The sequence below is a fragment of the Macaca mulatta genome, chromosome 14 (genome assembly GCF_049350105.2).
Source record: "Macaca mulatta isolate MMU2019108-1 chromosome 14, T2T-MMU8v2.0, whole genome shotgun sequence".
In the NCBI taxonomy this organism is placed as follows: Eukaryota; Metazoa; Chordata; class Mammalia; order Primates; family Cercopithecidae; genus Macaca; species Macaca mulatta.
In genome coordinates, this window is record NC_133419.1 from 114,125,214 (window position 1) to 114,195,935 (window position 70,722).

At 50.6% G+C, this 70,722-nt stretch overlaps 2 protein-coding genes across 2 annotated transcripts; one reads left to right on the plus strand and one right to left on the minus strand.

The window, feature by feature from the left end:
- The first annotated feature begins 4,085 nt into the window (after positions 1-4,085).
- ANKK1 (ankyrin repeat and kinase domain containing 1) lies at positions 4,086-16,821 on the plus strand. Its single transcript, XM_015115741.3, is given in 12 exon segments — positions 4,086-4,352; positions 4,355-4,382; positions 9,899-10,193; positions 11,360-11,390; positions 11,393-11,510; positions 11,785-11,834; positions 12,486-12,641; positions 13,676-13,794; positions 14,431-14,467; positions 15,393-15,860; positions 15,863-16,341; positions 16,343-16,821. Coding segments are annotated over 12 exon segments (2,289 nt in total). The 5' UTR covers positions 4,086-4,198; the 3' UTR covers positions 16,697-16,821.
- Positions 16,822-25,858: 9,037 nt separating this feature from the next.
- Positions 25,859-41,245, minus strand: DRD2 (dopamine receptor D2). The gene is made up of 7 exons (XM_001085571.5): positions 40,883-41,245; positions 34,261-34,370; positions 33,108-33,244; positions 31,667-31,857; positions 30,621-30,707; positions 28,801-29,128; positions 25,859-27,166 (listed from the first exon to the last, which is right to left on the minus strand). Exons 1-7 carry the CDS (start codon positions 41,165-41,167, stop codon positions 26,973-26,975), a joined length of 1,332 nt encoding a protein of 443 aa, XP_001085571.1. The 5' UTR covers positions 41,168-41,245; the 3' UTR covers positions 25,859-26,972.
- Positions 41,246-70,722: the final 29,477 nt, after the last annotated feature.

Sequence of the window (70,722 nt, forward strand, 5' to 3'; positions counted from 1 at the left end):
TGTATGGCAATCATATGTTTAGTCTTATAAGAAATTGCCAAATACTTTTCTAGAGTGGCCGTACCATTTTACATTTCCACCAGCATATGAGTGACCCCATTACTCTACATCCTCATCAGCATTTGGTGTTGCCACTATCTTTTCGGTTTTATTTTTAGCCATTCTGATAGGTAGGTAGTGGTATCTTACTTGCATTGCTTAGTGGCTCATGATGTTAAACATTTTTTCATGCACTTGTTTGTCATCTGTACATTCTCTTCAGAGAAATGTCTTTTCCCCATTTTCTAATTTGATAATTTTTTTAGCATTGAGTTTGAAGACCTCTTTATATACTATAGGAACTAGCACTTTATCAAATATGTGCTTTACAAACATTTTCTCCCCATCTGCACTCTTCTCTTCCCCTTCACCAGGTCTTTCAATGAGTGAGAGTTTTTCATTTTGATGAGTTCGGTTTATCAATTTTCCCTTTTATGGATTGTGCTTGTGAGGTTCAGCCTAAGATCTTTTCATCTAATCCTAGGTCCAGAATATTTTCTCTAACAATTTTTATAGTTTTACATTTTATATTTAAGTCCATGATTCATTTTTAGTTAATTTTTCAGGTGTGAAGTATCAGTTGGTTCATTCTTTTGCCTAGGAGTATTCCTAGTATATACCTAAGGAAAGTAACCTTTAAAAATATACCTAGTATTTAGGTGTATTTTATGGATGATAATCCTAATAACTGTTCCAAAAGGTTGTTGTAAGAATTATAACCTTTAAAAATATACTAGGTATATTAAACTAATATTATATTATATTATCATGTTATATTAGTATAATATACAGCAATGTTTTGGAATGGTTATTATGATTATCATCCATTTTACAGATGGAGAAACCCAGAAAGATTTGATAATGTGACCAAGGTTAAACAAATGCTAAGTGATAGAAAGAAGTCAGGGTTTAAATGCGAGTCTGACTGACTCACTCACTCCAGCATTTAAACCTGTTCCTATTGCCTCGTTCAATCCCTTTTGCTCTGGGAGTCCTGCTTCCTGAACAGATGTTCCAATTTCCTGCATACATTCCTTTATCCTGACCAACCTCAGTACACAAGCTACCAGAGGCTGGGGCCTGCCAGAACCTGTCCAGGGTTCTCTGTGACACGTTTGCAGGGTGGAGAACAGAGGCAGACTGGGAAACTTCCCTATATGCAAATAGCTTGTCATTCCGGTTTGGGGAAAGGCTCACATCGGATTTCAGCATCTTCTAAAGTATTGCAGAGCTACTGTACCAGCTCACTTGCCTGGGAGGGGCAGGCTAAACATTTTAGGTTCCCCGAAGACAATCGCACATACACACAAAATTCATTTAATAACTCCAAGTCCAGAACACTTCCATCTTCATCTGCCCAAACAAAATACACTAATAGAAGTCAGTCAGAAGGACTCAGAGCATTTTGGGGTAAAACGTCTATGGCTAGAACCTGTTCCTTGCCCCTTCTGGTGGGTGGGGGTCATAGTTGGACTATAACCACCTCATTATCCATTCCCATTTGTAGGTAGATATGGGTAAAGGTCAAGTTTCCCTCCCAACCCCCCAGCTCTCTCCCCTCCACACACTGGCTGCTGACTTCCCAACCAGCCAGGACCTAGGGACTTGTGCACTCAGACCACTGGAAAGAAACCGCAGCCTCTGAGTTGACTTTGCTCTTTTGCAAATCCCTAAACCTCACCCTACTTTTAATGAGAGATCCAGGAGTTCTTTGCCTCTGTGACCTTATACTCAGAAAGGGTCCTTCCACTTACAACTTCTCCCAGAGCTTATCCTACTAGGCCTTTGCCCTGGCCCATGTTAGACAGCTATAAGGAGCAGCACAAGCCCAGTCAAATGATCCAGTCCCTCTGGGTCAATGAATGTGTCTATTTTGCCTGACACCTCAGAAGCCTTGGGGGTGCTTGAACCCACGCAGAGAGTTTCAACAGGTGGGTCAGCAGTAATACGCCCTGCCCCTGCAGTTCCTCCACCTTCAGCCCTGTGAGAAATTCAGTGGTGTTTTGTTCGGGATCTTGGCAACCTGCCTTGAGCCCTGGGTGTCCCCTCCTCTAGGAATGATGCTTTCTTCAGCATTCCTGTGACAGTCTCTGCAGGCAGACAATGGCAGCTTCTGGTAACTTCCTCTCCCTGGAGAGCCGCTTCAGGTATAAGTGGATCAAGGGGAATTGCTGAAATGACTCAGGCCATTCACCCCTGGTATTTCCTCCAGGAGCTGAGATAGGTCTCCTGAATGTCAAAGATCTGGGTCTCAGTCAAACTTCTGCAGGGCTAGGTGGCTGGTCACCTTCCCAGTCTCCATTTTCACCCTCCCAGTAGAGGGTATGAAACATCCTCTTGACCTCCTGGTCTCCCTGACAGTAATGTCCTTTATCACCTTCCAGACTTCTCTGGCAGAGGCTTTAAACTCGGGCAGGCAGGGCTACTCCAGAAGCAGTGGGTTCTGTCATGCCCTGCCTTGCTCCAGCCAAAGCAAGCCGGGGGCCTCCCTCTGACATACGTCTGGGGGATATGTCCTGCTCCGGATGCAGTTTCCATCATCTCCACCCTCTTCCAGGGAGCATGACTCTCTCTCCCCCTTCTTTGTATTCATAAAAGGCTACTCCCTGATCCTCCCTTGGCCAACCCATTTCCATAGAAACTAAGAGACCTGAGTTTGAATATCAACGACCACTTACTAGCTATGCGTCCATTCATTACTTATTGTCGTAAGGCCAATTTCCACATCTATAAATAGGAGATGTTGACCTCATAACATTGTTGCAAGATAAACAAGATAATATCTGTAAAGCAATGCAGTAACTGAAATAGTCGCTGATCCTGGAACAAAGTGAATGTTCAATTAATAGTGGCTATCACTAGTTTCTATGACAACTGTCTCCAGGCCCAATCTTTGGTCCTTAATCTGCTTGCCAGAATTCATCCTGGAAGTTGCAGGTAAGTTGTTATGGAGGGAGCAAGTTCTCCAGCTTCCACAGGGAGTTTCTGTTTGCCTATCACGCCTACACTGTTCCCTGGGAGTCTGGTGGGCTTGTGGCATGGATGAGGGGCTCTACAGGTTTGGGCTGAAGGCAAGGCACTTCCTCCTCTTGTAGGTGGGCTCCTCAAACATGACAGTGGTCACTTTGAGGGTTCCTTGTGGACTTACCCAGCTGTAGGCGAGAAGTGGCTGACTCTGCCTTGTGTGGACACAGGTCCTGCAGGTATACCTGTCTCTGGGCAATGGCCCACTTGGTCAGTGCCCCTGGGGAGACCCGTCTGTTCAAGCACTTGTCATTTTCCCTGCTCTAGGGTCTCCTAGGTGAGAGGGCAATCCCATGGACCCAGAACCCAGGGGAACCTCCAGGCTCAGCACTGGTCATGCTCCAGCTACAGCCTCCTCTTATCCCTGGCAACAAACTGCCCCTAGTAACTGGGCCAACCCCGAGGCTGGGGTCCATCCCTCTGAGGTTAGGTAGAGCGCAGCCCCAGGAAGGGAGTCCCCTGCAGACAGGAGCTCAGCCTCCCCCGCCACTCTGTCCCTGCTGACCCCTCCTTGGTAACCTATAGCACACCAAGGCTGGCTGGCTAACAAACAAACAAAACCCCAACAAGAATAAAGGAAACATGAAACCAGTCAGACCAACAGATTCAGACCAGAAAATCCCCATTAAAATTGTTTGAGTCCCAAACGTGCTGGACAGGGACAGGGGTCCAGGCCTGAATCCTTCATAAACCCTCTTGAATGCACTGCAGGAATGCATTAACTGATGTCACTTAGCGTTGGGCCTAAATAAACTGGATCCAGCTTCTCAGGCTGGACTTCTTCCAGCTTCGGTTCACCTCCCAGCATCCCTCCCTACAGAGAACTGGGGAAAATCCAAGGCTGAGACGGGGGAAATGCGAGGGCTTCGGAGGGAAATACCCTCTCCCCAGGCCCAGGTCGCTCCATCCCTGCTGGGGTCTCAGAGCTCACGTCTGGGATTTCCCCACCTTTGCGGGGCAGGAGCGGCCCCTCTTGGGCGCGGAAGGAGGCAGTGCCGGCTCGTCTCCCCTTTCCCCTCTCCCGGACCGGAGGAGCAGGAAGCTGCTGCTCCTTGGGCCACCCAGGCAGCATCCCCAGCGGGGAGTGCGCGGCGCGGAGACAGCAAGAGAAGGGCCAGGCGGCCGCACCGACCCCATGGCCGCCGACCCCACGGAGCAGCGGCTGGGCAGCCTCCCCGTCTTCACTCGCGACGACTTCGAGAGCGACTGGCGCCTAGTGGCCAGCGGCGGCTTCAGCCTGGTGTTCCAGGCGCGGCACAGGCGCTGGCCGACAGAGTGCGCCATCAAGTGCCTCCCTGCCTCCCACCCGACGCCACCAGGTACTGCCAGCCACGCCCTCCCCTTTCTGGGAGGAGAAACTGAAGCCCGGCAAGCTTTGGACCCAGGGAGCTTGCGAGGAAGGAGTGGGCTGAGTTTGGGGCTGAGGACTGTACCCCGCAGTGTCTCTGAATTCCACCCAGTAGCCTGAGCCTCCCAGGCACAGTCATACCTGTCTCCCTAACCAAAATAGAGCTGGCACAATACCTGTTTGTAGACTCAACAGAGGTCAAAGGCAAGCGGGAACTACCTACCAAAGACTCCTTTATCCTATCTAACCTTCTGAACTTGTCCTGCCTCCTTCCATCCTTCTCTACAGCGCCTTCTTCCCCGGGTGTCCTGTGGCAATGACTGCTCTTGACTACTCTCTGCCCCCCTCCTACTCACCCCAACTCTCAGGGCAGGGCTGAGCTTCCTGGGAGGCTGTGGCACTTTGCTCAGTGATCTGCAGGGAATCATGTTGTCTCTTCCCATGGTGGGTAGAGGGAGGAGGCCCCTCCCAACCAGTGCAGGCTGAGGAGGTCGGGGCATGGAGACTGCCCGACCTGATGGCCTGTACAGGCCCCTGGAAGGTCAAGTCTGGAGTTCTCTGATGTCTGTTTTTGTTTTTGTCCCTTGCTGTCGTCACGTGCACTATAGCCACGCCTTGACATGCCCCCATTTTTCTCTTCCTACCTCTTTCCCGCTGTTTCCATTGTTCTCTGTCTTCCCACTGATTTGGAATCCAGTCTCATTCCCACTGGAGTTGCATATACTAGCTGTGTGCTTGCACTTTGCAGCCATGAAGAAGACACTCGGGATGTTAAATCTGAGCATGATAATCATGTCCTCCAAGGCTCTGGGACATCAATTAGAGAGTTTGGGGCGGGAGCCTCTCCGACTGGCATCTGGCTTGGATGCTATCTGTGGTTCTCTAGGATTACCATGCAAACCCTTAAGACACAGCCTCAGGTGCCACACACTCAATTCCCAGGCCTTCCCCCACCTTATGAGGAGAGGAAAAATGAAATCGCCCAAGGCCCACTCACCTTCCTCCCTCAACATCTGCCTGTTGGTTTTGGAGGAGGGTCAGATTATGCTAGGATTTGTGTAAATCATTTATAGCCTTTGGAATATAGAACGAAATGAAACAGATGGCAGTGACATGATTACACTGTGAGATATTGATGCTAACTCCTGCCGCTTTCCCTTCCCAAGTTCTGGGAATTCCCTGGGTGGAGGGGTAAGATAATTAATGGTAATTAAGGCTTAGTATGTATGGATTACTATACTAGGAGCTTTACATGCATTACTTTACTAGATCTTCTTTCCAGCTATTCATTCATTCATCCACTTGACAAACGCTTATTGCTCTTCTACTATGTGTCAGGCACTGTTCTACACCCTGGGATTAATGATAAATGCAACAGATGTGTCCTTTCTCTCCAGGAGCTTGCAGCCTAGGGGGAGGAAGACGTTAACTAGATAATCCCACATGTAAATGTAAATGTGCAACTGTGAGAAGCTTAAGAAGGGGAGATTTGTGGTTCTAAGAGAGCTCATTAATAGAAAGTTTGAGATCAGAAAAGGCTTCCTTGAAGAAGTTGCGCTACAGCTGAAATGTGAAGAATGAGTGAGTTAAGTAGGTGAGGAGGAGAAAGTTTTCCAAGAACAGACAACAGAGTGTGCAAAGAATCTGTGGCAAGAGGGGCATGGTAAGTACAAAGATGGGAAAAGGCCATGATGGCTGGAGCTGGGAGAGTAAAAGAGCAGTGGAAAACCACCGAGCATTTACAGCCAGGTAGCAGTGGTGATAATGGGAGGGATTAACCAGAATTGCAGTATGGAGAATGCATTGGGAGGGGTACAGTGGATGCTGGTCAAGTTAGGAGATTGTTATCTTCATTCTGATAAGAGATGGGTAATCGGGGCTAGACTGGAGTGTTGGTAGTGGAGATAGGAAAGGAATGGGTTAAGCCATATTTAGAAGCTAAAAATCCACCTGACTTGGTGCTGGATTAGTCATGGGGAGGGTCATGATGAGGAAGAGGGGTATCAAAGCTAACTTGATGTCTGGCTTGCCCAGAGGAATGGAGGGTCCACTAAAATGTCCACTCCATGAGAGTGTCTGTTTTGGTCACAGCTCTGTCTCCTGTGCCTGGCACATAGTTGGTGTTCAATAAATATTTATTGAATGGCAGTGTTGATAATTAATGAAGAGAATATGAAAAGAGGCCTAGGTTTGGAGAGGAAGATCATGAGTTCAGCTTTGTACCTGTTGAGTTTCAGATGCCTTTAAATAGTCAAGAAGTGTTGTCAAGCGGACGTCAGAGTAAAGATTGGTGTTAAGAATATTAAAACTTGGGAGTCATTTGTTATAAGTGGTCATTAAAACTAGGGCATCAGGCCGGTCCTGGTGGCTCATGCCTGAAATCCCAGCACTTTGGGAGGCCAAGGTTGGTGGATCACCTGAGTTCAGGAGTTCAAGACCAGACTGACCAATATGGTGAAACCCCGTTTCTACTAAAAATACAAAAATTAGCTGGGCGTGGTGGCAGGTGCCTGTAGTCCCAGCTACTCGGGAGGCTGAGACAGGAGAATTGCTTGAACCCAGGAGGCAGAGGTTGCAGTGAGCCAAGATCACGCCATTGCACTCCAGCCTGGGCGACAAAAGTGAGACTCAGTCTCAAAAAAACAAAACAAAACAAAACAAAACAAAAGCATGGATTTGATGCATTCATTCCAAGCACTAAGTGAAAAAAACAAAGTCCCTGACCTCATGAAGCTTATAACCTAAAGGAGGAAGACAAAATAAATAGCAAATGAATAATAAACTTTTTAGCGATAGCACTCATGACCACCTGACAGTTCTTGATTAAAATATCTAAGGAGAGTTGAGAAGTCTGATTTTCTAAGAAATGGTTTGGTCTAAAAATATTAATGCCAGGGCCCTCTGTGTATAGGGGAGATAAGAGTTGGGATGAGGTTGCTTTTTTTATATAGACTCCTCTGTGAAATACACACTAATTAGGTACCATTTGAGTAGAGATTTGAAGCAAGTGAAGGGGTAATCCATGTGGCTCTGTTAGGGAGGAGTGTTCTAGGCAGAGAGAACAACAGGTGCAAAGGTCCTGAGGTGGGACCACACTGGGCACGGTGGGGGAACAGTGGGATGTCCGTGTGCCAGGAGCACAGTGAAAGGGGAGTGATTAGGAGAGGAAGTCAGCAAGCTGTGCCTGGGGTTGGGGAAAAATCTTGTAGGACTTTGTCAGCCATGAAGGAACTTTGGCTTTTACCGTGATGAGGAGAGCCATTGGAGAAGGGCGGTGACATGCTGTGACTTAGATTTTAAAATATGACTTTGGCTGCTGGTTTGAGAATGATTGTGGAGAGGAAGTGAGAGAAAGAGAGAGTCCAATGAGGAGGCTTGGGGCAAGATGCACCTTGCGGGAGAGGTGGTGAGAAGTGGTCAGCTTGTTGCTCGACAGTACTTTGAAGCTGGAGCTGGCAGGATTTGCAAAGACTTGACTGTAGGAAGTGAGAGGGAGAAAGGAGTCAAAGATGACACGAGGGTTCTATTCTGAGGACTAGAAGGACAGAGGCCCCATTCACTGAAATGATGAAAACTGGAGGAAGAGCAGGTTTCAGGGGAAAATCAGGAGGTTAGCTTTAAACGCATTTGGTATTGAATATCCAACTGGAGATGTCGAGATTGACTAGAGAAAGATTATAGAGGGAGAAGAGCAAAGAAGAGGTGCTTGGACCAAGCCCCGTGGTCAAGTAACATGATATGAGCTTGCAAAGGAAACAGAGAGGAAGTGACCAGAAAGGTAGGAGAAACGCAGGAGAATGTTGACACATGGCTCAAGTAATGAAGTTTCAAGAAAAAGAGTGAGAGATCTGAACTATACACTGACAACTGAAAACTGTTGGTTAGATATAGCAATATAGAGGCTGTTGGTGACTTTAGCCACAGGTGTTCAGGGAAGTGCAGGTACCAAAAACTAGACGAAAGTGGGTGCAGCAAGATGAGGAAGAGGAGAGACAGCAGTCAATGCTCTCAAGACTTCTGGGTATGAAGCTATGAAAGAACTGTGCAAGGCAGGTACAATAATTCCCAGTTTTTAGTTTAGAAACTGAGGCCCAGAGGATCCACTTGCCCAGGGTCATGCAGGTAATAAGGGGTGAAACTGGGATTTGAAATCAGGGTAGTGTGATCCCCACATCCCATGCTTTTTTCCACGTCATGGCAGATGTCATTGGTTCCTGTGAACCCAAGAGGATGAGAGAAGACAGATTAAAAATATCACAGAGGTGGAGAAGAGATCTCTGGCACAAGTAAACAAGAATGGGAGAAACCTACACTAGCCAACCTGTCCAGATGCCAGCAAGAGCATGTGGTTTTTCCTGAAGGTTGGGGCTCTCCAGTTGGCTTCCCAGGGAGGCCCCGGAAGCACATTGCCAGCAGGCTTTGACTGCAGCAGCATCACAGTTTTGCAAATACTGTGCTCTCAAATCTGTCATTTCTCCTTAATCCCCATCCCCGCAATCCCAAAACAATCCATATTTACTGTTCTGTGGGCACTTACAGTGAAATGAGCAACAGGGTTTGCAAATGCTTATTTTGTAAGGCCTTCCCTTAAGTTGTGACTTCTGTTCGAATTCAACAAAGATGTATTGTGCAGTGCATGGCAATGTGCTGTGGGAATTATAAAGATGAATAATTACAGTTCATCCATAAAATGGAATAGTGTGCAGCTTTGGGAGATCATGCTTTGGAAGAACCCTGCAAAGGGAGGCTCAGGCTATGTGGGTGCTGAGAGATACGGCTGGAGGGGAGCAGGGGAGGAAGGCAGGGGCTCTGAGGATCCCGACGGCATGCACGCAGTGGGGCTCCACAAATGCGGGGAATGCGGGGAAGTGCTCGTGCTCCACATACTATGTGATCCAAAAGGAAAGAGAAGAAAGAAGGAGTGAAAGGGTGGGAGAAAGGGAAAGAGATACCTTGAAGGTGAATAGTAAAAGGATTTACCAAAATATCAACAGAGGCTAGCTCTGGAAGGTTGCATACCTGATTATTTATTTTTCTTTTATATAGCTCTCTATATTCCCTATGTTTCCTACAAGGTATATGTATTACTTCCATAATTTAAATGGTAACAAATGATGTTTTGAAGCAGAAGCATGAGGCATCATGTTGGTCCTCCAGGGGCTCAAAATCTACTAGGGGAGATAAACATAGAAACAAGCAACCAGAATAAACGATAAACTGTGATACGCGCTTTTTGGTGGCCACCTTTGCAGAATAGACTGGCTCCTAGCTGCAAACTCCTTAACCTCCTGCCTTGTTGCTGCTGGACTGTAATCTATGCTGCCTGCTAAATGGTGCTTCATGTCTGTCCTCCTCCACTACCTTGCAAGTTCCCGAGGCTTCTCTGGGTCCCCACAGCCTGGCATGATGGCTAGTTTTTGTGTTCTTCTGGTTGCTGTAGTAATGAATGGGTCACCCCCTTCCATATCTTGCTTCCCCTCTCCATAGCTCTGATGTGAATTACCTCATTGAAGAAGCTGCCAAAATGGAGAAGATCAAGTTTCAGCACATTGTGTCCATCTACGGGGTGTGCAAGCAGCCCCTGGGTATTGTGATGGAGTTGATGGCCAATGGCTCCCTGGGGAAGATGCTGCCCATCCACAGCCTCTGCTGGAAGCTCAGGTTCCGCATCATCCACGAGACCAGCTTGGCCATGAACTTCCTGCACAGCATTAAGCCGCCTCTGCTCCACCTGGACCTCAGGCCAGGCAACATCCTTCTGGACAGCAACATGCATGTCAAAGTAAGGGCTCTGGCCAATCCTCTGCTCCCTTTCACTTGAGGGTTTCCTCCAGGTAAGCAGAATTATCCACCTGCCTGACCGGCCTGACAAGGGTTTTAAGCAGTTGCCTTCATGGACAAATTCTAAAGGCAGGGATCACACTGCAGCAGAGATGGCTAAGCAGTGAAATTTGGGGCATGAGGCTGGGTATCAGGATGCCTATTATAACCCTCTTTGGACTCAGTTTCCCATTTCTAAATTGGATAGAATAATCCCTATGCCCCCACACTTTCTTTTATTTGGATGGAGATGTGTGTAAATGAGACAATCCCTAAGAAAGGTTGTAATGGACATTCTTTCACTTCCTAAAACTCTTTTCTGCCCCAGGACCTTTGCACCTTCTGTTCCCCCACACCCCCCCGATTTATCTAGCAAAGGTCTACTCATTATTCAGCTCTCAGCTTAAACATCACCTCCTCAGGGAGCTCTTCCCTGATCTACTCCAGTAGGTCCCCATTATATACCTTCACCGTACCTCTGATTCTCCGTATTACTAACCCCAACATAGGTATATAATCATAAGTGAAACACTTTCCTTATTGGCTGGACCCCCCATTTGAATAAGTATTTACGAGGATATGGAGTGTGTGTGTTGACAGGGCGTGTCTCATTTTTCTCATCTGCTGCCCAGTCCTTGGTCCACAGCCTTCCTGGCCCTCAATGCATGGCCAACTTGGCAAGTGAATGACTCAATGGATGGGAGCAAAGGGAAGATAAATGTCCATGGTATAAGTGTTTCAGGGCCCTGGAGGTGAAACGAACAGCTCACCGAAGGTGGCAACTTCATTCATAGTCTCTGGATAATGGTAACACCTACCATCTCCTAACTACATGCCAGGCACTGTTTAAGTGCTTTTTGCATGGTACTTCATTTAGTGCTCACAATAGCACTATGAGTTAAATACTCATATTCCTTCTACTTTACAGATGAAGAAACTGAGGCTCTGAGAAGATAAGTAATTTGGCCAAGATCATCCAGATAGTCAGTGGTAGTGCTGGGGGGAGTGCCGTAGAAAACCACTGCTCTACCCTGGAACAGGCAGGTGGCAGGAGGGGTGAGAAGCCATAGCCGTTTTCTGTTCATGTGACTCTATCGCGTCCTTATCCCTGCCCCTGCTTTCTCCCAGATTCCAGACTTCGGCCTGTCCAAGTGGATGGAAAGTCCACCCGGATGCAGCACATCGAGAGGTCGGCTCTGCGGGACATGCTCAGCTACATCCCCCGCGAGATACTCCTGGAGAGTAACAAGGCCCCGGGGCCCAAACATGATGTGTACAGGTGAGAAGGAAGCCAGGCACAATGCCACACACGCAGCAGGCAGCTTGCTGCCACCACCCTGCCTGGCCACTATGGCCCAAAGGGCAGGACAGTGCGGGGATGAGGTCTGGCCGGAGGCGGAGGGCTGGGGAGGACTCTGGCTGGAGAGGCGGAGGGCTGGGGAGGACTCTGGTGGAGAGGCTTGCCTGGGACTGTGTGAACTGTAGGCGCCCCAGGCTGGGGTGATCTTGAATGTTCAACTAAGTCATTCAGAAAGCGTTTTCTGCATCCACAGCTTTACGATTGTCATCTGGGGGCTCCTCACTCAGAAGAAACCATACTCAGGTAAGCAGGCAGCTATGGCTCTGTGTCGGGGGCAAGAGGGCCCCTGGGAGGGGTTCCTGGAAGGGGCTGTGGGAGGACTGAGGGTTGAGAAGGAGTGCAAGTCCAGGTGTGTGTGGAACTGTATTCTCTTCAGGGATTCCTCTCCTCACCCTCCTTCCTTCCTGCCTCTACTTCTAGGGCTCATGTCACAGCTGAAGGAAAGGGAAAGTCAGCCCAGCCCCCAGCCCATGTTTTGTGGCTCTAACTTCCTTGCTTCTAAAGTGCCCTTTCTGCCTTCTCATACCCCTGCTCCCTGCCACCTATATGCCAGGTAAAGAGACTGCAGGAAACTTGGAAAACCTCGCAACGTTGAGAGTCAGAGCCTTTACCTAGGCCTGTCTGTCAGCCCTGCTACTTTTGGACAGCACAGACCTGCAATGTGGGTCATGTCTAGTCTTGACCTGAGAGGTGGCTGGAGCCAGACCAGAGAGACTTGGCTACTCAACACAGAACCTCAAGTCGGTTGAAAGTCTAGCTGTTTACTCACCAAGCATTTGTGGAGCCCCCACTGCATGCGTGCCCTGTCGGGATCCTTAGAGTCCCCGCCTTCCTCCCCTGCTCCCCTCCAGCCCTACCTCTCAGCACCCACATAGCCTGAGCCTCCCTTTGCAGGGTTCAACATGATGATGATGATTATCCAAGTGATGGCAGGCATGCGGCCCTCCCTACAGCCTGTCTCTGACCAGTGGCCAAGCGAGGCCCAGCAGATGGTGGACCTGATGAAATGCTGCGGGGACCAGGACCCCAAGAAGAGGCCATGCTTTCTAGGTGCTCATCTGGTGCCCCTTGCCCAGGGACTGGGAGCTGGGCGCGGCCGGGAGGGGAGATGACTGGGCACTCCTGGGAGCTATGCAGAGAGACACTTTTGACCCTATGGCCTAGAAGGACTTTTTTTGTGTGTGTTTTTTTTTGTTTGTTTGTTTTCAGAAATACGGTCTCTGTGGTCCAGGCTGGAGTGTGGTGGTCATTCCTCACCATAAGCTCGAACTCTTGGGCTCAAGAGATCCTCCCGCCTCGGCCTCCTGAGTAGCCAGAACAACAAGCACACCACTATGCCTGGCTAATTTGTAGATTTTTTTAAAAAAAGATGGGGTCTCACTGTGTTATTCAGGCTGTTCTCAAACTCCTGGCCTCAAGTGATCTCCTGCCTCATCCTCCCAAAGTGCTGGGATTACGGGTGTGAGCCACTGTACCTGGCCTAGAAGGACTTTTTGAGGCAGAATCTGCATCACGGGGCTGGGAGGGCAGCATTGGGAGCCAGGAGTAGCTGAGGATGGGTTCTGGGCTCTGTGTGTGTTAATGCATGTCCCTGTGGGAGGCAGAGTAGAAAATCCTTGGCACCAAAAGGCAGAAGCCACAGCATCTGGGCCTGGCCCTGTCGCCAAACTCTCCAGCCAGCCTTGGGTCCTTTCAGAGCTACTGTTCCCTCATTTGTAAAATGTTTCCAGGCCATGAGATCACAGGCCGGGGATGGCCCATGAGGTCATCCAGTCCTTTGGGGACTGTGAAAATGTACCTGTGTGTAAGTGTGAGCATCTTAGAGATCGCCTAACCTTGCCCCCTCAATCTGTGGGAAAGGACCCTGATAACTCAGAGGGTCAGTGACTTGCTGAAGGTGCCCCACCATGACCCAGTTTCCTGCCTTCTCGAGCATGTATATGAACATACGTTCATATGCTCCTATGTTCAATCCAGGAATGGATTTTGGGAGGAGACAGGAATGCTAGGGCATCTAAAACAGGGAGGGTACTGTGGGCCAGCCTGTTGCTTCCTTTCCTGTCTTTCTCCCATTCATGGAGCAGACATTACCATTAAGACAGACATACTGCCGTCACCGCTGCAGAGTCCTGTGGTCGTCCCAGAGAGCGAGGCCCTGGCCAGGAAGGTGTCTTGCAAGCTGTTGCTGCGCCAGCCCCGGGAGGTGAGTGTGTGCGTTGGGCAGTCCTTACGGTCATGCTAAGCTGGAGCCCGCTGTGTGGACTGTTGTGATCTCTGGCCAGACACTGAGCACTCACGCACAGCTCAGCTCGGGGCCACCTCCATCCAGAGGGAACACCTTTCCCTAATTTGCACGAAGGTACGCCAAGGGATAGTGGTGCCTGGAGCACAGAGCCCCTGGGAAGGATATACCTTCTCTCACATGCTTGGGACCAAGCTGACTCCCGTCCTGCAAAGGAAGGCCTGGCTCTCCCAAGCTTTCATGCTGTTGGTGTCAACATCATCCCTCTGCTCTCCTGTCCCTACTCTAACACGGGAACCAGCCATGGGTTAGCATGGGACTCCCCTAGCTGAACTCACAGATCCACCCTGAAGTTCACATGGCCCAAGAGGAAGGCAAGGCCCTGAGCTGCCTCTTTCTGGAGGGTTTTTCCAGCTCAGTGTTTTCCTCTGGAGAGCTGGCGATAGTCATAGCAAAGGAGAAGGGTCTCCCAAGATAGGGTGGGCTGTGAGTCCTGACAGTGACCCGGAGTGCTGGAGAGAGGGAAGGAGGGGAGGAGGGCACAGGCTAGAACTGCACCTCTGATCTCCACCTTGCCTGCTGGTTATGCCTCCCCAGGTGAATGAGGACATCAGCCAGGAACTGATGGACAGCGGTGAGTCTGGGTGGCACGGGTGGGACCAGAGAACTCACAGCAGAGAAAGTGGAGTCAAACCACACCCTTTCCCCATCTGCCTGGCCTCCCCCTCCTCCCCAGGCCTGTCACACATCCAGGGTTTGGATGCCCTTTTCCAGCACCCAGCTGCGTGTTCAGAAAGGCACATGCCCTCAGGGAACCTGGCCGCCTCCCCTTCAGGTCTGTGTCCTTGCAAGACCGGATTTCCCCTTTCCTGACCTGAGAGGTGGAGCATTGGTTCTCAAGGCTAGCTGCATGTTAGAATTGCTTGGGAAATTAAAAAAAAAAAATGCTTTGCCTTGGGCACACCCTAGACTAATTAAACCAGAATCTGTGAGGGTCAGGCCTGGGTAGTAATCATTTATTCTAATACTCCACTGGGTAGAGCAAAAGGATGTTGATCCTTAAGACCTCAGAGGGGAGTTTAGATCATAGAGCTCCAATCACAAGTTTATTTACAACTTACAACTACTTACTTCCCCTCAGGCCCTCCCCTGAAAGCTCTTACCTATGTAATTTGTCCTTCAATGGTAGAAGGAGCTGGTCATTGTCTGTCCTCTCTTTGCTGATCCAGATATGGAAGCTCAAAGAGGCAGTGAATTGGCTAAGGTCAGGGGATGCTGAGGGGTGAAACCAGGATTTGCACTCAGGCCTCCTGAGCCCACTGCTCTTTCTGCCTCATCTGTGGGGAAAGGACTGCAGGACTCAGTTCTCCAGGACGACAGAACCTGAACTTGAATAGTAACAGTTATGGCTGTGTAGAGAGCCATGCTTAGGAAAGGCATTGCCCTTACTGCTCTAGCCTCTGTTCCTGGATGGTACTTCCAGGAGGCAGGGGGATGGCCATGATGACCTCTGGACAGGTCACAGGTCTTTTATTTCAACCCCATCTTTCTCCCAGCAGGCTCAGGAAACTACCTGAAGTGGACCTTTCAGCTCTCCGACCGTGAGAATTTGGTCCCAAGAGATGAGGAACTGTGCATCTATGAGAACAAGGTCACCCCCCTCCACTTCCTGGTGGCCCAGGGCAGTGTGGAGCAGGTGAGGTTGCTGCTGGCCCATGAGGTAGACGTGGACTGCCAGACGGCCTCTGGATACACGCCCCTCCTGATCGCCGTCCAGGACCAGCGACCCGACCTCTGTGCCCTGCTTTTGGCACACGGTGCCGATGCCAACCTAGTGGATGAGGATGGTTGGGCCCCACTGCACTTTGCAGCCCAGAATGGGGATGACGGCACTGCGCGCCTGCTCCTGGACCACGGGGCCTGTGTGGATGCCCAGGAACATAAGGGATGGACCCCTCTTCACCTGTCTGCACAGAATAACTTTGAGAATGTGGCACAGCTTCTGGTCTCCCGTCAGGCTAACCCCAACTGCATGAGGCTGAGGGCAAGACCCCTCTCCACGTGGCCGCCTACTTTGGCCATGTTAGCCTGGTCAAGCTGCTGACCAGCCAGGGGGCTGAGTTGGATGCTCAGCAGAGAAACCTGAGAACACCACTGCACCTGGCAGTAGAGCGGGGCACAGTGAGGGCCATCCAACACCTCCTGAAGAGTGGAGCGGCCCCTGATGCCCTTGACCAGAGCGGCTACAGCCCACTGCACACTGCGGCTACCGGGGGCAAACACCCGATCTGCAAGATGCTGCTCAGGTATGGAGCCAGCCTTGAGCTGCCCACCCACCAGGGCTGGACACCCCTGCATCTAGCGGCCTACAAGGGCCACCTGGAGATCATCCATCTGCTGGCAGAGAGCCACACAAACATGGGTGCTCTCGGAGCTGTGAACTGGACGCCCCTGCACCTAGCTGCACGCCACAGGGAGGAGGCGGCGGTGTCGGCACTGCTGCGGTGCGGGGTCTGGCCCCAATGCTGCAGGGCAGTCAGGCTGGACACCCCTCCACCTGGTGGTCCAGAGGGGCACCTTCCTGAGGGTCATCAACCTCCTGGAACATCACACGAATGTCCACACCCGCAACAAGGTGGGCTGGACACCTGCCCACCTGGCCGCCCTCAAGGGCAACACAGTCATCCTCAAAGTGCTGGTCAAGGCGGGCGCCCAGCTGGACGTCCAGGATGGAGTAGGCTGCACACCCCTGCAACTGGCCCTCCACAGTCGAAAGCGGGGCATCATGTCCTTCCTAGAGGGCAAGGAGCTGTCAGTGGCCACTCTGGGTGGTTCTGAGCCAGGAGCCCAGACAGAAATTTAGACAACTTGGCCAGGCGTGGTGGCTCACGCCTATAATCCCAGCACTTTGGGAGGCTGAGGCAGGCAGATCACCTGAGATCAAGAGTTTGAGGCCAGCCTGGCCAACATGGTGAAACCCTGTCTCTACTAAAAATACAAAATTTAGCTGGGTGTGGTGGCGCATGCCTGTAATCCCAGCTACTAAGGAGGCTGAGGCAGGAGAATTCCTTGAACCCAGGAGGCAGAGGTTGCAGTGAGCTGAGATCACACCACTGCACTCCAGCCTGGGCAACAGAGCGAGACTCCATACACACACACACACACATATATATAGGAAGGAAGGAAGGAAGGGAGGGAGGGAGGGAGGGAGGAAGGAAGGGAGGAAGGGAGGAAGGGAGGAAGGAATTTAGACAACCTGGGCCTCTCGTCTGGATGGAGTAGGAATTGCAGCTGGGCTTCTGACAGGGCGTCTTCCCCGTCTGCACTCTTCACCTGCCCCTTCAACCTCGAGAGGAGACAGGAACGTGGGTGACGGAGGCATGGGGAGAGGTACCACTGTGGCTGCAGCTGAGGAAGGGGCCCTGGCTTGGAAAGCTGCCTTCAACACGTCCTCCAGTCACTTCCAACAGAACCCAGGCTTCCTCCCCCTCCTTTTTGGGGACGCAAGCCCCCCAGATGAATCCCCTCTCCAGTCCAAGACACCTACGACCTTTTGCCACTCGCCTCTGAGTTCACAGGGGCCCTTGCATCCTAGCAGACCCCCTCTGAAGATGGTGGGAGGTACAGCAGTGAGGGAAGCAGGATCCTCCCATCTCATGTCTTGTGTTCTTGGCTCCTTACCTCAGGCTGGGGTGGGAGAGCCAGACACATGTGCTTTGCTCAAGGGGCAGAAGCTAAAAGTTCAAAGGAGGTTTCTGCTTGCTGTTTAAAGTCCCAGCCAGCCACCTGTTGCTGCACTGACCACAGCTTTCCAGTGCCCCTGATCCCAGTGCGTGGGTCTCCCTCATGGCCTTTGGGGGGTATAGGAAGGGTGCACTCCAACTGTGGATAAGTCACCCTATGTGAGATGCGAGGTCTCTGGTCCCCAGCGCCACCCTTCACCCTTCATCGTGTCCAGTTTTAAGGCCAGATTTCAAACTCTGAAGTCAAGAAAGCTGAGGCTCTGAGTCTCCTGTTTAGAGATGGATTGGCCTGTGGAACCAAGTTGCATATAGAGGCCAGTAGCGTTAGTATGGTGTGCTTGTATGCGATTTGTCTAATGTAGGGTATATGTGTGTGCATATGTGTGTGTTCACAGTAACTTTATGTGACCAGAGCCCTAGTTCAGCTTCCAGCAGAGCAGCCAACAATTTGGAGGGAGTGGGGACAGGATGAGTGTCCTGGGGCTCTATCCTGCTCCTTCTGTCTCCCTACACTACTGGACAGCCCAGTAGAAGCAGCCCCTCCCACTCAAGGACGTTTTGCAATTGTCAGAGAAAAGGAATCATCTGTCCCACATATTGGCCAGCTCTGAGCCAAGCTGATTAGCAGGCCCACCTCTGCATGTCATTCTCCTGGGCTGGGCACTCCAGTCTGGGCATGGGGCCAGCAGCCTGGCATCAGCAGCCTGGCATCAGCATGGTGTGAGAGAGGTGGGGCAGAGGAAATGTGTTGCCCACGTGCAATCCTGTTGAATTAACAAGTCCCTTTCAGCACAGCTAGCAGCTTTGTGTCCTCCATCCTTTGGCCTCTGGACCACAGCTCCAGCCTGTTGGGCCCTGGGCCCTTTACCACCGCCTTGCCATAGCTTATGGCCACCATGGAAAGTCAGGTGTGAGCCCAGGAAGCTGGAGTGTGTCCTAGAGCCAGGGTCGTAAACTGAGCCTGCACATTAAAATCTCCTGAGCGAGGGGCTTTTAAAATATACCAACGCCCGGCCCTACCCTCAACCAATTAAACCAGAACCTCCAGGGTAGGAACCTGGTGTGAGCATCATTAACAATTCCCAGGTGATTCTGAAGAGCACCCAGGGCTGAGAAGCACTGGTGCGTCTCATGGTTTCTCTCTGTGCCCTTCCTTAGCATAACCCTGCAGACATCATGACCAGCAACTTGGGTATCAGAGGTCTTTTTCTCTCCCATTTGGACTCCTGAGGACTGGGGGCAGGGGACGCTCAGCTGACTGTTCCACCCTCCTACTCCCTGCTAGCTGCCCAGCTCAATCTCTTTAGTCTCACTGAGACTAAGCCTTAGGCAAAACTTGTAGTTAAAGATGTCCCTAGGAGTTCTATCTTTCCCAGAACATGGAGGGGCAGGAGGAGGGAAGTGGAGGAGGCACAGGGCTGTTTGCTTCTCCTTGCACTCTGAAGTCTCCCACCTGCCGGGATCCTATCTGCCCTTCCAGATCTAACTCCAAATCTAGGACTCTATGAGAGCCAGAGAAGGCTCTGGGGCTACATTCTTCCAGCCAGGGGAGCTCAGATCCATTGGTGTGAGTGATCAGGAAGGAACCAAAGGGGGAGAAGAGTAGCTGGCTGATCCTATTGGAAAGAACTGAGAACTGAGAAAAGGCCTTGAAGAAAAGATTTAGAAAAAGTAGGTGATCCTTTGCACCTAGAGTCCAGTGAACGGCAGGGATGCCATGTGGACAAGACTGTCCCCTGGAATCATTTCAGCTCTGGTGATCCTGAGTCTAGGCAGAGATTCTCACACTTCTGCTTCCTCCACTTCCTTCCTCTAAGAGATAACTCTTAGACGTGACTTCAGGCCAGCCCATGGCCCCTCATTACCTACCAGTGTCCTCTTCTGCCCTATCAAGCCGCTCCTAGCCAGACACAGACACACGCACAAACACACACAGTATCCACCTTGAGTCCCATTTCAACACAGTTGCCTTCTAGAGCTTCCCTAAGGATGTTTAAAATTGGGTTTGAATGAGGCCCTTGAAATTCCCAAGGAGAGGGTCTCCAGTGGAAGTTCAAGCCCTATTTAGGGGAGACTGGGGATCAGGGGGATAAGAGCTCCCTAATGTCTTGCTGGGCATCTCCTCTTGGAGGTCCTGTAGACCCCTTCAACTCAAAGTGTCCCAACCTAAGCATTCTCTTCTCCCTCCACAAGCCTGACTTCACCCTTTATACTCCATTTTAGTTGAAGGTATCCAAACTCCTAACTTAGGAGCCATTCTGGACCAGCACTGGGAGGATGGAAGCCTTCTATATCCACACTGCTCAGTGCGATAGCCGCCAGCCACAGGTGCTGCTGAGCACTTGAAATGTGGCTCGTGTGACCAAGGAATCAAGTTTTTTTATTTCAATAAATTAAATGTGGGTATCTAGCCACATGGGGACAGTGGACAGCACAGTCCAGTCTATACCTGTCTTGCCTCCTCCAGGCAGTTGCCGTGTTGCATGGGGTCGATCAGGAAGGGGTTTTCTAGAAGATGCGTATGTTGAATGAGGACAAGGACAGAGCAGAAGAGGAGCAAAGCCTGGACTGGATAGAAGGGGAGAGGATCAGCTGGGGAATGTGAAAGAGACACAGCTGCTATGGAGAGCAGATGGTGGCCAGCCGATGGAGGGACAGTGCTGTCCAGGTGTGGGTGGGGAGGTGCGTATTCGGTGGAGAGACCTTAATGTCCATTCTGATTTGGGAGCTCCCACACAGGATGAGGGACAGTTGGGAGCTGCTGTCGGTTTCCCAGCAGAAGGAGGATGCAATCAGAACATGCCATGCATCCTAAAGACCTCTTCAGCTGTGTGCAGGATGAGGAAATGGGGGCCAGTGGTGGGAGATGGGGACCCTGCCCTATGGGGCTTCAGAGCCAGGCACACCTGGCTTGGCATCCCAATTCTGCCCTTTGCTATCTGTGGGCTTTACCCAGACTTTCCAGGCTTAGGCATCTGTATTTATAACAGATTTGCTATCTCAGGGATGCAATTAGATCACGCCTATCTCCAGCACACATTGGTACTCACCGTCACTTCTCTCCTCTTCCAACTTTCTGTTCCTGTTGTTTCTCACCAATGTTACTCCAATAACTCCCTCATTACCCTTTACCCATATGACAGCCTCCTTTCCCATCCTAAACTGTGCTTCAACCAATCCAGCCCACCTCAAGGAGGACATTCCTGGGTCCTGGGAGATGGCATCCTCTAGCCTAGCCATCCCCAGAGGTGTAGGTAGCCCAGATTGTTCCACCTGGATCCTTTCTTGTGCTGGGAGATGGAAGCTGTTGATGGAACCCTCCAGTTATGAGGCTGGGGATCCTAAAGGAGCAAGGAGGCTTGGCAAGCTGTCTCCACAGCAAAGTGTAGGGCAGAGGCCCAAACGGGCTGCCGCCACTGTCTAGAAGGGAGGCAGGACTGCGGGGATCAGCAGAAAACTCCTCAGGGGTGAAAAGGCCTATGGAAAATGAGGAGACTGGGGAGATGGTGTCCCTCTCCAAAGCCAACCTGAGGGGAGTGAGCCCCAGAGAGAGAATGACAAGCGGCAGGGCTGAGAAGGGGAGGAAACAAGGCTCCGGGCCTGTGACAGGGAGGAGAGGAAGGAGGGAGCCCCAGGACTTCCTGAACACACAGATGGCAGCTCTGGGGTGATCTTGTGTTCAGGAACATTCCTTTCCTGATGCCCCCTGCGCTTACCTAGAGAACACATCTCACCAACATGTGAGGGCCTCCAGTGAGTCAGGGCTCCAGCCCACTCTGAAACCAGCCAGCCTTGCTGCCTTGCTGCAGCCCCCACCAGCCCCAGGCCCCTCTTCCTGCTAATGCTGAGTCCCCTTCTTCCACCGGTGCCTGCCGGGATCCGATCTGCCCTTCCAGATCCAACTTGCCTGTCCCTGCCCACGAACACTTCTCCGCTTGCCCCCTGGAGATGCTCACTCCTTCCTCAGGGGCATTCTGTCCCAATGCCCAGTGTGGTGAGGTTGACAGAGCTGCTCTCAGGTCCACCTTCCTTGCTCATTGCATGGCACGTCACCACGCCCCACTTGTTTCTGTGTTCCTTCCAGTCCCCTCTTAGTGCCCTGGTGTCTGGGGCTCAGAGGGTGCTTCCTCCCTGCTTGCTGAATCGTATCACCGGTAGCAGGGGTTTTTGCTGTAAGGTCATGTAAGGGACAGAGGACAGGAACCAGGCTATGCTGAGGTCGGGGAGGGAAACTGGGTGGCTGGGTCTAGTGGACCCGGGCAGGCAGACCTGGGTTCTTATCTTGGCTGAGCCATTTACTAGTTGCAGATCCCAGGTTGCTAAAACTATCTTAGCTTGATGGTATCATCCAGTGTCAGTAATGCTTATCTCTGGGTCGTTGTAAGAATTAAACCTGATGCCCTGCCAGTCAGAGGGCAAGGCAGTTAATAAGCACTCAACACATTCATTTCTTGCAGTTCCTCCTAAATCAGAGGAATGTTTCTCTTGCAATAAGACATAGAGAGTCCATCCTTTGGGAGCCTTTTGCAAGGATGCTCTTAGAAGCCTCTGCCCATTTCCCTTTGCCAATACACTCAGGAAAGGAAAGGGAGACTCTCCTTCAGTGCCTTGGTGTGGGCTGAGACACTGAAGCCCCCTGGAAAACACCTACGGATCAGGTCAGTTATAGAGCAAGGGCCAGCCCCACTAGCCGGTCACGCCTCCTCTACCCAGAGCCTGGGTGAGGTCTGTGCCGCCAGCTCTGGGAGAAAACCAACAAGGGACTTGTCTCCTCCAGGGCAGTGTCCTGCCTCTCTTGCCCCTCCCATGCTTTCCCCTGCCCTGGACACAGCACAGATCCTGGCCCCCCACATGACCCTCCCCACAACTTACACACTCCTGGGGGCAACAGGACAAAGTGTTGGGAGTTGGGCCTGATGAGGAAAATCCAGCAGGTGTAGACGGTCCAGCTTTGTCTCTGCACAGTCCATGGCCCCAGGCCCTGCCCTCCCATTCCTGGAATGGCACCACCTCCCCGCTTTCCGGATAGCCATCCTTCACTTCTTTCCTGTGCAGCTCTGACTCCCCCTGGCCCTGGGGTGCCAGAGAGGTGGCCCCCCTCCCTGGCCCCACGCGCAGCTCTGGGTGTCAGAAGCCAGGTGTGAATGCGGGAGAACGCCACACGCCAGTGGAGCGGTCATGCAGCACTTCCTATGAACCTGGGGCTGTCTCTGGCTCCGGTTGGGAGTCAGAGTTCTCTCCACATCCCTCCTTGCCATTCCCTCTCCTGCGCCTCTCTGGGCCTCTGCTCCAATGAGGCCTTATTTGTCAAGTAGCAGAACTGTGATGAGCGAGGAAGCAGGAAGCTGTTCCAACCAGGTACCCCCTTCCCACGTCCCCTCTAACCCCACAAAACCAGGGTAGGTCTCCCCACTCCAAAGATGGTCTGCTCTCCCTCCACCAGCCTCCTGCTTCCCCGTGCACCCCCAGAAACTAGTGTAGCAGAGCCAGGGCCACCTGGTTGGCAGGAGAGGACCCTCTAGCACACAGATGCCCAGACTGGCTTTCTCACTCCTAAAGCCCCACTAAGAACTGCTCTGTCCCCACCACCTACCCACTTGCTTCCTGGAGCAGCCCAGGTTCTGTTGACATGCACCCCAGGCTGTTACCCTACAGGTCTGGTCCAAAATAGGTATTCTTTCTCTTTTAAAAAAAATCTTCTGACCATCCTAGCGTCTTTCAGCTGCACTCAGCCTGGTCAGAAGCCTGGGCTGGAATGGACAATATAAGATGTAGACTCAGAAGATCTACCCTGAAAGGGAAACCACCCTTTCTGTATGAGAGGTTTCTGTTCTGTAAGTGGAGACGATAAGAATGCCCCTCACTCCAGGCTGTTAGGAGAAGAACATGCCATCAGGGAGGGCAAAGCCCACAGACAGGGCCCTGTGCAGAGGTAGCACACTGAGCCCAGGTCCTGGGACCCAAGAGGACAGTGAGCCAGTGGGACACAGAGAGGGTTGGGCCACCAGGTAAAAGGAGCTATGCAGTCCCTGGGGACAGGGATGTTTTGGGAAGGGATTCCAGATAGGAGGGGATGCTGGAAATGCCCCCAAAGCAGGCCAGGCCTCAGTGTTCCTAGTTGCAGGCAACTGGCTGTGCCTATGCTGAGACCACCTGGAAAGCAGGATCTGCAGCTGCTCCTTTCAGGGCCTCCTGCCCCAGCCACGCAGGAAGTAGTGGTCCATGCTGTGAGTCTTCCTGCCCCCACTGGTGCCCTACCTCATTGTTCAAGGCCAAGGCACACCAAGGCTGCTGTGTCACACGTCGTCTAGTAGAAGGGTGCCTTGGAAGTGCACAGCGTGTGCCTGTGCTTTGTCTGCCCTCCCTGGGCTCTGCCTTGGGGGAAACGGAGTCTTACATTGTTGTGATCCCACTAGACTGAACTCACGAAGGCAGGGCCGGTGACCATTCTTGACTGTTTTAATCCCAGCACCTCACCCAGGGCCTGAAGCACAAGAATTGCTCAATAAGTATTCCCTGAGGAAGACAGCAGATGGGTGGATGAAGCAATGCAATTTCTTAGCCTGCTGAACAACTCATCTTCTAATTCCCAGGACCCTTCCCCAGCCCAGGGCCATCTGAGAGTCCTTCAGGAGGAAGAATGAGGGCCTGAAGCCTTGAAGACTTGCAGTCACCTCTGGGTCTGCTCCTTTGTGACTGTGTGATTTCGGTTCCCATCTAAGATGACATGTGAAGTGCCCCACTGTGCCTGGCCCTTAGGTGGTGATCCTGGGCTGTGCTCTAGGAAAGGGCAGGGCAGGGGGCAAGGGTGCAGACTCTATCTGCTGTAAAGGCAAATGAATGATCCTTTGATTAAAAGGCACTCTACAGAGCGGCACAGGCACAGACAGAAACCTAGGGAAAGGCAAAGAGGAGTGAAAACCGGAGGCTTCCTTTCCACCCTGTCGTCAAGAGCAAGAGACCATCGTCAGGACCTCTCTGGAGAGAGTCAGAGCCTGGGCCACCCCCTTCCACCTTGTGTTCCCGTGTCGTGTCGGGTCCTACTCCTCCCATTTCTTTGCCCCTGAAGTGCTGAGAGGGGAGAGAGGGTGGAGCCCAGCCCTCCCCCTACCCACTCTAGCTGTCAATCTGCTGTCTGGCAGAAAGACATGAAGCCTCGTGACAACTGTGGGCAACTTTCCTCTGCCCCGCCTCCCGCCCCTGCCCTGCCCTCTTCCCCTCTGCTCCCTGTCAATGCTCTTCTCACTCTGCTCTGGGTCTCCCTTCCCTCCCTCCCTTTCTCCCTCCCTCCCTTCCTTCTTTCCTCTGCTTCTCTTTGTCATCTCTTCCAATCCTCACATCTGATAAGCTTGTATACCCTCATAAGATTCCTAATCGTGGGATGTACTTTTAAGCATCCATCTGGGTCAAGATCTTTCACAGAATTTGAGCATGGTATGTGTGCAATGGGGATGGGTTGGGTCCCTGGGGCTTCTAGCCCCCTTGGGGACCTGATGCTTTCCCCAGGAGATGGTCACTGAGTCATTGGTCTCCCTGAGTTAGACTAGGGACCTGTTTTGCTCACCTTCCAGAATCAGGGTGCTCCTGGGGACAGGAGCCTCACCCAGGGCTTAGCACTACCTTTAGGTTCAGGGAGAAGATCAAAGTCCATAATTAACTGTTCAGGGCAAGTTAAGTGCTCCAAACTTTGGTGCTAAAAATATTGTATTTAGCATGCAAATTACGCCCTGACAGCTCCCCAGAGCCTGAGCCCGTGGGTGCCAGCACCTTGTTTGTCATCACTGCAGTTATTCTCAAGGTGGTAAGAATATTCCTCCCTCACTGGGTTGATTTACACTTCATTTGTAGAAAGTCAAGTTTCTGTTGTCAGGGCAGTACCAAGTTGTGGCCCCAGAAGACTTGGAGCTAGGGACCCGCCTGGAGGCTGAGAGGAGGGAGAACTGTCCAGGCCGCAGTGGTCAGGGCCTTCCCTGCTTCTCCCAGCCTGCCCTAGAGGAAGGGGATCCTGACACGGGACAGAAGACAGGGCAAGGGACACAGGCAGACACAGGCAATGCCAGTACATCCAAGGCCACTTTTCCACAGAGCCTTCTCTTCCCTGGTGGGTGACAGGGCAAAGAATGGGTCCTTCAGAGGAAGCAGGAGCTGCAACAGGGGAGGTGGAGCAGTGGGGGCGACCTGGCTTCCCTTGATTTAGACCCTGCAGACACAGGGGTCTCGCTACACTTGAATGCCAAGCATGGAAGTGGCGTTGCTCCCTTCTACCCAGGGGTCCTGGAAGGTGACTCGTCAAAGTTTTATTAGTTTGGTGCATGGATAGTGATGTTACAGAGTCTGGGGCCCAGGGGCTCTCCCAAGCTGCAGCTTCCCCTCCTTCCTCAGGGCAGGACCAGGCCAGGCCAAATGGTTTTCAGCAGCCTCTTAGCCATGGGCTCCTCTAAGGCAGAGGCAGTGGAAGGGAAGGGAAACAGGAGAGAGAAAAGGCCAGAAGGAATAGAAAAGGAAAGTGGTTTTGCGTCCGAGTGTGGCAGAGGCAGCCCCTCAAAGAACCTCTGACGTCCCCTAGCCCAGGCCCAGATAGAGTTCCAGGGCCTGACCTCCCCGCCAGGCCCCAGGCTGGCCAGTAAGTGCTGTGAGAAGGGATGCATTGCAGGGCCGTCAGAAGGCAGCAGGGCGGGCTAGGGCAAGGAGTTCCTCTCCCCATAGACCCTCCTGGGCCCTTCAAGATGAGGGTTCCTCTTCTCAGAGCATGTGGAAACCACTTGGGGAGCTGTAACGGGATGAGGCGGGTCCGGACTCGCCAGGAAAGTAGAGGTCCACATTGGGGTGTGGGAGGGAGCTAAGGTTTTTGGCTTGGCAATCTCTGGGGTCCATCCTGCTGTCTGGTATTTACATGGGTCTCCCAGGACTGAAGTTGCCTGGCTCCTCGGCGAGAGAGCTTGCTTCCCTCCTGTGGGCCTTGCAGGGTGTGAACTGTTCATCTCCCCCTACCGCCTGCTCCACGCCAAGCCCCACAAACAGAGAAAACTGAGCCTCTGGGCCCTGACTCTGGCTCCAGCAACCCCAGAGCCCCAGAGGAAGGTCAAGGAAGGCGGCTGCATCTTTGGTGCCAAGGATAGGGGGCCTGGAGGTGGGAAGGGGGACTCTATGAGCTGCCCCTGAGCTGGGAGGCCCAGCCCCAGGGCTGGTACCATGCCCAGCTCACTAGCACTGCCCTGGCAGAGTGAGGGTGTGCGGGCAGTGAGGGGCACGGAGCCAAGCGAACACTGCAGGGCCTGCCGGGGTGAAGAGGAGACTGGTCCACCCGGGCCTTCCTGCCCACGGTTCACAGGGGTGGGGCCGGCCGGCCTGGGCAGGGAGGCGGGAAGCAGGCTGCTGTGCGGGCGGGCAGCAGAGTCAGCAGTGGAGGATCTTCAGGAAGGCCTTGCGGAACTCAATGTTGAAGGTGGTGTAGATGATGGGGTTCACGGCGCTGTTGACATAGCCCAGCCACGTGAAGGCGCTGTACAGGACAGGCGGGATGTTGCAGTCACAGTGTATGTTCAGGATGTGTGTGATGAAGAAGGGCAGCCAGCAGATGATGAACACGCCTGGGGGAGAGGGCATGGTCAGGCTGGTCCCCAGGGCCAGGGAGGCACGGCTGGGAACAGCCGCACCCAGTGTGCGCGGGCACTTATGCCAAGACGGCGGGCTGTAGCCACAGCAGCACTGTAGGAGGAGTCCCGGTCTTGGATCCTAGACCTGCCTCTGACACCCATTTGCAGTGAAGGATCCCTTCAGCTCCTTCAGCCTCACTTTCCTCATTTGTCCCTTTCCCACCTCTTAGGAAAGGGTACATGGTTTAACAATAAATCCAAAAGGTTACCATCCTGACCCAGGTTAGCCAGTAGAAATGGAAATATCTGCTCTACTTCCAGGTCATCTTTGAGGGCTATAGACCAATGTCACTTAGTTCTTATAGCATCCTCATGAGGTACGTAAGAAAAATGCTCCCAACAACTCTGCAATATACCCAAGGTCGCTCACTCTTGAGCAGCGAAGCTGAGAGCTGAACTCCGGTCTATCCAGGTCCCCAAGTGATCTTGCTCCAGCCTTCTCCCAATTTCCCTAGTCTTTGTGGGTACACACTTGCTCATCCCTGCCTCGAACCACGCCCTCTCACCCAGGGCGGCCGCCTACCTGCTCTGCTCACCTAACTCAGGTGCACTTTTTCCAGGACCTCCTGCGCAGGTGTGACATTCAGCCTGGAAGCAGTGTGTACATGGAATGCCCTACAGGCACAGAAGGCGTCCCTGGAGACTGAACGGTGTCTGGGAAGAGTAGGGCCACAGGGCCGAGCCCCTGTGGACTGCAGCAGAGGGTCTGGCTCCAATCCCAGCCTACCACATCCCAGTCCCATGATCATGAGTGGTCCCACGGAAACAAGTGCCATCATTCATAAAAGAAGGGAGGTAACAGCTGCCCCACTCATGCCCCAAGATCATCAGGCAGTCAAAGGGGATTCAGGTGCTTCCTGGAAGACAGAGTCACAGGGGTCCCTCCTTTTCCCAGCCACCCATATCAGTCCACCTTTTGGGTTTTGACCTTTACCACGTGGTTTTCTAGACTTCTGTTGAAAAATCCTGCTTTGTGGACAGGGCTGCTTTTCATTTAGATTGGGGGCCACTCCCCAACATCCCTTTTATTTTTCACAGCTCTGGTCCCATGGAATCTTGCTTGAGGGAAGTGAACTGAATTTCCCAATTCCTCAACAAGAGCAATAGTAATAAAAACCATAATAATGACACTTACATATGGATAGTGCTTTGTAGCTTAGAAAATGCTTTCACCAACGGATTGTCACGACAACCCTGAGAAGTAACCTACTCTACAGATGGGGAGTCTAGAGAGAGAAAGTGACTTTCCTGGGCACACAGACACATGAAGTTCTGGTGCCAGCATAATAGACTGATCAAATTCCCAGACTCTGGAGTCAGACTGCCTGAGTTCAAACCGCCGGTCCTCTTGGTCAGGTTTTATAACCATTCTAAACCTCTGTTTGCCCATCTGTAAAGTGAGCACAAGTACAGAACATACCTAATAGGGCTGTCTGTATGTCAATGGGCTTGGCCTGTGCCTGAGGAAACGCTAGCCCCATGATCCTGCAGCCATGGTTAGGAAGGACATGGCAGGGAATGGGACCTTTCGCAGACGGGGCTGTGGCCAGCAGCCAGGGCCGACTCACCGAGAACAATGGCGAGCATCTGAGTGGCTTTCTTCTCCTTCTGCTGGGAGAGCTTCCTACGGCTCATGGTCTTGAGGGAGGTCCGGGTTTTGCCATTGGGCATGGTCTGGATCTCAAATATCTTGGCAATCTTGGGGTGGTTTTTGGCATGCCCGTTCTTCTCTGGTTTGGCGGGGCTGTCAGGAGTGCTGTGGAGACCGTGGTGGGACGGGTCGGGGAGAGTCAGCTGGTGGTGGCTGGGCGGGATGGGGCTGTACCGGGTCCTCTCGGGTGGGCTGGTGCTGGAGAGCATCTCCATCTCCAGCTCCTGGGCTCGCCGGGCAGCCTCCTGCACCAGAGGCAGAGGGCTCTGGGTAAAGCCGGACCAGTTTCCAGGCATCAGCCTCCCATCTCACTGGCCCCTCCCTTTCCCCCTCTGGAGACTCCTGCAGACACCACAGGGTCACCCTGCCAGGGAAGCAAGGATGTCACTGAGGCATGGGACCCAGGACCCATGGCAGCCCTGGCAGGATCGACCCTGTCCTTTTTCCCATGGCAATCCTCATGCAGCCATAATACCCAACCTCTGTTCTGCCGGGGCTGAGTACCAGGGACTTATCTCTTATGGCCTGAGCAACACTTACTGTTAGCAAAGTGCCACGTGCTGCACTGGCTGCTGGGGCCAAGAGCTGATGATGTTTGACCCTGCCTCCAGAAACTCATGTTCCAACTGCAAAGAGGGCAGCCACCCCTGTTCTCCCTGTCAAACAAGGGGCCCAGTGCCCCCACTTCATGGGTATCTGCACCTGCACACACACATGGGCTCCATATTCTTCTGGATAGACTGATCCAGGTGCCAAAGGGCTGACCCCCGGGGCCTCACATCTTCCCTGCCGGGGTGACCTAGAGGGCCCTGGCATGGATCCACTCATGACCTCCTGGGTTCTTCTGTAGGTTCTCCTGTTTGAGGCCTTGGAGGTGTTAGTCTGAACTTCTGAAGTGCAGCTTCACTATGTGCCCAGGTGGCATAACTGGGCTGCTGCCTTGGTCCTGACTCTGAGGCTCTGTTTTGGCATCTGCCTCATAAACAGCTTCTTAGAGTCCTGTCCTTGCAGTGCAGGTGAAGGCAGGACACCTGACCTGGATTTTGTATGCGGCCCTCTGTGGGTTCTCTGGCCCTGTTCTCCATCCCTCTGGAGGATGGAATGCCTGCTGCTTGCATCCTGGTACAGCTACCACCTGGCAGAGGCGGGGGTCTGCTGTGCTTCTGCACCTGAGGGCTCTATGTACACAGACTGCTGCACCACCAGTCCCTGCAGTTGCTCTATTCCGTCCTCCCCCAGAACCTGCCCATCCATAAGGCAGCTCATGTCAGTGGAAAGAACACAGGTGTGGATTTCAGAGTCACACAGGTCTGGGCTTAGTGTCACCAACTCTTGAGATGGGTGAGTTGCCTAATCTCTCTGAGCCTGTTTCCTCTTCTGTCAACTGAAGATCGGTTCGATCAAAGAGACTTACCTCCCGGGGTCGAGGTGAGGATTTGATGAGATAATAGGGATATGGTAGATGTTTGAGAAATGCGAATAGCCATTATTATCATTTTTATTATGTTGGTATGGCCAACTGTTTTCTTGTACACATCCATGCCTTGCAGAACCAAGGTGTCTCACTCCATGCCTGCTTGGAGGTGTGCACAGTGAGTCTGCCTTCAGCTGAAGCAAGGTGGGGGTTTCTGGGGGTGCTTCTCCCATTGGCCAGCTTCTGAGGTCTCAGAACCATGGCCAGTGGGCTTCCTTAGGGACAGAAAGACCTGGCTCTGGGTCCCTGGCCTGAGCACTTACCACTCTCCGCCTGTTCACTGGGAAACTCCCATTAGACTTCATGATAACGGTGCAGAGTTTCATGTCCTCGGGGTGAGTACAGTTGCCCTGTGGAGTGAGCCAGCACATGGGTCACACAAGGTGGTGGGGATGGCGGGGGAGAGAAACCCAAAGTGCAGCAGTCCATGGAACTCAGACTGGGCAGAAGGGCTCAGAGATCAGTAGGGCGGGGGCCAGAGGAGGCAGCTGGGGCAAGGGAGAAGGCTGGAATGAGACAAACAGTGGTAGGTAGGACGAGGGACACAAGGACCTTGTTTTTTACGGAGCACCTGCTAAGGGCCTGGCACTGTGCTAGGCACACTCACATCCCTTCTCACATGGAATCCTCAAGACCACCCTGTGGGGCTGGTATTTTGATTCCCATTTAACGGATGAGGAAACAGGCTCAGAGAAGTTAAGCAACTTGCCTAAGGTCACTCAGCAAAAAAAGTGGCAGTGACAGGATCTGAACCCGATGTGTCTAACCCAAGAGCTCTTGTTCCTTCTGTGCCCACACACTGTCTTCCTTGTGAAGGACTGAGTGAAGGGGAGAATTCACAAGACATCAGGGGGAAAATGAAAGAGCAGCAGAGGAGAGGCATAGTGGAGAGAAAGTCAGGAAAAGGGATGTGTGTTTGGAGGGGAGGACAGAGAGTACGGAAGGTAAAGGAAAGAGGATGGAGGAGTCAGAGGGCGCTAAAATGAGACAGAGAAACCAGAAAAGAGGAAGAGAGGAGCCCACGGGGGTACCAAGCAAGAGTTGCCACCTTCAGTCACAAAGATCTCCAACCAAAGACTTCTCCCTGTTGTTGAGTGTCATGGACCCTGCCTCCCTCTCCTGGAGACTCAGATTGCTCCGCTGAGGTCCATGCCTTCAAAATCTGCCCTTCCCCAGCTCCTGGGAGTTCCTTTAGCCTAGACCTAACCCTTGCTGAGGTGTCCCAAGCCCCCACCTGAGCATAGGATGAACCCTCTTGGTAATGGTTAGGTGGGGACACTTGGAGTTGGTGGGGGGGGTGTCTTGAGACCTTTAGTGGAGCCCTCAGGTGGGACCTGAAGGCTCGGCTGCTGCGCTTCGTGTTGACTCGCTTGCGGCGTCTGCGGAGGACAATGTAGATCTTGATGTAGACCAGCAGGGTGACGATGAAGGGCACGTAGAAGGAGACGATGGAGGAGTAGACCACGAAGGCCGGGTTGGCAATGATGCACTCGTTCTGGTCTGGGGGAGGGAGAGCCCAGGCGGGCAGGGAGTCAGCGGGCCCACTGGGTCATAATTCCACAAGAACCCATTCATGTCCTTCCAGAACTGAGGAGCGATTTTACAGAGAATATGAATGCGACTAGATGTTTAAGGTTGCCTGGTCATCTTAGATATATATAAATGCACAGCAGAAACCAGAGTATTAAAAACATGTTGTGAGCAAAAACCTAAGCTATGATGATGGACTGCTCCCAAGTCTTTCCATTACTATTCCCTCATTACTTGGTCATTAGTTTTGCCATGTCTGGGCATAAAAAGTGAAGCTGGAGTATCCAGAAGGAATGACACAAAAAAACTTTTAAAAGAGCAAACCATCATCTTAGTCTGACCTGTGTCTTGGGAGAGGTCGGCCACCTTTTAATGCTTGCAGCAAGATAACTTGGCTCTGTTTGTTGAACTCACTTGTGTTCCTGTGTTTCATATGTTTGTGTGCACTCCAGGTCTACCACAGGCCTGTCCTCTATCTCAGAGCCTTCCTGCATTAATCCAAGTATGTTTAGCGCTATTCCCACTTAGAATTCCTGTGATGCTTATAATAGATACTGAACCACACATTTTCAAGGCTTCACTGTATCCTATGTTGTTACGATCTCCAGAGGTGCACACCTGCCATCGCTCTTGCCTCCCTGATGAGAGGAAGTTCCACGCTGTCGGGGGCTTTTTGTTCTCTCTGTCTGAGACACTCCTAACTCTGCCTCCCACAGAAATGGGCACGCGGTCAGCTCACCTCCTATTCGCTTCTAGCTTTCCTGCTCCAGGTGACTCAGGCCTGGCCTGGGTTTAGCGGGCCCTGAGGGCTGCAACTTCATTACAAAAATACCATTGTCAGGGGCAGATGGAAGCCCAGCAAGCCTCCCCCATCCCGTGTGCGTGTGCACATACATACACATGCAGTTTGTGAAGCATGTCTTGCCTCTTCAACTTAATAACCAGAGTTGAAAATTCCCAGTCATCCCCCTGAACCATTATCCCCACACCTCATTGAACTCCGCTGTGTCCTGGACCACAGTTTCCTCTCTGCCAACCTAGGACAATTCTTGAATTGGGCTTGGCCCAGGACACGTAGCCTGAACTCAGTCCAGGGTGGCAATAGGCCCCCATTGGTCCTCCACCCATATCTGTGCCAGGGACTCTGCTCCCTCAGGGCCCTTTGAGAGAGCAGGGGCCCAGGGCCAGCCGAGCCCCAGGCAAACAAAAGCAGAATGTACCTGCGTTGTTGAGTCCGAACAGGAGTGGACAGGAGATGGTGAAGGACAGGACCCAGACGATGGCGATCATGACGGTGACCCGGCGCTTGGAGCTGTAGCGCGTATTGTACAGCATGGGCATGGCCACAGCTGTGTACCTGCAAGGGTGGGGGACCCTGAATCTGAGGTGCAGGCCCAGGGACCCCTCACTCCACAACATGCACACACCAGAGGCACCCTCACTCCTTGGGGCTAAAAAGTTGACACACTTCTATGAAGCTTGCCTGAGATGCTAACTCAACCCTCCCTCCTGTCCCCAAACAAAGATGGCGAGGACAGTTGGCAAAGCCCAAACACTTAATTACTGGTGAGCTATTGTTTACTCTTGGCTCATATCTGTTATTCTAAATAGCCCCACTCGGATTTCAGGCTTTTCAAAGAACCATGGCGTGGATATTTGCACCTTTGAAACTGTACCCACTGCACTTGTGCTGAGCCCATGAAAGGTGGAAATGTTTGTTGATAAATTGTTAGCCAGGCCCCTCAGAGCAAGATTTAAGCCTTAGTAGGAATTAACAATGTCATTTGTTTACAATCCTTCATCACATTTGTTTACCCAGCACTTCTCATTCATTAACTTATTTCATCTTCCAAGAATGCTGTGAGGGAGGTAGGGTCATATCTGTGCAAATTAGTGGAAGGCTCCAAGGATGCGGCTTAGCAAGGTGTGCATGGCCTGGGACTCTTGGCTATATGCCAAGGACATAAAATGCATAACCAGATACTGTAGCTCTGGGCCGCAGGTGTCATCAGTGTAGGTTTCTAGAAAATGGAACTGAGAGCTCCATGTCCATGATCTGCCCAAGGTCACATGAGTAAGATGTGATAGAGCTAGGGCTTCCATCAGAATCACAGTCTTTCCCTTTTATACCAGTCGCTGTCTGAGTATGCTTGGCAGCACCACTGCCCATAGATGGCTTCTCTTTAGGGAGCGTGTGCTCTCCTAGCCAAACATACACACATGCACGCCCATACACACAAACACACGGACCCACATGCACACAGCCAGCTGCACAGCACCACAGACACCAGACACAGACTGGCTTTGAGAAAAGCTGGGGCAGAGGGAATGGTGAGTGGCCAGAGCAACCTCTTCCACCCTGGCTGGGCTCACCTGTCGATGCTGATGGCACACAAGTTCAGAATGCTCGCCGTGCACATCATGACGTCCAGAGTGACGAAGATGTCACAGTGAATCCTGCTGAATTTCCACTCACCTACCACCTGGGGATAAAGCAACATAATGGATGAACAGCAGGAGGGGGAGATTAGCTTAGGTCCTGTAGCCTGGTACTCCTGGAGCCGATGAGGCCACAGACTCAGGAGACAGCTGTGAGTCTTGTGGGCATCCAGCTGGGGTATGGGGCATGATGCCCATGGGTGTCTGAGGCCCTTGCCCCTGGCTTATCTTTTCCTAGATACGTAAGACCACTTAATGCCAATTACTGTGCTAGAAGAAAGACAGCCAACTTATACGGAGGGCCTCAACTTTCAACCTTAATCTCTGCAACCTTTGTTAACCCTATGTGTTTTCTTAGATTCTGTATTTGTGTATTTGGCATCCATTCATCACAGAGACACCTATGTTGACTATATTTTTCTATTTTCTCCATTCATGATATGCTGGCACTTCGGAGCCTCGCAGACCCACAGAGAGACTTCCCGTCCCAGAGCTAGTTAATTCCTGAAGACAGAAAGTGACTGACTTGGAAGGATGCCTCTCAAATGCAAGCCAGCCACCCTGTTTCTCCAACTCACACACACATCAAGCCAATATTTCCTTTGTCTCAAATTATCTCAGGTACCAGAGAGACAACTAGAGATCACCCCTGTGGCCTAAAGCCTGCCAGGATGATTGAGACTAGCCAACCAACCCTAGGTTGCTTTTTTCTTTTTTTTTTTTTTTGAGATGGAGTCTCGCTCTGTCGCCTAGGCTGGAGTGCAGTGGCGCGATCTCCGCTCACTGCCATCTCCGCCTCCCAGGTTCACGCCATCCTCCTGCCTCAGCCTCCTGAGTAGCTGGGACTACAGCCGCCTGCCACCACGCCTGGCTAATTTTGTGTATTTTTAGTAGAGACAGGGTATCACTGTGTTAGCCAGGTTGGTCTCGATCTCCTGACCTCATGATTGGCCCACCTCGGCCTCCCGAAGTGCTAGGATTACAGGCGAGAGCCACCGTGCCCGGCCCCCTAGGCTGTTTAATCTGCCCTGCCTTGAGTTTCCTGTGGGATCCCCAACAGGGCTGTGGCCTGGGCTTTCCCTCGCCCCTGATTCTGCCTCGTTACCCAAGCCTGCTGCTTCCCCCTGCATCCCACATGGCAGGCCGAGAATCTGGTTTCTAGGGATATTGTGCATCACGTTAAACTCTTCCCAATGGCACTGGCTTCCCTGTGCTGTCACTCAGCCATACCTCTGTAAATTAGATTCCAGGTAAAATTTTAGAATGCCCATGAGGAAACTGAGAACCAATGAGGAAACCGAGCCTCCGAAAAGTGCAGTGATTTCCCCAAGGCCTGTGGGCCCAGTTCCTGGTCCTGCTCTGGCCCAGGCTCTGGCTGCGCCAGGCAGCCCTTCAGTGGTAGGCGCAGTACATGGCAGAGTCGGGGCCCCAAAATTATCTGTTAAGAATAATGGTGAAGATGAAGACTCTCCATGAAACAGAGAAGAAATTTCTGTTCCTTCTTATACCCAGAGAATGAAAGAAGGCAGATCTGGGCTAGTGCTCGAGGAACGCCCGAGTGGGCTGGGGTGGGCAGAGGGGTTGCTGTGATGAGCTGTGTCCTTGGTAGGATGGGAAATGGAGAGTCTAGCTCCTGGCAGCAGCACGTTTCTCATACACACATGCACACAGGCACACACACACACACATGCACACACACCGCCCCCCCACCTCATACCACCCATTCACACACATGCACACATGGCAGACTGTCGCTAGCACTCGGGAAGCTTGGAGCAGTTCCCTGAGGATGGAGTCAGGACAGGGAGATGCACCTTTGGCTTCTATCAATAGGAGCAGAGGGGAGCGGGAAAGCCCCCTCCCGCAGCCTGGAGTAGGGCAGACTGTGTGTCACTGCGCAGCTCGGCAGCAGGGCTAATTATAACCTTGCTCATTCTGATCACTGCCCTCTCTTCTGCTCCTAGTCATCCAACCAAACGCTGGCATTTAAGCTCAATGATGGGCAATGCAGCTGCTGTCATCTTGTGTGGCAGAAACAGCAGCTTGCCCCAGAACACAGCCAGCCTCTCATGTGGCCCTGTCTTCCCAGGGGCTCACATGGGGGCCCCGTACCAGGGCCTCTCCTGGCTCCCTGTGCTGCTGCGCTGACCAGGTGGGCAGGAGCTGACAGCTGGATGTCTAGTTTGGGGGTGGAGGCAGGAGGGCACATAAAGGGCTCTCCTGGCATAAACAGAGTGTACCTTTAGGGTACCACTGGGCAGGGAATCAGCGCCACCTGGTTTACATCCCACTTTGAAGGCCCTCCTAGGATTGGTACTTGGGAGCCGCTTTCATGTCCCTGGGGATGTAGGTTGAGATATCAGGGCCTTCCTCCCTGTCTTCCTCCTCTCCTTCCCTCCTCTCTGCCATCCTTCTTTCCTACAAACACTTATTGAGCAACTTACTGTGTGCCAGGCTCTATCCTAGGCTCCTGGACACAGTCGTGAGCAATTCAGACACAGTCCTGCCTTCATGGGCATCTTAAATCTGTACTTGTACTGGCCTCTCCGGAGCCCAGAATAACAAAGAGATTTCCTCTGTGGTCCCAGGGGAAGCTGCCTTGGAGAGTAGTTAGGGCTGCTAATCTAAAGACTCAAGAAAATGCATTGGTGGCCACTGTCCATAAAACATCTACTGTGGGCATGGCACTTTATCTCATGTACAGTTCTTAAAACTTTTACAAGAAGGGCTTGCTTATCCCATTCATAGGTGAGGGAGCTTACGCTCAGAGAGGCCATGTAACGTGGCCAAGTTCACCCGGCAGGTGTGCAGCAGAGCTGGAATCTGAAGCATCACATCCCATGCTCTCTACTAAGCTGTCCTGGAAGGAACCATCTAGCTTATCAAAATAGGAGATAATTATGTGACAAGTACTTGGTAAGCATGAGGCGTGAAAAGGAAAGATGATTATTTCAAGGGTGCACAAAACTAGGGAGGGTCAGAGAAGAAAACAGAACAAGATCACTTGGTGATTTAGTAGCAGAGGAAGGAGTGGTCCCAGGTTTGCTAGTTGAACCCAAGGCTCTTTTCTTCATACCCCCAGGCACCCAGGCATCATTTCTTAATGCTCTTGCTCACATAAAGCTGAGACCTGCAGTATAGGCCCTGAGCTGGCTCAGCTAAGTCCTAATAACTATAATAATACTAAGGACTTATCATATGTCGGCACTGTTCCAACCACTTGATGCTCATGTCTTAGAATGCAGACGGTAAGCCTCAGAGGCAAATGACATGAGCACCTCTCCTCCAGACCTCCAGCCAGCTACTCCCTCTCCCTGCTGGGTGGCTTTGTTGAGAATGCAAGGGTCTCCCTCCCTCTCCTGGGTAATTTTTCCTAAAGCATCACTTCTCCCTGAAAGTCTTCCCTGACACCCCCATGCTGGGCCACATGCCCCACACCTCCTATGGGAACTGCTCCACTGTCACCTGCAGCAGACTGGACTGTAGGAGCCCTGTCAACTTCTGCATCCCCCACAGGCCAGTGCCTTAGCCCATTGCACAAAGATTGGGGTAAGACCTCAGAGTGCTCAGTCAATGCTGACTGAGTGAATGAATAACTCTGAGATCTTTGTTCATCTTCTCAGTCTCCTGTTCTCATCTAGAAAATAAATGCGCACAGGAAGCCCGTCTTTAAAGGGTTGTGAGGCTGACATGGAATGGCACATGTGGACATCAGGAACTCTTCCCACAGCATCTAGATAAAAGGAGTAGAGCTGGGAGTTGAACCTGGTCCTCTTACTCCAAAACCAGTGTGTTTTTTGTACACTGAGCAAGATAAATAATGCACACCTAGTCCTAAGCCAGACAGGCGCTGGCATGGCATTGCTGGAAATGGAACAGGAGGAAAAAGTCTGGATGACAAGAACATGTCTTAAAGAGGGGACAGTGCATGGTTGTGAGGGTGCACTGACAGGACGTCAGGGCAAGGTGAGATGCCACCTGGGACATTCTCTAGGGACAACAACTCTCTGAGATAATGTCCATTAAACAAGGCTCAGTGCCCAGCTCTAGCTTGATGAGATGCTGTGGGAGAGTCTGAGCCCTGCCCTGTGAAAACGGCTTCTGCACCCTCCTCCCCTGACACACTCAGCTTCACCTTTAAAATAAGGTGAACAAGCATGTTTAAAGGATCTGTTTGAAAGACTTACAGGTTCCTGAGAACTCCCTATAGCCCACGTACGGATTTGTCCCTACCCAAGTATCTGGGTAGGGACAGGGGGTCTGGAAGCCAACAGAAGCCATGCCCAGAGCCCCAGGCAGAACACACATTCCTTTGGGAAGAGGGTACCTACTTGCCTGGGGCGAACATAGGGAGTACTCTCTCCTTCCTCTTTATCCCATGGGGCAGTGAAGAGGAACGAGGAGTCCTCCCTATGTGGAGCAGTGCTGGATGTCTATCGTCATCTTCCTCTTAATCATCATCACCATGGCTGACATTTACGTAGTGCTCACTGTGAGCCATGTACATTCTAATCACTTTTCATACATCAATTCATTTGATCCTCAACAATGCTATGATGTACGATACTATTATCTGCATTTTCCAGATGAGAAAACTGAGGCACAGAGAGGTTGTTTGCTCTGCCATTTTTCCCTATGGTCTGAGATCTAGGACCTCCTTTGGAAGAGAGAAGAAGGAGGGGATCAAATGTAAGAATTAAGAAGGCATAGACAGAGTCTAGGGGCCCCCATAAACATGGATCCAGGGGGAACTGGACTCCCGGCCTGTGTCAACTGAATATTTTTATGTGGTTTTGTATTTGTGTTTCCTTTTGGTTCTTCCTTAATATCCAATTAGGTCATTTTGGAAGTTGCAGCCTGTGTTGGCTGTAGTAAAGGAAGCCAAGGGGTGACGGATCAGAGCTCCCTTGGGGTCGGGGTGGTGGTGACAACAGTAAGCGCACGAGCCCCTTGGGGGCCTGGGGACAGGGAGGTGAGCCACTTTCCCCCAGTCTCGCCTCCTCACCTGAGCTTGCTTGTCTAGATGTCTCCTCTGTTTAAACCTACAAAGTTTTGGCATTTTCTTTCAACAACCCCTTCCCTCTCAGACGGGGATGGCCTCAGAGGCACTGGTCAATTCCTCTTCTGCTCGGGACAGGAAGGTAACGGTTCAGTGGGCAGAGCACCGGCACTTTCCTAAATGCCTGCTCCCATGCCTTCCCATGCACCCAGACTCCCAGGTTGCTTCAGCCTTGGACAGGCCACCCTAGAAAGCCGGGCAGAGAAAGCGGCAGGATCCAGCTTGTGCCTACTGATGATCCCTAAATGCTCCCACATCTGCTTGCTGGCCCTGAAGGTGTCTTCCTGGAGAAGAATATCTGCTTTGGGATTTCTCCAACAGTATTTCTCCCTGTGACCTGGGTGAAGAAAGGCAACTTCTTCTTCAAAACCTCTATTTCCTATTTTTTAAATTTAAATTTTAAAATTTTAATTTTATTTTTTTTTGAGACAGAGTCTCACTCTGTCGCCCAGGCTGGAGTGCGATGGTGCAATCTCAGCTCACTGCAACCTCCACCTCCCAGATTCAAGCAATTCTCCTGCCTCAGCCTCCCAAGTAGCTGGGATTACAGGCATGTGCCACCACACCTGGCTAATTTTTGTATTTTTAGTAGAGATGGGGTTTCACCATGTTGGCCAGGCTGGTCTTGAATTCCTGGCCTCATGATCTGCCTGCCTTGGCCTCTGAAAGTGCTAGGATTACAGGCGTGAGCCACTGTGCCCAGCCTATTTCCTGTTTTGTAAAGTGAGAAGAGTAACATGGACTCCCAGGGTTACCAAGAGTATTCACTGGGTCTGTGTCAGCAATGCATCAGGCACAGTGTCTAGACTGTGCTGCCTACTCCCCATTTTGAGGTGCAGAGCTGGGCCAAGAAACGAGTGACTATGCAATTCTTCCTAACAAAAGGGCTACAGCACAGTCCATGGCAGCCTCTACCTGGAGGTCCTGGACAGGGCCGCAGAATAAGCTGCGGGAAGGAGAGGTGATATGGGGAGCATAGAGCAGCAGCCCCGTTTCTGAAGTGGGGAGATGGGAATGAAGGTTTCAGGGGCCTGGGAGCATAAACACGCCCCTCCTTGGGGATCCTCGCCAGTTACTCCTATTTCCAATATGATGTAAGGAACTAACTCTGAGGCCAGTGTTCCAGCTTGGACTTGCCAGCGTGTGATGCTGCAGCAGTCACTTAACTTCTCTGACCACCTGGTTTATCAACTGCAAAATGGTGGCAATAATGCCAGCCTCTGAGCTGCTGTGAGGGTTATATAGGAAAACGCTATATTTAAAGTCCTTACATGAGGCCCAGCACTTAGCAAGCACTTTACAAATGGTAGTTGTGATTACTAAGGAAACAATCTACCCGTTTCAAAAGGAGAAAAAGTAAGCCCAGAGTGAAGGAAAAATCACCTGGGGAACCACCAGGAAACTCACTGGTAAAAGCCAGTGGGGAGCTAGAGTCCCCAGTGTCCAAGGCAGGGCCCTGCTGGAGAAAGTGCTGGAGCAAGCGGGGAGCCCACCTACCTCCAGGTAGACAACCCAGGGCATGACCAGTGTGGCCACGAGGAGGTCGGCCACCGCGAGGCTGACGATCAGGTAGTTGGTGGTGGTCTGCAGCGCCTTCTCGCGGGACACGGCCATGCACACCAGCACGTTGCCGAAGACGATGACCGCGATGAGCAGGGTGAGCAGCGTGGCATAGTAGTTGTAGTGGGGTCTGTCCGCCTTCCCGTCCGACCCGTTGAAGGGCCGGCTCCAGTTCTGCCTCTCCAGATCATCATCGTACCAGGACAGATTCAGTGGATCCATCGGGGCGGCGGAGCCACTGGGTGGCCAGGCTCTGGCCAGGAAAAACGGACACAGGGTGTCAGTGGGTGGGCCTCTTGAAGAGGTCTCCAGGGAGAAGACCAACTCCTGGCATTTAATAATGAGAATTCTCCAACTCGGGATTTTAAGGTTTACGGCTAAGAATTTTCTTAAAATGTTGGGCCTTCTGCTACTCTTTTGCTAGTAAGTTTTTACAGCTAGTAGGACAAATGAGCAAGCACAAATTTTTTTAAACATATAATAAGATGAGCTTGAACAGAGCTGATCCATCATTTATTTATTCATTTAACAAACACTTCTTAAGCATGACCCATGCCCCACACACTTGAGTGAACCAGGCTTGCTACCTTCCAGTCATCGAAACAGAAATGGGTATTCATTCATTCTTGATTCTATAAATATTTATTAAGCATTGTTTTATATAGTTCTAGAAACATAAGCAGGAACAAAATATACATGGCTCTGCAGATCACATTCTAGGAGAAGCAACAGCCAATTAATCAAGCAATTACATCTATGGGTGATAGTTAGTAGGAAATAGAACAGGGAGAGAGATACATAGCCTCAGGTATTCAGGGAATTCAGGGAAGTTCAGGTATTCAGGGAAGGCTTTCTAGAGGAAGTCATGTTCAACAGACAGACACCTGAAGGATGTGTAGGAATTAGCCAGGTAAAGAACTGGGAGTCAGTGGAAGGTCTAGACATTGGAAGCAGTATATGCAAAGCACAGAGGTAGAGAACAGGTAGAGGGCCTGAAAGAGATTCTGGATAGTGGATGCGGAGGGACCTGGCAAGGGTTGAGTCTGGGGAGGTTGCAATAGGCAAGATCATAGAGGGCCATAAAGGTCATGCTAGGAGTTTATACTTGATCCTAAGGGCAGCAGGAGCCACATGATCTGATTTGCCTTTCAAATAGGTGATGCTGACAGCATTGTGGAGAACGAAGAGGAGGGACCCAGAGTGGAAGCAGGACACCAGCTGGGAGGCTGTAGCAGGAATCCAGATAAGAGATGATGAGGTTTGGCAGGATGCAGGCAGTGAGAGCCCTGCAGAATGGGCATCTCATCCCATGGAGGGGAAAGGTGTCTTGAAGTAAGTATCATCTGGGATGAAGTAGAAGGAGAACTTAGCCTGCGAAATGAGAGGGGTTGAGGGGGGTGTGTTCCAGAGAGACAATATGACATGGTCCCAAATCATCAAACAGCAATTCTGCTTGGCCAAAAATGTAGGGTATGGCAGTAATGTTGAGGATAATTAAACTGCAGGGACATTTGTAGGCCAGATTGAGTCTTGTCAGCTGGAAAGTCACTGAGAGGTTGGGCCCAGAGACATGACCCTATTGGACTGGTGTTCTAGAAAGGTGTATGGTGTAGAACAGAGCTCAGAGGGGAGTGACGTTTTGGCTGTAAATTAGGTTAGAAATTGTGGTCATCTGAATGAAGATAGTGGGAATGAGGACGGAGAGACCTGTTCAGAATCAGGAGTTAAACTGGAAATCAATTTCATGGTCCTTGGTCCTTGGATAGATGTGGGGCAAAAGTGGGTATGGGACAAGTAGGGAGATAAGGAGTCGAGGGTAATGCTAGGATTTCTGCCTGGGGCTCTGGGAGGCTGGTGTGGCATATTCACAGAGAAAAGGGACCAGAGGGGCTCAGGAGCAGAGTTGGGAGGCATCAGGAGTTGATGAACTTGACAGCCTGAATTTTGGTTGTGACTGAAGCATAATGCACAGATAATATAGTTGGCTTTTCAGCTAACAAAAGTCTTCATATTTTACACAATAGAATTAAACTTATCAGCATTCCAAGGTATTCCATACAAAGCACATGACTTCCAGGTACTTTGCTACCCCAAACCGAAAACCGCCAATTGATGCCATTTGGGATGAACGTGATGCCATGTCCAATCAATGAACAGGGCACACCTCCTGCAGTAGGTCAGAAGGGATGGTGGAAGAGGGTCTGCCCAACCTCCACACTCTCATCCCTGTCTGACACACCCACTCTTCCAGCTTTGGTAGAGGAGTATGGATCATGTCTTACCCACCACCATCACTCTGGAGCCTTGGGGAAAAGCAAAGTGCCTAATTCCATGTGGGGTGACATGGAATACCGCCATGCAGCAAATCTTCCAGTTCTAAGGTAATGAAGCATGTGTCATATTGATGCTGTATTCTGCAAAGCCAACTGGGCCCTCTTCCCATTTGGAGCCCACAGCGGGAGGCCTGCATGTATGTATTGATCAGGCGCCTTGGGCTGCTTCTGACATTCATTTACTCAATCAGCATCTATTGAACCTGCTGGGCATAAAGCACTGTGCAAAGCAGTGTCAGGGGCCTGAGGCATGTGAGGCACACTCACTGCCCCCATCCTGACCATCGCTCTCAGCTTCTCCCCCAACTCCCTGCTGCTGATGATAGCATCATATACTTGTAAAAGGTTTTATAGTTCGCTAAGTTTTTTGATATACTGTCTCATTTATCTTCAAAACAACCGTCAGAGGCTTTTAATTATTTTCCCTGTCTATGGCCGTACTACCTGGAACATGCCTGATCTTGTCTAATTATTATCCCTACTTTACAAATGAGAAAGGGATTTGGAAAACTCTTCCCTTCACTTTCCTTCCTTCTGCTTTTCCAGTCCCTATGCATCCTTCAAAGCGAGTCTTGCCCAGAATCCTCCTGCCCTAGAATCCACCCATGTCCTCCTGCCTGAGCCATCACCCATCCTCTGCAGGGTCCTGCAGCACTGAAACACACCCCAGTGCTGCACGAGACACCTATTTAGGAGTCTCCTTTTTTCACTGAGGTGTAGACGTCACAAGAGTTACAACCTGTCTTGCTCATTCCTCCTCTTGTTCTTGGAATGAACAACAACAAAAAAAACATACCATCTTGTTCTTTTCCAACTCCTGACTGTGGTTTGCGGGCAGTATGTACTCAACAGACGTTTGCTGAATTCAAAGGTTCTGTTAGTGCAGCTGGGAAGAAAACCCCTTCCCACTTGAAAGGTACCTGAGGGTGCCATAGGTGCTGTATGCTGGGTCCTGTTACAGTCTGCACTATGCTCTTCCCTCAACCCACAAAATGTATATGCTGAAGTCCTCACCTCCAGTGCCTCAGAATGTGACTGCATTAGGATACAGGGCCTTTAAAGAAGTGATTATGTTAAAATGAGACCCTTAGGGTGGGCCCTAACCTAATCTGACTGGAGTCCTCATAAGAGGAGCTTTGGACACAAAAAGAAACATCAGGGATGCGCGCACAGAGGAGAGACCATGTGGGAATGCAGCAAGAAGGCAGCCATCTACTAGCCACAGAGAGAGGCCTTAAGCGAAATCAGTCCTGCTGATACCTTGATCCGGGATGTCCCAGCCTGCAGAACTGTGAGGAAATAGATTTCTGTTGTTTAATCTACCCAGTCTGTGGTATTTGTGTCACGGCAGCCAGAGTAGACTAATACAGGTCCCTAGAAGTAGACTCTGGAGAGGAAATGAGCCTGCAGGAAATGTACTGGGTAGTGCTCTCAGGATCAAGATGCGCAAAGGAGTGAGGAAGCAGGACAGGCCAGAGGGAGAAGTCACTACAAAGGCATCAGGCGACCCCACAGGGCACCCTACCAGTTGCCAAAATGAGGGCAACAGGGTAGGGCCTTTAATCCCCTCTCATAGATGTCATAGCTTGCGGCTGTCCCAGGGAAAGCAGTGTGGCCTTGAAAGAGGCATCTCTCCTCAGCAGTGGGCAGTTGCCCAGAACTGTCAGTTGCCAGCACTCCCAGTAGTTGGAGATGAGGGCTGTGGTCCTGCAGGGGGATCTGGGCGGCACTCCACAGTGTCCACTACAGTTGATGCTCAGGAGCATATGTACATGTGTGTGGCTGGGGTGTTTGTGGAGAACTTCCTGGAGGAGGGAGGATGTAAACTGGGATTTAATTTTCTTTTAATAGAGACAGAATCTCACTTTGCCACCCAGGCTGGAGTGCAGTGGCACAATCATAGCTCACTGAAGCCTCAACTCCTGGCCTCAATTGATCCTGCCACCTCAGCCTCCTAAGTAGCTGGAACTACATGCATGTGCTACCATGCCTGGCTACTTTTTAAAAATGTTTTGTAGAGATGGGGGTCTCATCACTATGTTGCCCAGGCTGGTCTCACACTCGTGGCCTCAAGAGATATTCCTGCCTTGGCTTCCCAAAGTGCTGGGATTATAGGCATGAGCCATACCTAGTCTAGGATTTAAAATTATGAGCACAATGTAGATGGCAAATGTGAGCACTGCAGGTCAGGGTGGGTTGAGGGTGAGCATTCATTCTCTGGAGTGCTGGTTACTTCTGCAGGGTGAGGGACAGTCCCTGTACCCAAGTTCTGAGAAAGGCCTCACGCATTTAATTTTCTAATCTATTATTTATTATTGGTTGTTCTTGTTGTTTTTTGTTGCTAATACAAATGTAGTATATTTATATTATAGAAAAAAAGGAAAAACATAGCAAATGCCTAAATATCTGTAACCCCTATAAGTACCTTGGTACAGGGCTTTTTGTTTGTTTATTTGTTTTGGTTTTTTTGTTTTTGAGATGGAGTCTCGCTCTGTCGCCCAGACTGGAGTGCAATGGTGCAATCTGGGCTCACTGCAAGCTCCGTCTCCTTGGTTCGTGCCATTCTCCTGCCTCAAACTCCCCAGTAGCTGGGACTACAGGTGCCCACCACCACATCCAGCTAATTTTTTTGTATTTTTAGTAGAGATGAGGTTTCCCCATGTTAGCCAGGATGGTCTCGATCTCCTAACCTCGTGATCTGCCCGCCTCAGCCTCCCAAAGTGCTGGGATTACAGGCGTGAGCCACCGAGCCCGGCCGGTACAGGGCTATCTTTAACACCTGGTGTCAGCCCTGGTTTCTATCGTGTCTTCAGCACCTTACATAATTGGGGCTGGCATCTCTCACAAGCAGGGGTTGCCTGGCTGGCTCTCACCATATAAATATCAAGCTGAGCAGGAATTCAGACATCAGCAAATCCACTGCCACAGAGGAGGTACTCTAGCCTGAGAGGTGCTAGTATAACATTCGAGCTGAGGACTAAAAACCTTGGGTTCAAGTCCCAACTCTACCACTTACTAACTTTGGGGCCTCAGCCAGATTATTTGGCTTTCCTGAGCCCAGTTTTCCCATACGCAAAATAGAGCTAACAACAATTGTGAGTATTAAGTAAGATGACTCATGGCCATGTGCCAGGCACAGGTAAGCCCTCAAGAATGTCGACTTTAAAAATCAAACCAAGCAAAAGAATGAAATGAAACAAGCAATCAGACCACAAGCCAATGGCTCAGTGAGATGAAGGGACTGGTGCTGTTCAAATGTAGCTCACGAGGGTCTGAGGTTCTCCTGGGCACACTGCCTCCTATGGCCCATCCTGAAAAGTAGGCGGCTGGATGAAGGGAGATGGATTTCAAGATGCAGCCACCAATTCCTTGGGAGGAAGTAAAGGAAGGAAAAGACAAAGCCTGTCCCTGGGCCCTGGCTGAAGGACAAACCCAAGTGACCCTTGGGATGAGGTAGCAGCTGGCCTGGAAGATCCAGCTCTCTCAGCCCAGCTGCTATAGCCAATGACTATCATACTAATCACCACATTTCATAGACTCTAAGACAAAATTGAATGAAAATGCACCACTATTTTATGTACCACTAGGAAAGAAAAAAAAAATGCTATCCAACCAGTAGAGCTCCAAGATGTCGTCCATTGTAAAATGCATTCTGATTTCAAAGACATTAAAATGGTGGGGGTAGGGGAATGTGCATTGCAGAGTAGATAACAATACAGGGCCTTCCCAGCATTTCTCTGCTGGCATTTTCTCAAGAGGCCTGAGAAAACCTGCTGGTTCCCAGGCTTCCCTGCTGTAGCTCCAGCCCATCCCTTCCTTTTGTCCATCTGCCTCTGGGCTGCACAGGCTGTTGGGCTCCAAGGGGCATCCCACGAGAATACACAAGCGAGGAGCTTCTCCATCCTGGCTGGAGCTTGTGTTCGTGGTAGGGGAGTGAGGAAAGGTTCCCAGTGCTGCTCCAGGTATGCTGGGCTGGTTCCGGCTCCAGAGAAGCCAGGTGAGTTCTTCATCCACTCTGGAGCTTGTGGAGGGAAAATGCAAAGCCACAGAACACATGGCACCTTGTATTTGCCATGACGGTCCCGCCATTTCTTGTTCTTTTTTTAAAATGGAGATTGGCTAAATACATAACCCGAGGTGCATTATTCTCACATGAAAATTTTTTTCAGACGAAGTGACACATTATATTAAAAAATCTGCTGTTGTCAAAAACAAGCATTTGATTTGGGATTATGAAAATACGATCAGCTTGCTCATCACCCTCCAAATGTCATCTCCATCTTTCTCCCAGGTGGCCCCTGCAGCATGCATAAAAGCTGACAAAAGCTCCAAATCGCAGTCCCCAGTCAACAAGAACTTAACGAGCACCAAATACGTGCATGGACACTGTGATTTCCCAGCTCTTACAGGTTGAGCTACTTGACAGTGTCTCCTGGGTGGAGGATGAACGATCTAACCCTGTAGCTGCCAGGCCTCACTCCAGGGGTGGCTGCCTCTCCCCTAAGGCACCTTTCTGTGCAGGAAAGTGGGGGTAATTGCTGCTCCTCATTCTACCCTCACCAGGCAGATGCTTGCAGACAAGGTTCCATGGGTCTTCTGAGGCCTTCTAGGCTTTTCTTTCTCAGCTGCCCTGGTGGAAGCCAGGAGTAAGGGAAGACTGCATTTGTGTGGTGACCTACAAGCTACTAGTCATCAAAGAGCCAAAGATCATCTGCTCCTCATCTGTTTCTAGGACTCTTTGCTCTGCCTTATCTCAGAAGGGCAAAGATCTACAGAAATATCTTTCAGAGTCATCCATTCTAGTGCTCAGGACCCCTGCCCCTCAAGTTCTCCCTAACATCTAACCTAACTCCAGCCTTCTGTAATAGTGGCTCTCTTCAGAAGCTTCAGAGCAGAACTTCCCCAACAAGATGTTTAGAATGCATCAAGGTGCATAGAAATATCAGGTCAACTGGGATGTACAGCCAGGCATTTCCAACCTCCGCAGCCTCTGCCGTTCACCCTATGTGCCTTACAAATGCTACTATTTTCTGTGTGTGCCCTAATTTGGAAATTAGCTAGCTCTCAAGTTGAGAAGTACTGGAAGAGCCCAGATACCCAGGGCTAAGCTAGGCCACCCAGGCTGCCCCAGGCAGGCCATCCTGCTCAGGCCACCCACTGCACTGCCCCCCAGGAGTAGAGGAGGGGACAGGGAGGGGGCGGGCCTTCTGGGATATAGATGAGGTATAGAAGAGGTTGCTTTCCCAGTCACACCCCGAAACTGGCAGGAGCCCCAACCTATAAACAGAAACGGCTTCTTTCAAGTGTATTGGAAGGTTAAAAAGCTCTTTTAAAGCTCAACAGTTTGAGGCTGACACCCAAACCTGACATTTTCTCTCATGAGAAACTTGGAAGGTGTGGCCACCCTTAGTCCCAAGGCTGATGGAGCAGGGTGAAAAGGGTCAATCTCTTGGGAGAGCCTGGAATCCAGGAAGAAAGCTGGCAAGTCCAGGGAAAACGAAGAGGATTTTCTCTGATCCTCTCTTTCTCTTTCTCTCTCTCTCCCTCCCTCTCTCTCCCACGAAGAGGATTTTCTCTGATCCTCTCTTTCTCTTTCTCTCTCTCTCCCTCCCTCTCTCTCCCACCACCTCATTTCTATTTTGTCTGGGGCACAGAGCTGGAAAGGTGGGGGACAGAAGCCCTGGATGCAGCATAAACCCCAGCAACGTCTTTCCTGTGCTTCTGTCTCAGCTTAAGTCTTGGTGCTGCCTTCCCTGAAAGTTCGGCACTTGAAGGAATCAAATTGTCTAATTAAAATTTAACAATTCCTTATCAGGCTTGATGGCGGGTGAGACACTGCTGTCTTAAACACATCACTTTTTCCTCTTTTCTGAGATGTGAAGCATTTCAATGAAAAAGTAGAGGGGAAGAAGAAAGTATTTTTCATTTGCATCTCAAAAGCAGCCTATCGGAGTGACTCGAGTTGGATAGGAATTGGGACTGAGTGGGTAAGAGGGTCCTTTCTAGGACCCTGGTGATGTAGGCCACCTGCCCCTGCCCCTCCAGGCAAAGGCCAGGCTGTGACTTGGGGTTGAGCCTTCTTTTAGTATCTCTTGCAATTTCGAAAAGGCAGTGTGGAAATGGAAGAGGGAGGAAAGAAGGTGCACCTGTTCCTTCCTACATCCAAGGGGAAAGGAGAGAGTTACTGAATAACACCCTTATGTACTCTGGCTTAGGAGGCTACCCCAGCAGAGGACAGAGGAAACAGAGACCGCATTCCCAAAGCCCTAGGCCAGGCGGCTGCAGACCTTGGGCTGCAGAGGGCGGGAGTGGGTAGACAGACAGGCAGTCGCTGTCTGGAGGGCAAAACCTCCAAGCCCTGGGCCTGGGGTGTGGAGGGTCTGTGGAGAGGGAAAAAAGGAGGGGGAGGAGAAACAGAGAGGACTGTGGCGGCAAAGAGGAGCCTGGAGCCATGGACGATGGCAACCTCCTGGGCTCACTGGAAATGGCTTTTCCTGCATCCCAGGCCCAGGTGCACAGGGGAACGGGGTGTGAGGCTGTGGGTCTGGCCCCGGTGTCAGCAGTCACTTCTGAGGGAAGAAATGCAGATTGCTCTTTCCCAGTTAAGGGGAAGGGGTCCCCCCTCCTGAGCCCCTGGACTCCCCCTCCCCACCCACAGCCTCAGCACCACTGCGGGGGAACAGGTCTGGACTAGAGACCTAGGCTGGGGGATACCCGTTAGTGGAAGCCCAGGGAGTGGCCTGAACTACCATTTGGGGGTGGCAGAGGCTGCTGCGGAAGACAGTGGGGGAGGCCACACACTAACACCCCCATTTGCCATCCCTTCTCCCCCAGCATGGGGACCCTCCCCGGAACCTGGTGTTCTCCAGAGGCAGGGAGGGAGCAGAGCCCAGGGGCCGTGCAGCAGGGAACAGTGTCTAGGTTTCTTTAGAAGGCGCGGAACAGCCTGGATGAATCTCTCCACTGGTGGTCTCCGGCTGTGTCTGGCCCTATGCAGCTGGAGCCAAAGAGTGGCTACAGTCTCGAGGGCCTTCTGTGGCCCAGCCTGAGGTTGGCAACCCGGGTCACCTGCTCCAAGCCTCTCCCCTTGCTCCCCGGAATTAAACCTGGCCAGCAGTTCCCAGCCTTACCTTCTACCTCACAGTAAAAATAGAAGCTATCCTTGAGCACTTGCTCAACTTCCTGTCACCACATCCATAAACTTACGGGCACAGGCAGCCATATGTACCCTCCTTGAGTCCCAACTCCTAACCCTAAGCCCCTTCCTGCCACTTGGGCTCAGCATAGCACACCCTGGCTGGTCTCCTCCTCCTTCTCACCCTTCAGGACTATCTTTCCAGCCCCTTCTCCAAGGAAGCCTTCCTGCCACTCCAGCTCAGAGCCCGTCCTCTCACTTAATGCTTTTACAACACAGGAGCTCCTCGGTGACACCCAGCACAGATGTAATGAAGTATTTGTCTAGTGATTTGTTTCATGTCTGTTCTTGCTAAACTGTGTGCAAGCTTTGCATGTGTCTTGTCTCTCCTGGTGTTCTCCCTCTCCAACACCACCTTGGCGATGGCATATGCTCCACACATGTCTGAGAGATGTCCATGGAGGTAGCACCTCATTCAAGTGTGAAGGGGCCAGTCCCTAGGTCTTTTCCTACCCTGCAGTCATTTCTTCTCCCAGATCCTTCGTGAAGGGTACAATAGCCTCGTCTGAGATCTCCTGTTGACCCTCTGGGTCCCAGTCATAGTGGTAGCTGGGGTTGGGTGCCCAGCTGGTTGGGGTCCTTGCAGGGTGTTTCCCAGGTGGGCATCACTGCGGCCCAAAGGCTTTATAAGGCATTTGAAAAAGAAGAGGAGGCACACGGATGGAAGTGAGTGTGGGGAGGTGGGGAGAGGTCATAGACAACATGCAGTCTGTGGAAGGAAAAGCACAGAGCAGGTGGAGATGGCTTCTGGGGTGCCGGAAGGCCTGGGGGCCCAGGGCTTCAGAGTGTCCAGGTTGGTACCACCCTGTGGGAGGGAAGTCACAGCAGGCCAAGGGAGCCATCTCCCCCCATCAACACCAGCCAGAGACTACCAAGCATCCCCAGTGAGTGAACTGAGTGCAGCTGAGACTCAGCTCTCTAAGGAGCATGAGGGTGGGGTGGGGGTGTCCCCAGGGAGAGGCTGGAGCACACACAGTTCCTTGCCCAGCTGTGGAAAGGGCCCCTGGGCGAGACTCTGTCTAGGAGCAGAGGAGACCACAGCTGAGCATGACCAGGGCCTCCTCTCTTCCAGGGCTGTCATCCCAGACAACCCCGCTGTCTGCTTCTTCCCAAGGTGGCCAGGTGGCCCTGGGTCTGCCCAGGTGGCCCTGGGAGTGTGGAGTCTCTGAGAGGCCTGAGGAGCGGCAGAATTCGAGTCTTCCCAGCCTCACCTTATTGCAGGCCTCCAGGGTCTGCAGTGGGGTGAGGCAGGGTCTGGGGGATGCAGTGAATGCAAGAAGGGGTGACTGCCTGACAGCCCCAACCTTGCGGATTTTTACGGCTCCGTAAAAATGTCTCCTCAGAAACTGTCAAAGTGTCACAAATTAATTAACTGTTAGCTGGAGTGACTCAGTGTGGGGAGGGGGTGGGGGAGAATGGCTCAGTGATGCTGAGCAGGGTGGTGGCGGTGCTGTTCTCTGCGTGTGCTGCCTTTTGATTAAAAATCCTCACCGCTCTGATACTGTGCGAGGGAAGGGGCAGATCCCTGGGGCAGCTCACGTGCGCCGCAGAAGACTGGCGGGTGGGAGGCAGGTTGGGGGTGGGGCCCAGGGCCCCCTCCCTGAGAAGGGAACATAGTGGGGAGAATGAAGCTTCTAGAAATTGCCCAGGAGATCTAAATTCAGAATGGAGCCCACAGACTGGCACTATATTCCTCCCCCCACCCCCCACTTTCCCTTCCTCCTCAATTTGCCCCCACAAAGAAAAAAACTGGAAAGTTGAGCTTGGTTTGCCCCAGGGGCTGCACAGGGTCACCTGAGCCAAGGACACGCTTAGCTACCAAAGTCCAGCCAGCCAGAGCCCAGAGAGAAGGAAGGGCTGGGTCTTAGACCAGCCTCCTTGACCTTTACTTTAATTTCAGGAAAGAATTGAGAAAACACTCTCTCGAAAGTCAATTGGGAGACAAATCCTGAACCTTATTGCTCCAAAAGGAGGAAAAGCAATCCTGGTTATTTGGCAGAAAATTGCTCTGCTTTATTAAAAGACATTCCTGTTCATAAAAACAGAGAGAAGGCCCAGTCCAAATAACAGCACGGCCCACCATCACACTGCCGGAAACCTCCGGAAGCCCTTGTCCCCATGTTTCTCATCCTTCGGCTCCAGCAGCTGGCACCAGGGACCTTTCTTTCCCATTTGGCGAAGGCGATGGGAGGCCCTCTTGCAATGGAGGAGGTGGGCAGGCAAGATTGGACTTGAGGACTCCCTCACAAATGCTGTTTTAGTGTCAAGACCTCAAAGACGAAGTGAAGGTAAAACATCACCACAGGAATGCAATCAGCAAAATCCAGATTGCAGAAAATACAATAGGACAAATGACCCAGTTTCTTCCAAAAATAAATTGCAAAGACAAAAAAAAAAAAAAAAAAAAAAAAAGAGATGGAGTGGGGGAGCTTCTGGAATAAAAGAAACTTAAAAGCCATCTTCACCAATTGTGATGTGTGGCCTTATTTGGATCCTGATTCAAATAAACCATTTTTTAAAAAATCCCTGACATTTATGGGACAATTGAAAATCTGAACAGTAGATTTTTATGATATTCAGAATTATTGATATTATGGCATTCTGGTGAATTTTTTCAGAGTCCTTATAATTTAGAGATACACACTGAAATATTTACAGATGAAATTATATGCTGTCTGGGAATTATATGACAATAGCATGGGGGTAGGAGCACAGATGAAAGAAAATTGGCCATAATTTGATCGTGGTTAAAGGTGGGTGATAGATACATTAAGGTTCATGATGCTATTATTGTTACTTTTGTATATGTTTGAAATTTTCTGTAACAAAATGTTTTAAAATATCTAATCTGCTCCTTAACCCTCACCTCAAAGCCCATCCCTAAGAAAACAGATGGGTGCAAGCCAGGCTTCAAGGTATCTTTCTGATCAAGTTCTCTTATTATGAACACTGGCTTTCTTTTCTGCCAGTCTGGCTGCCAGACCCTCCCTCTGTTCTGATCACTCCGTTGCCCTGTCCAGGACAGATGGAGCCCTGGGGACAAGCCCTGGCAACCCTTTCTATGGCCTGGGATCCTTTCTCAAGACATGACAGCTTTGGCCTAATGAGTCATGTCCTCTCTTTCACAGCAGGTGGTGGCTCAGCTGATAGGGATGGAGGCGGAGGGGTAAAGCCCACTTTAATGACAAATAGAACAGCTACTAAGCGCCTATTGCAGGCCAGGCACTGCGTGAAGTGCTGGGCACCTACTATTTCATTTACTCCACATAGCAGCCCTGTGAGATTAGATATGATCCCCATGCTGCAGACAAAGAAACAAGCAGTGGGTTGTGAACACCAGTGGATCTGCCTGCAGAGCCCAGACTCTTCCTTACACCAGGAGTTGAGTATGGATCTAGGGTACAAGGAAGTAAGGTTTTCACAGTCCCGTGTCCGAGGGACATCTACACAGTTCATTCATGGGGATGGCCAGGGCCTCACCCCTCCAGGCTGGTAGGTGTCAGGCTGGTGTCCACAGAGCTCCCAAAGGAACTTCTTACAGCCCTATAAAGAGGGAAGTTGAGGTCCAGGCCAAACCCAAGTTTCCTCAGAATTCTAAGTGCCTTAGGCAATCTCGTGTTTTCCAGAAAATGACACTCTTAGCATCTCCAGGACATGTGGCTGCTCTGACAAGGGAGCTCCAAGGAGCACAGGGCACGCTGGAGCCCGGGGGGAGACGAGGAGCACAGGGCACGCTGGAGCCCGGGGGGAGCCGAGGAGCACAGGGCACGCTGGAGCCCGGGGGGAGCCGAGGAGCACAGGGCACGCTGGAGCCCGGGTGGAGCCGAGGAGCACAGGGCACGCTGGAGCCCGGGTGGAGCCGAGGAGCACAGGGCACGCTGGAGCCCGGGTGGAGACCAGGAGCACAGGACGTGCTGGAGCCCGGGTGGAGATGAGGAGCACAGGACGTGCTGGAGTCCGGGTGGAGATGAGGAGCACAGGACACGCTGGAGTCCGGGTGGAGATGAGGCGCACAGGACACGCTGGAGCCCGGGTGGAGATGAGGAGCACAGGGCACGCTGGAGCCCGGGTGGAGATGAGGAGCACAGGGCACGCTGGAGCCCGGGTGGAGATGAGGAGCACAGGGCACGCTGGAGCCCGGGTGGAGATGAGGAGCACAGGACGCGCTGGAGCCCGGGTGGAGATGAGGAGCACAGGACGCGCTGGAGTCCGGGTGGAGATGAGGAGCACAGGACACGCTGGAGCCCGGGTGGAGACGAGGAGCACAGGGCACGCTGGAGTCTGGGTGGAGCCAAGGAGTGTGGGCAAGAGCTGGGGTCTCTCATCCTCTCTTAGCTCCCAGGGCTGCCTCTGGATCCATCTGGCAGGCCAGGCTCCACCCTAAGGCTCCCTTTCATTCCATAGGGTGTGCGTCCACCACCAAGGGTGGCACTATAGGTCTGGGTGTCTTGCTTTGCCTGGGCTTCTGCTACCTCACATGGAGGAGGGGCAACATGGGCACAACGGGAGAGAGCAGTGAGGCAGTCTCTCCATCCTGACAACAGAGTGCAGGGTGCAGAAGAGCCCCCAGCTGCCTCTCCCAGTTGATGGAAGCAGGTCGGAAGAGTAGCCACAGTGCTGGGCACATCCTGCAAACAGGCTGTGCACCCACTGCTGCCGCATACCACTCCACATCCCAGGGCCCACATTGAGGCCTTCCTAAGCAGTGATGCCCAGGAGACAGAGGAGTCACTTCCTTCTGTCCCTGGAATTGAAGAAGGCGTGTCAATGCGTCCTCTTTTTATTGTTGTTTTTTTCGTCAGGCAGACAACAGATAGACCTGCGTTCCAGCCCCACTTGGTAGCAGTGTGGTCTTGACAATGAAATTGTTCTGGGCCTCAGTCTTCTTATCTGTAACGTGGGGGCAATAACCTCCTCCTCATTGGAGTGGTTGCAAAATTGACTTAGAAAATGTAAATAAAGGGGCCAGTAAGTGGTAGGTGCCCAACAAGTGGCAGCTAATGTCATTACAAGGATGCAACAGCTGCCGGAAAGGAGCTGAACTGTGTGAGGGTCCCAGGCAAAAGACTCAAGCTGGAATGAGGGGCCCGAGGGAAGGAAACTCCCCATTTCTCTGTGGCCCCCAATTTTCTGCATGCTTCAGAGATTCCAGCCATGCCTACCATGTTGTTCCCACTACTCACCCCTCAACTAAAAGCCCTAAAATATCAGGGCACCTGGCAGATGACCTTGGTTAAAGTCCTTTTGGGGTGTGTCATGCAGATTTGCAATAACTTTGAGCCTTCCCGCTAAATCTTTGAGAAAAAAGAAGTGCTACCTGGCGTGTAACCTTCCTGGTAAATCTAAGGATGCAACGGCTGTGAGACATCTCTGCTCCTCAGGACAGAAGTAGGACCAGCATGAGACGTGATAAGACTTGGCAGACTCTATCAGGCATCATGCAATCATCAGCACTGCATTATTATTGTCTCACTGTGTGGATGTCTGACATGCAGAAGGAAAATCCAGTTCCCTTGGATGAGCCACTTCTCTAATTCTCAACTTAATAGTTAATAATTTAATGATGAGAACTGTCAGACCTAATTTCAGAGAGTGATAGATGAATCAAGTAAAATGATATATTCCAAAGTGTCTTGCAAACTCTAAAGTCCTATAAAAATGTGAATGTAGTGTATTATTATCATCTCACTCAAGAGCGTGCAGTTGGCGGTATTTCTTTGCTATGCACAGATTCTTTCCTACTTACTTTGCTCTGCGTCTATCCTTTCTCTCTGAGGCAACTGTGCACCTTGATGGGCAGAGCTTGTCTTAAGCCTATGTGTATCCTTAGCACCTCCTAGGAAGGCTACCAGTTTTGTAAGTATTTACTGGATGCTTGTTGTGCTGGAGGAAGCTGACAGTGACGGTGCTCCTTTGAACAGCCTAAAACAGGGCGAGACTGCCTTCTTCGTGGGGTTTTCAGAAAGATTAAACAAGACACATCAAGCCACTAGCGCAGTCTCTGAGTGAGAGAAGGCACTCAATTGTTCCTATTTTATTGGTAACTAACCTGGAAACATATAAAATATTGACTTTTACTGCTGGAAGAAGCCTTAGAGAATATCTAATCTAATCTCTTCATTTTACAGATTAAAAAACTAAGACCAGGGTTGGGCATGGTAGCTCACACCTGTAATCCCAGCACTTTGAGAGGCTGAGGCAGGTGGATCACTTGAGGTCAGGAGTTCGAGACCAGCCTGGCCAACATGGTGAAACCCCATCTCCACTAAAAATACAAAAATTAGCCTGGGGGCTGGGTGCGGTGGCTCACACCTGTAATCCCAGCACTTTGGGAGGCCAAGGCGGGAGGATCACGAGGTCAGGAGATCAAGACCATCCTCGCTAACACGGAGAAACCCCATCTCTACTAAAAATACAAAAAACAAAAAAAATTAGCTGGGCGTGGTGGTGGGCACCTGTAGTCCCAGCTACTCAGGAGGCTGAGGCAGGAGAATGGTGTGAACCTGGGAGGCGGAGCTTGCAGTGAGCCGAGATCATGCCACTGCACTCCAACCTGGGCAACAGAGTGAGACTCTGTCTCAAAAATAAATAAATAAATAAAAATCAAAAATTAGCCAGGGCGGTTGTGGGCACCTGCAATCCCAGCTACTCAGGAGGCTGAGGCAGGAGAATCACTTGAACCCAGAAGGCAGAGGTTGCAGTGAGCCGAGACCACGCCACTGAACTCCAGCCTGGGTGACAGAGGGAGGTTCCGTCTTTAAAAAAAAAAAAAAAAAAAAACTAAGATTAAGACTAGAAAAGTGAAATGACTCACCCAAGTTCATAGAGCCCATTGCTTTCAGAACCAGGATTGCAATTAAGGTCTCCAGACAGGTCCCCTGCTTTATCCTACATGGCTCTCTGTCTGACTCCTAGAAAGGGCTCATCCTGGTCACTGTATGATTATCATCATCTGCATCTTCAAATAAATGAACTTAACTAAAGGAGACCAATTCTGGAGCCTCCACGAGTGCCTCTCCTGAGTCTAGCTTAACTTTATTCAACGTCTGTGTATGCTCGCCTCGCCCAGATACCGATCCTCAGCGGAGACAGGCTCAAGTGGCACTCAGGAACAATGCATATACAGAAAGTCCCACCCTAACCAGTTCTTTTCCAGGCCATAACCTTTTCTTTTAACCTTTCTTTGCAAGGGCTGTTTTCCAAGCACTCCCTCTCTTTCTGTCCTCTGGATATTGGTAAAGGCATGCACTCGCAGGACTGTGCTCTGAGACGATTCCCCCCAGACTTTCAGAGAGAAGTTCAGGGCCATGGGGCCTGTTAGGTTTCTCTGCGAAATGCTACTTCTTGAAACTATTTCTTTGGGAGGTTTTCTGTCCCATTCTGTCCCAGGAGCCTGGGGAAAGGCTGTGCCTTTGGATGTTTTGCTCAGCAGCTTGACATGGGCCATGATGGGGATAATGGCAGAGGCAAATAATGCAAATCCCAAGTGCTTCATTAGATATGAAGACGAAAGGGCATTCCCAGGCATGAGGGCCACTCTGCCACAGAGGATGACGGGATACAACCAGGGACCCTGCTCACGCCAGTACCTCCGTGGACAAGAAATTGAGACATTTTACTCCAGAGACCCACTTGTGAGGAGGCAGAAGGGAGAGAAATGGAGACGGCGCCCCATTGGGAACACCCGAGACTAGAGCCACCGCGCTGGTTTCTGATTCTGCGAATTTCAGAGGTAGAATATGAACACTTCGATCTTCTCTTGAGGCTCCTGGGACACAGATGAGCTAAGTTTTCTGAGCCTGTCATGGCAAACAACATAATGTTGCTAATCAAACTTCCTGTGCGCCCACCCAATTTGATAAATCAGCCTTTTGATGCACTAAGTGAAGATGAATTAGCAGTAATGAGGCTGTGACAGCTCCCTGAGGCACAGGCTGACAGAGAGAGCTTTGATGACTGTGGCAAGAAGGAGGAGAAGCTCTTCTCAGGGATCAGTTCAAGCTGCCAAGTTTGTGCAAATAACCCTCCGATGGATGCTGAGGTCATCTGAAAACCAGATGTTTGCTGTCTTCCTACAGTGAGCCACAGACCATAAGCCCCAATTTATGGGCAGATCATAACATGGAATCAACTCATTCTGTTAGGTGGGAAATGGAGGCTGGCAATGGCAGCCTGCTAAAACCTTTTTCCTTTGCAAGGCTGCCTACTACACAGCTAGTCTCCAACAGCCCAGCAACGGAGACTTGGTACTGACTAGCTAATCTCCTTCGTGCCCAGAGACTGCAAACTGGCAGCCTATGGACCACATTTAGCCTGCATATAGGATTTGTTGGGCTCACATAGCATTGTTGAAAAATTGGCATTTATTGCCAGTATTTACAGTTGGACATTTCACGTTAAAATACAGATCTCTAGCTTCTTTTACAAGAAGAATCATAAAATCTTGGAAACACTGGCTCAGCATTCTTGCATGGCAACAAGCAGCTGGGGTCAAGTCCAGATAGTCCCCTTTACACAAAGCACACACGGATTGAAGAAAGCAGAGGACAGCCTGACTCATGAGGAATGGACTGTCTCCACACTCCAAGGATGGAAGAAGAAGCTACACCTTGGTGGCTCACGCCCAGTATTCTGGGAGACCGAGGTGGAAGTATCATGAGGTCAGGAGATCAAGACCATACTTGCCAACACGGCGAAACCCCATCTCTACTAAAAATACAAAAAAAATTACCCTGGAGGCTGAGGCAAGATATTCACTTGAACCCGGGAGGTGGAGGTTGCAGTGAGCTGAGATCGCACCACTGCACTCCAGCCTGGGCGACAGAGCAAGACTCTGTCTCCAAAAAAAAAAGAAAGAAAAGAAAAGAAGCTACACCTCTACCCATGTTCCCCACATTCCCTGCATATGGTGAATTTTTTCAGAGTCCTTATCCTTTAGAGATAACACACTGAAATATTTACAGATGAAATTATATGCTATCTGGGAATTATATGAAAACAGCGTGGGCGTAGGGGCATAGATGAAAGAAAATTGGCCATAATTGCCCTAGCTTGGAAGTGGCCATACCCCAAGACTTTGGCAGAAGCCAAGGCAGAGGTCCCTCCCTCAGTCGTTATGTCCAGCTCCACACATGCTCTCAAGTTTACCACAGTCCCCAGCCATCCTTACAGCCCTGCACCCAGCTGGTTTCACTCAGTTTACATTAACTACCAGGTTCCAGAATGTATCAAAGTTTGTGTCCCGTGTTTTATAATAGTTAGCAGGGGTAACTGAGTTGCTATTATGTTGCTGGCTACAAAGTCTGTGTCTGAATGATGCTCTCAGATCCTGTCACCTAATCTTCCCCATCAAGGGGTAGCGGCAGGAAGAGAAGCACTCTTGAGGCTGAGGAGGCCTGAGGCAACACTGGTGGCTTTTGAGCAAAGTGTTGATTTTCTACACCTCCCCAGCCCTGCCTGGAGACTTTAGCCCTGTCTCTGGAGCCTGTTTCTGAAGCACAGGCTCCTTTAGGTTCCTTTTCTTCCCTGCTGATATTCCATGGGGCACAGTAAATACAAATCTCTCTCCCTAAACGTTCCATTTGCTTTAGACTTTTTACGATTGATCATCTAATTACCTTTGCAGCCCAGGAAGTGCTAATCTCTTCAGCAACTGAGGTGCATGCCACAGATTGAAACAAAACATTCCATCTTCCTGGCATGAGGCAAATTGAGGTCTGGAGTCTACCGCATGCATCAGCTTGATAGGCAGGGCTGCTGGTGACCTGGGAGAGGGGCCTGCCCATTACCTTTGTCCCTTTTTCCCTCCATGCAGTGCTGGGCTCCCCAAGGGAAGGCTGGTTCTGTCCCGGTCTTTTCTTATCTGTAAGTCTAACAAATATGCTGGGGTTTGCGTGACGGGGGAGGGGAGGATTCTGGTCCCCTTCACCACCAATGCTGATGACGGTGAACAAGTGGACCCAGCTGCTGGCTGGTCCTTTCAACCTCTATTTCAGAAAACACCCGCATCTCTGGTAACAGGCTTATTTGTATGCTTGGGTTGTTTCAGAAGATGAGGCTCAGTGGTCTCAGCCTCTTGCAAATTCCTTTCTCACCACAGCCTCTATTGCTCATCTGAGGCCACCTCCTCCGAGAAGCCTTCTATGATCTATTTTTGGGCAAATTATTTATTCCTCTTCAGTTTCATAGTACACTATTGGCTCTTCTTGGCACTTGTGGTACCAAAATCTGCAAGTCTGTCTCTCTCCTCTCCTATGCTCTTTAAGAACAAGGCTTGTGTCTCATTCATCTTTTGCTCCTGGAGTATCCAGCGCATGTTAGCGCAGTGTGGCACTCAGCAAGGACAACTAAATTGAGATGAAAGATACATATTAGAAGCTCTCTAGTGACCTCCAAGTTCTGGGCAGTTTGGATTAACCATCACTCTCCAATCACTGTGTTGGGAAAGGACACTGATGGATGTGCACCGCACACCATGTGGTCCTTGCCAGGACCCTGCGCTCTATCTGTCCTCCTAGCATACCAGGGGAGCTGTCGGCTCACCAGGCAGTTAGTCCTCTCCCAAACCTGTGTACACCAGTTGTTCTTGTCATTGTCATTAGCTCACTATTTCATAACAATGAAATATGGATACCCAGTCAAAATATTGGTCCATGAAAACTAAGTGGAATGCATTGGGAAAAAATTTGATAAAGAAAAGTTGCTAAAAACAGGAAAAAAAAACTAGTTATCTAATATGCAAATGAGATAACTGAAAATTCTTAAAATCTAAAAGTCTACACTATATCATTTTGTAAGTTCAAGTCTTTGCTTTAACAAATGAAACTAAAACCAACTGGAAGCTGTAAGTAAAGTACTATGGGTACATGTAAGCAAACAGGGTGAGGCGAGACTCCAGTCGATGAATTTGTTTTTGCTGTTTGTGTTTTTATTTTTCCGTCTCACTCTGTGGCCCAGGCTGGAGTGCAGTGGCACAATTTTGGCTCACTGCAACGTCTACCTCCCGGGTTCAAGCGATTCCACTGCCTCAGCCTCCAGAATAGCTGAGATTACAGGCATGCACCACCACGCCCAACTAATTTTTATGTTTTTTAGTAGAGACGGGGTTTCACCTGGTTGGCCAGGCTGGTCTCAAACTCTTGACCTCCAGTGATCTGCGCCTCCCAAAGTGCTGGGAGTATAGGAGTGAGTCACTGCACCTAGCCCGTGAATCTGTACTCAAAGAAATGACCCACGATATGAACAGAACGTTTGGTAAATGAACATACATGAATGTCCTAAAGTAAAATGAAATGATTGGAGTATCATTTTTTAAATGAATTCCCTGTTTAAAGAACTTTTGAAATTAGTCAATCCACCATACTGAATATGAGGGCTCCTGCTGTACTGACTGGCCAGCATATTAGCTTTTTCTATCTGTGTTCAGTCTCTAACAGGGCTGTATGTTCCTTGAGGAAATTACATGCCTTATACCTCCATAGCCTGAATGACTGTCCTTTACACTCCATGGGCCATCTATAAATGGTGGCTGATGATGACGGTGATTGCTCCTTTATTCACCACACATTTGCTGAGCCCCTATTTATGCAGCGCTGATTAGGGACTAGGGGTACAACGTTGAACAAGAGAGGCAAGCTCTGTTGTCCTCATGGAGGCCACCATCTGGATAGAGGTACTAGCTTGACAGCTGGGGCTCTGATGTGAGCACAAGTTGGACGGGGTGAGTAGGAAAGAGGATGCACGTTTTGCAGAGGGGTAACGTGGCTAATGTCATACACTAAACATATGAACTTCCTGCCACTTTTGTAGCAACATGGGATCTTTCACTGCAAGGGACAGACTTTTGGCAGAAGCAACAGCTCTGGGGGTCTAGCAAAAATAAGAAAGTAGAAAAATATTAAAGCAACACTACAATACTCAGTGCTGCACACTCCATCACAAGTGTGAAAATAGCTCCACATTCTGAAAACACCTGACCAGCACTCTTCAAAAATCTCAAGGTCCTGAAAGACAAGAAAAGACTGAGGAGCTGTCACAGACTGCAGGAGACTCAGATGTGACAACCAAACCATGTGGGATCCTGGATTTGATCCTGGGCCAGGAAAAGGACATTAGTTGAAAAACTGGCAAAATGCAAATAAAATCTGTCATTTAGTTAATAGTATTGAGCCAACGTTATTTTCTTAGTTTTGATCATCACACTGTGGTTATATAAAACGTTCACATTAGGGGAAGCTGAGTGAAATGGGAACTCTCTGCACTACTTTTGCTACTCTTTTGCAAGTCTAAAATTGTCTGGAATGGAAAACAGACATTCACACAGGCACCTCCGATACCCAGGTATGTGTGTGAAGGGACTGTCCAGGCCTTCCGGAGGCATCTTATCCTCCTCCCATCTGCAGGCAAGGATGCAGAAACTTTTTCCAGGCAAAGGGGAGGGTCCCCTTCTCCTTTATCCTTGGACGGAGCAAATGTCAAGTATCTGTCCCACATGGTGCTGACTGCGAATGCAAGGGGCAGGAGGCAGAGAAGCAGAAAGGGAGGAGAGGGGAATTAATATCTGTCAATTGATCCATTTCTTGTAGCCATCATTTTAAGCACCTACGGTGTCCCAGGCACAGCAACCCTCCTTATACGAGTGCTCTCCATGAATCCTCATCATGTTTCCATTTTTCAGGAGACTGAGGCCCAGAGAACTTCAAAAATGTATCCACAGTTCTAGCTGCTAGGTGATAGAGGGAGGACTCTAACAAGCTCAGCCTGTCTCCAGAGCTAGTGCTGGCTACAGAGATGCTGGGGATGGCCCAGCCTTGGAGGCATTTTCCAGCCACCTTTCTGGAGCATTTCCAGGGGCCTGGGTCTGTGAGTTCCAGTGAGTTGCCTGCTGTCCCAGCCCAGGAAGTTGTTCTCTGTGTCTGACCTGCAATTGTCCCCTTGCTTCCTGCCAGACCTCAGTGGCACATTTTACTCCTCCTAGGACACATGGACCCCACTTCATGCATGGGAAGTACATGGAGGGTCTTCAGCTTCCCCTTCCCACTTGCCCCTTTCCAGAAGCCCCGATGACAGATCTGATGCAGTCACCCCACCTCCATGGATCTCACCCTGGTTCCCCAGGCACCCTCTTCATCCAAACTCCTTAGAGTCACATCTGCTGAAAAGACCAGTTTCTACCCCCGGGCACTGAGTCAGACACAGAGTTACTGTCAGAACGGGAGAAAACACAGCAGTCAGAGTAACAGTAGCTCCTGTTTGTTGATTGTTTGCAGTATACTGGACACTGTCTTGCACACTGTACATACCTTTGTCCTAATTCTGAAAGCAACCTTAAAAGGTAAACATTGCTAACCCTTTTTCACAGATATTGCCAGTGAGGCCAAGGGAGTTTCTTTAATAACCTGTGTCAACTAGGAAGTGGCAGTGGAGGATGGAAGACGGGGTTTGTCTAGTTGCTAAACCCCTATTTCCACTGTGGCAACGAGGCCCCCCCTACTAGCATTAACGTACTGCAAATGCAAGATGGGACATTTGGAAATAGTTTACCCATATTGCTGCTAAGCCTCAGAATACTCCTGCAAAGTCAATCCCCTGTCCCCATTTTACAGTACACATTGATGCAAGTAGTTGTGAAAATGAGAAACAGAGGGAAGCCCTATGGAGGCACGTGGTTGTAAGAGCACCATTTAGGAACTCAGTGTTGGTGGCCAGTGAGGATGAGGCCGACACTGACGGTAACGCATATTCCCTGTGCTTCCAAAGTGGGAGGGGTCTTCAAGGAACCATCGCACCATTGCACAGGAACTGATGGCTGATAGGACAGAATTCTTAACTGGCTGCTGCGGGCTTCATCTGCAGTCTTGACTCCTAAGCAGCACTCACACTGGACAAGAAGAGGGCTGCACAAATGCTGAGCAGACTCAGATCTGTGTAGATGCCCTCAGGGAACTTGGGATCCTCTAGCATATTACAGCCCTTGCAAGTCCAAATCTGCCCACTTCTGCTCCAGCCTCCAAAGATAGCAGCCCCACCTTCCCCGGGCCTGGGATGAAGTCGGGAGGCCCACCGGGTTGCACGGCCACACTCTGTTCCATTGTGCCCGTGTCTGTCCCTGCTGCTGCTGCCCTGGAATTGCTCAGGCTCCATGATGTTTTTTAAATCATAAAATCCTCTCCCCACTCTTGTACCTTTCCTGGGCGAGCTCTCTCGGGTTTTTAATTGAATTTGCAGCTTCTGGCACATCCCTGTTGCACAGAATGCTTGGTATGGGCAGATGGAAGTGCCCATGAGAACCAAAACAAGGAAACTTCGACATGATTCAAGGCTTCCATACTACCCTCTGAAAAAAAAAAAAAAAGAGAGAGAGAAAGAAAGAAAAGATGGTGCTGCTTGTTCCAGCACCTGCAGAGGTTGCGAGCGAGCCAGCCAGCAAATTCACTACTCACCTTGCATACGAACGAACAAACACACACGGGTTTGGTGGGCAACAGAGAAGGCAGGCGGAGCTCTGGGGCGTGAGTGGTCCATGAAGAAAGACAGACAGACACAGGGCGGGGTGTGCAGGGACAGAATTCTGACTGGCAGTCAGCCTCCGGCTTCTGGCCCCTGCTCTGCCCCACATTTTCAACCATGTGACCTTAAGCAAGTGGCTTCCCTCTTCTGGCCCTGGAGATCCTTTTGTAACAAACACGTGTGGCCATATCAGAGGACACACAAGGCTTCCTCCCACCAGTCCTGAGATTCTAATCTGCCATGATTCGGTCTCCAGCCCTGTCTGTGCTGAGGGGCCAGTAACCGAAGGCGGGAGCTCAGGGTGCCCAGGCCCTCCCTGCTTGTCAGTCTGGGGACAACTGTCTACTGTGGTTAAAGCAGGCGTCTGCGGCCATGATGAAGGCAAGACCCCACAAAGGGATCCTGAGGGGGTTCTAGAGATGGGGTCTGGCAGCAGAGAATGTAATCAGAAGACCTTCAGGCTAGGAAGTCATCATCACTCTGCGAGATGGAACCACGAAACAGGGAGTGAGTGAGTCACCAGAGATAATGAGCTCCTAGGCAGGAAGATGCAGGAGTCTAATGACGCTCTTTTCCTGTCCTGATGAGATCTCTGGTCCATAGGCCAGTAGAGCACCCAAGCCCAGAGGACAGCCCAGAGCAATGGGTGAGGGGGTCTGGATTCAACCTGGGGCAGCTGCTCCTTGGAAGGAACCGGGCAGCAACTGATTCCAACACCCCAGCCCAGCCCAGATGCACAGTGGCTGGAAACCACGCCCCAAGCTCCGGGGGAACTCCCTGGCTATTCTTGGAAATGCAGAGACTCCTGGCTCCCTGTCAGAGCTGCTCCCCACTCTAAAAAGCCCAGGAGTCACTGCCACAATATTTTTCCTTCTGAAGGAGGTGGCATCTCAGTAATTGCAACGTGGTGCTCCCTTGACAGCAGCATTAATCACCTGTCTCCATCTCAGCCCCAGCCATGAGAGAGGAACAGGAGGAAGACAGAGCCAGAGAGCCTGGTGTTGTTCACTGTCCTCATCCACGGGCATGGGTACAGCAGTCTGTTCTGTCTCTTCCTCAAGCTCATTGTCACTTCCCAGAGGGACCTGGGGTCAGGCCTCATTCGGGTTCCCTAGAGTGGGAAGGATTGATAAGGAGCCAGGTAGCCCTCCCTGGCCCTCTCTAAAGGAGGTGCACCACACTGCGCCTGCAAAGAGGAGACCAGGCCCACAGACCCAGGCAGGATGGGGGAGATGGGACGGTTCAGCAGGGGGCCAAATTCCAGAGTCTCTACCCATCCCTACCTTTAGCCTCCCTTCCTGACCATCCTGCACACGCCCACCAAGTCCACCTCCCAAAGCCAAGGCTTCAGGCTCACATCACCACCTTGCTCAAAATATCTTATATGACTCCCTGGAAGGGAAAAGTCCAGATTCTTTAGCTCTCTGCCTTTGATCTTCCCACATTACCTGCTGGCCCCTAATGTGGACAGGCTAGACTGAAGCTGGCATCGATCTAGTCTGTGACTTTCGTACCCCCTCCCTTCGCCTCATCCTCCTTTGAATGCTGCCATTTCTCTACCTGCATCCCCATTCCCAACTGTCCAAATCCTGCCAACTCTTCAAAAGGGTAAAGCCCACCTCCTAGAAGAGCCTTCCCTGAACCCTCTGAGCTCATCAAGACTTCTTCCTGCTGTGCTCCCATAGAGTCTGATATGTGAGGCTCTGCCAAGGTGGTACTGTAAAGCTGAGACATGTCCCAGACCCCTCGGGGAGGAGGGAACCTGAGATGCCCTGGGAAATTGGGAAAGTGAGACAGGAAGGCCTTGGCATTCATGACTTTTGGACATGTCAAGCACCTGTGCTCCACAAATGAACTGGTAACTGCAGGTGTCCTTCCAACAGGAGCAGACCCTGTGAGCCAAGGGGAGTCTTGAAAAGCATGATGCTGCTTCCGCCTGAGCGCATGCCATCATAGGTGCACAGTAAAACTTCCAATGAATAAATGCTGGGCTAGCAGAGTGACGGCTGTAACACGAAGCTGCTCCCACCAAGATGGTGTCAACCGTGGGAGGACTGTTGGGCAGTTAAGCCATGATTTTAAACTGGAGTAATAGTCAAAGAGAGTGCAGAAATGGCCTGAATACCTAGCAAGTGGATATACTCAGACAAGCCGGATGGGTCTTCCAAGAATTGGAGCCAGGGAAAGACTACCAGAGAAGCAAAAATTCACCCCAAAGTCAGAGCAAAATGGCTGGAAGCCAAGAGAGAAATCTGGGGGTGGTGTTTAGTGAGCAGTTGGGGGTAGAACTGATTATTCTGTGAGCTATCATTCAGACTAGCACCAGCCTTGCTGTTCCACTTGTCTCGCTGTGCAGTTCATATCTCTTCCATTTTGTATGCACTTATTCCCAGCATCCAGAGCTGCACCTGCCACCCTCCATGAATGCAATGTTCACAAGTGAAGTAGTGGGAGGTGGCTGGTAAACTGTAGAGAATGGGACCCTTAGGCTTTTGAGAATGGCATTTGAGAATGGCAACAATATTCAAAAGAAGACAGAAATTGGAACTTTTATTTGAAATCTCCCTATCATGAAATCCCGGCAACTAACTCATCACACTAGTTGAGCCAAAGCACTTCCAGCTTGCGTCCTCTACTCACACCATCTAAAACACCAATGCCAAACAAGCAGCCAGAGTTAACAACATTGTTGTGCTTTCTGAAGGCTCAAAACAGTCCTCTGACCAAGCAGGGCAGGATTATTACTCCCTCTTTAAGAGCTGAAGAAGCTGGCCCAGAGAGGCTTCTCTATTTGCACAAGATTACTCAGCTAGTTAGTAGCAAAGGCAGAATCAGAACTCGCATCTCAACATTCTGCCTCACAGGCTCCTCCTCCAACCACCACATTGTCTCCACAACCTAATGGACAGCAGAGCCAAAGCAGTTAATAAAATAGTCTGAGACCAATGATGTTGGCTAGGTGATCATGGTATCCTTAGCAGAGAAATAGATAGGCAGTCTACTGCATTCTCACTTAATCTCTTTAAGTAGAAGAGTTCTACAACAAGTGATCAGAAGTCTAACTTTAATCACCAAAACAGAGAGTTATGGCCCCTGATTAATTCCCAGATTTGAGCCAATTGACAGATGCAGAACCCCTGAATGAAGGAGACACTTGGTCCTTTTGAGGAAGACCCCTGCCAAAAATTTACATTGTTATTATTTCTCCCAGCTTTCTCCAAAGGGACCTCTGGCCTTACCAAGGTAACTATGTATTGGGAAAATAAAATAGTCAGACTTTTGGAGGATTGCTAGATTAGGTTAGGGCTCTGACTACGCTCTAATGACACTAATTCCAAGTGACCCAAAACATCGCTGTAGCCCCCAGTCAAAGGGGGACTTTTGGAGGTCAGGAAATCAATGGAGATTTAGCTCAGTTCCTTCTCACAGTGGGTCCAGTGGGTCTCTGAACCCATCCTGCAGTTACTTCCCTGGTTCCAGAACACATAATTGGAATAGGCATATTCAGCACCTTGCAGAACGGCAACCACTGCACAGGACTGGCTAGATTCTTTTAAGCTGTTAAGAATATGTATCCAAAACTTGTTAATAAGACAACAAGCTCACCTCAGGCTTTGATTCTCCAGGAGAATCTATTTTGTTTGTTTACTATTTACCATCCACAAGAGGCCTACACCTATAAGATAGATGCTAACAGGTAGAAAAGATGGTAACATGTGAGTGATTTCCATCCAGTAGAGAAGACAGTCCAAAGCCTTATGATTTTATTGCCCTGTGAGACATTAAGTTTTGTATCTAATTTGGTAATCTTATTCCAGATTTCTTCCACATGTATATGTATATATAATGTATATATATATAAATTTTCCTGTATCCTCTTTTATTTATTTATTATTTATTTATTTTGAGATGGAGTCTTGCTCTATCACCCAGGCTGCAGTGCAGTGGCACAATCTTGGCTCACTGCAACCTCCACTTCCAGGTTCAAGTGATTCTCCTGCCTCAGCCTCCCAAGTAACTGACATTACAGGCACCCGCCACCACACCCAGCTAATTTTGTATTTTTAGTAGAGACAGGGTTTTACCATGTTGGTCAGGCTGGTCTCAAACTCCTGACCGTAAGTGTTCCACTGGTCTGAGCCTCCCAAAGTGCTGGGATTATAGGCTTGTATCCTCTCTTAAACCCAGCTTTGTCATTCTGCTAGTTGTCTCATTCATGAGTTAAACAAATCTTTGACATGTAATTGTTTGAGAAATAGATTTTTTAATCTTTTGAAGAATATTACTTTAACAGTGTACGTGACTCAAAAAATAAGCATTCACAGGAAAATTCCGTAGCTGGGATGGATTAGGAGGCTGAGTGAGCTCCACTGTCCCATTTATTCTCCCCTCCTCTGGCCCCCTCCAGGCCAACACATTCAACTCATACCCCAGCACGCCCACCAGCAGCCCAAAAGGCCTGCAGGAAATCCTGCACACTTCTTCTTTTAATGGAGATCTGTGCTTCAAGTTCAGCCGTTGTGGTTGTAGTACTTACTACAACTAAGTAAGAAGTGGTTGACCCCAAATCTTACTGGGACACAGGCATGTTTCAGGTAATTGAGAGCATGACAACCTCTCCAGGAGTCAGAGATAAAAGCCAGGAGAAAGGGCAATGTTGTCTGACAGCCTAGGGGCTGGTGGATCCTTTATGTAAATGACTTGAAAAATAAACACACAAGAAAAGCAGCAACTGTGAAGCTGTGGTTTCCAGAAGATGGGAAAAGCTTGTCTGAAGTTTAGCCCTTGCTTTCCATGTTGAGGAGCAAGGGCTAGGGCTACTGGTGTGCACGCGTGTGTGTGTGTGTGTGCGCGCGCGTGAGCACGCACACATTGGGGAACAGGAAATGAGACACTGCTGATTCAGGTTCACCCTCAGTAGGGTCCTACTCAAACCACACATCTTCTGGAAATCTTCCCTGACCACTGACCATTGGATATCCCAGTAGTATGGCCCTTCTGTGGACCAGCCCCCTTTTTTTTTTTTTTTTTTTTTTTTTGCTGAGACAAGGTCTTGTTTTGTTATCCAGGCTGGAGTGCAGTGGTGCAATCTCAGCTCACTGCAACCTCCACCTCCTGGGTTCAAGCAATTCTCCTGCCTCAGCTTCTTGAGTAGCTGGGATCTCAGGTGCCTGCCAACATGTCCAGCTAATTTTTGTATTTTTTTTAGTACAGACAGGGTTTCACCATGTTGGCCAGGCTGGTCTCGAACTCCTGACCTCCGGTGATTCATCCACCTCTGCCTCCCAAAGCACAAAGCACTGGGATTACAAGTGTGAGCCACCCTGCCTGGCCACCAGCCCTTTTTGTCTATAGTACTTCACACCATAATTTATATTATGCTCTTTATTTTATGGAGTTAGCAGGCCTATGTTTTAGTCCTGGGGTTCTGCTTCTTGTTAGCTGAGTTACTTTGGGCAAGTTACTTAATCTCCGTCTCCCTCTCTAAGCCACAGTTTTATCACCTATCAAATGAGTAGATGAGAGAAAGCTTCCTGCTTTCTCTACTCCGTGGGTCAGTAAACATCAAGTCCTAGGTTCCCATCCTGGCTCCACACATACAATATCAACAACAAAAAATACTGAGGATTGCACTTAACTGCTGCTCATTTTATTCATCTAGGAAGTGGGGGTGATGATAACAGTACCCATCCCATTGGGGTAGTTGTACAGATTGGGTTGTCGTAAAGATTCAGTGAGAT

Coding starts and splice junctions, on each gene's coding strand:
- DRD2 (XM_001085571.5), bottom strand. CDS start 41,167: ATGGATCCACTGAATCTGTCCTGGTACGATGATGATCTGGAGAGGCAG. Junction 34,371..40,882: donor CCTGGGTTGTCTACCTGGAG/GTAGGTGGGCTC, acceptor CTTTATCCCCAG/GTGGTAGGTGAGTGGAAATT. Junction 29,129..30,620: donor CAGTGAACAGGCGGAGAGTG/GTAAGTGCTCAG, acceptor CCTCTGGTGCAG/GAGGCTGCCCGGCGAGCCCA.